Below are 72,089 nucleotides of genomic sequence, written 5' to 3'. Positions count from 1 at the left end.
GGTTTGTTTCTTTATTTCCATCATTAAGTGACAGGTGGAGGGGACTCACTCAATCACTGGTTGTGATTGAAACTCAGTGAGGATTGCACAAAAATACAAAACAATTAATTTCAATCTGAAAAAAAATACAGAGACGAATTTAAGATAGACGAACTCTCTTCTTCTCGCTAGTTATTTACCCTCACTACACCACATTACATTACACGCACGCACACACAAACACACACACATATCTATTTATAGCAGAAAATGGATGATAGGTAGAATTAAATTCAAACAAGTAGGCTGAAGTTGGTGAAGAGTTGGTGGTCGTTGATCTCCAATGTCAACAGAAGCGGCTGGTTGGTGCGGCTGCCGACTACTCCAGTCAAGTTTAATTTTCAACATCCCCCCTTAAACTTGACTCTCCTAATTTTGTCATTCTGAGTATTGTCTTTAGTCTTACAAAAATATCATGCCTTAATGGTTTCATGAAAATATTAGCAATTCGATCATACGTTTTGCAAGATATCAACTTCACTTCTTTATTCTTGACATGCTCCCTGATAAAATGATACCGAGTATCAATATGTTTGCTTCTTTCATGGTAAACTGGATTTTGTGTAAGTGCAATCGCTAATCGGTTGTCGATGTAGACTTTTGTGGGGTTATCTTGAAGAAATCCTAGATACTTAAATACATTGTTAGCTTTGGTGTATTCCCAAGAGGGGGTGAATTGGGTATTTAAATTTTATTTCTAGATTTAGTTAATCCAACAACAGTATTTCACAATCTAGGGTTTTTATATATACACATAAACCCAAATGCGCAGATAATGTGCGAAAAATTAAATCATGCACAACATTCATAATATAACATAAACGTGTAGAAAATAAATTACGGAAAAGTAAAGTGCACACACGATATGTTATCGGCATTTGGCCAACTGTGCCTACATCCCCGCCTCTAACTCGCAAACCCGAGGTCACACCCTGAACCCGTAAATGGGCCCCACGTGTGAATTTAGTAACCTAACATGTCTCTGTGTCAATTAAAACATACATGATACTACACTGGATAAGGGTTAGACCCCGTGGGGTACACGTATACACTATACACATTCACATACACATTACATACGCAGCGGAAATGTTCTTTCTAATACATATAATGTACTATACCAGAGTCTATACATGACTAAAGTCTACGCTCCAAAATACAGTACTTACCCAGGGTGTCTACAAAACCCTACAATGACAACCTGGTTACAAAATCAGTACTTACACAAGTACAATACGCAGCTAACCAAAATCCACGCTCCCAAACTCTAGGACACTAGTTTCGGCTACTTGAAGGACCTGAAAAACATTTGTATAGTCGGGGTAAGACACCTCTTAGTAAGGAAGAAAGCATGTAATATCAGTGTGTGGCATACAAGTGTTATTTCAACATAAAACATAACATGATATAGTTTCAGTATTTTCACAATCCAACTCTCGTACATACGATACAAAACATACGGTCAGTGTCGTCACACTTGATCACTCGATGCCCTACAATAACCGAAGCCCCACAGCGATATAGTTGCAAATACGGTGTCCACTCACACCCATCGGTGACCAACCGGAACGAACAGGTTATATTTCACACCCTCAGATATAGAGTTGAGCACTCTCGCCCACGGTATTTAGCCGAGACATGGTGTTTGCCCACGATAATTAGCCAAGACATGGCAAAATTCACAAAACTTGGAACAATTTTGGAACTCATGTTCCTATACCCCTCAGCTTACGGTAATTAGCTGTCACAGTTATTTTACAAAACCTGGAACATTTTACATATAATAGTTCATTTCACACTTATTTGAGTATACAACAAATCATATCATTTTCAATTCGAGAATACAATTTAATACAAATATAGGTACGGTCATCTCAATACTGCAGTTTTAAACAAACATACAATTTTCTAACAGAAACATAGATGATACCCGAAACCACCAATTTTCCCCAAAACTGTAACCCAAAAATCCCGTATTTTCACCTAACAGATTTTCCCAAATAAGTAGCCAAAACATACATACAATTGTAAACTACGTGTTTATCGATTCCAATTTAAAAAATAACTGATATAAACAAAATCCCTTTACCTTAACCCAAAAACCAAAATACAAACTCTAAAGCTCCAAAACTATGAACCGAGTTCCCAAAACCTAAACGACGAAGAACAATACTCCCTTACAATACTATTCTCTACAAATCTACAGAAATGAAAATGGATTCAAAGTCTTACCTCGGTTTTGAGTCAAAACTCAAAAATCCTTGAAACGAAATTCTGATCTGCTATAAACGTAGAGATTCTCCTCTTGATCCACATAACTACGTTGGATTGTTGATTCCGGCAACAAACAATCTGAAATCCTAGAGAGAGAGAGAGTTTTTAGTTCTAGAGAGAGAGAGAGAAAGAGAGAGAGAGAGAGAGAGAGAGAGAGGATTTAGATTTCTTAACCATGAAGAAATGGAAAATTCAACTTATAAACCTTTGACCCAGCCAGACTCGTCGACAAGACAATGTCCTCATCGACGAGCCGCAGAAGGAAGTTTGTTGACATCATGGTGAACTTGTCGACAAGCCTGAGATTTCAAGATTTCCCAAAATCTCTCAACATCTCCTCGTCGACGAACCACTAAGACTCATCACCAATCTTCACAAGGGACTTCGTCGACAAGAAGAGAAGCCCTGTCGATGAGCCCTACTCATTTTTACCCTTTAAATTTTTCTTCTCTTTTCTTATTTATTTAATACACTAATCTTGGGTTGCGTTCTTACAACCTCCACTCCTTACAAAAATTTCATCCTCAAAATTTATAATCTCTCATTTACCAGCTCAACAACATACCCAAACGCATACCCAACTTTAGAAAGAGTCAGTGGCCACCCTAATGTATACATGCCATTATATAATCTCCTTGTAACACCCCAACCCCGAAGGGTCTAAGATATTTACTTTTTACTATTGATTTACAGCAGAAGCAAATAAGTTCAATTTTTATTACTAATTATCCATATTACAATCATTTATTTCAAAAGAAGAAAAAGTACATAAATATAAATATCTGACATCATACTAATATTTCTAATCAATCTTTATTTTTCCATCCCCACCCGCATACTTGCTAAGCCTAATTTCCAACATGCCCTTCAGAGTTATCTGAAATAAAAATATGATTGGAGTGAGACGACGCTCAGTTAAATAAGATTATTATTAGTGTATGGCAAAAATGAGCTTTTTTTAAAAAAATTCGTAAAATTATATTTAATACTATAATTTCAAAACTGCTTCTAGAATAAATATAAATTTAAAACTTTCTGCATAAAACTTTTGTCATCAATTACAACAATAAAATTTTATAATCATATACTATAACTGTTAAATTAAATTTTTAACTTTAAAACTGTAAAAATATTTAATGATAAATATACATATACTTTTCCTTATATGTTTTCCTTAGATCGTCATTTAAGCACTAGAATGATCTTTTTCATGTAAACTTACACTTTTCCTTCAAATTATGAGTAAATTTATACACGTAATTAAATATATATAAACATATATTGTAAAAACCACCCTTAGACCCATTTGCCGTAAGTCATGTTTACCCCCATGACTGGGTTGTGCGGTCCGAAGACTGGACTTAACTGGCTAGCCGACCAAACTAAATCAACGTACGTAAACATTAAGTGAGATTTTCCTTATTAAGTCGTAGTCCGAAACCAGGTGTGCACTCAGGAAAAATTCACTAACATAAATAACCACTCTATAAACAGTGTGAGTGCATTCTGATCTGTTTAAACTTTAAGCTACGGTACCGAGCATCTGTACCTTTGAACTTGCTTTGCCATAAGGGGTTTTAAAACCATCTTATTATAATTTATGTAATTTAAAATAATCTCGTGAAAATCTCATCTTTACTTATATTTTTATGAATAATGCAATGTAAAACTCATGCCACACAATTTTTGTGTTAAAAATATATATAATTTTTTTTTAATAAAAAGAAATGCTGAAAATTTACCCGAGGAGATTAGAACATTTCTTAATCCAAAAATAAATGCAAGTATATTAAAGATAGAACTGGTATAATTAAATATTCGTAAAAATAAACTCATGAAAATTTTATGGAACTGAGTAATATAATTGAAATTTACTTACAAAATAAACTCAGGTATGAATTTTAAATAAAAAAGAAACTAATATAATCATATTTACTTACAAATAAACTCGGGTATAAAATTTAAATAAAAATCCTAACATAATCAAATTTACTTACCTTCTTCTTTTACCTTGTGCTACGAATACAGTAACTATCTCTAAGAAATGAGATCGGAAAGAGTGGGTGAGTGAGAACTTACTCAAAATTTCTCTCTCCACCACAAATTCTTTCACTCACTATTCCTTCTCTTCCTTGGAAAAATTGTTGTGAAAAATGAAGGTTGAGAGCTTTATATTTATAGAAAAATTTTGGGGAAGAAATGGAATTTATAAAAGTGTGGGGAGATAGGTGAAATTATAATTTTTTAAAATTAAATAATGGGTAAGGGATGGGTAAAGTATGAGTTGAGTATGGGATGGGGATGGAGGTCATGTGGGAGTGCTTACCACCATTCCCGTTAAATAAATTTTTAATTAATTAATCAATTAGTTAATTAATTATTTTATTATTTTATTATTTTATTATTTTTCTTAATCATTATTATCATTGTTATTACTTTTAAACTATTTTTAGTATTTATTTATTTTATTATTTATTATTGAATAAGAATTAAATTTAAATTTTGAAAACTCATGTGGGCCCCACATGGTCTTGTGAGCCCCATACAATTTCGAGACCCAAATGGATCATACGTAACTCGAATAATCCTCATACGATTTTATGCGTCCTACATAGCTTCGAGACTCCTCTACATGACTTCGGGACTTATATGGGCCCCACACAGTCTTGTGGGCCCCACATAGGATACCTAAATTATTATTATTTTATCATATATTTCTATAACTTATGTCAGTCAAAACATTATTTTATGTACTTATTTACGTATATAAACAGTCTCTACGCTGTTTTATCCTATGAAATTTCATTTTGACCAAACCAACCTCTAGGGAGCAACTGAACCGCAATGGTCTCTGAGTACTCGCTTAGACAAGATCTTTCTTAAGCATCAAATATGGAATCAAGGATCCTACAGAAAGCACTTTTGTATTGATATTAACTTAATGACCATTTTTATTATTTTATTTTTATTATTATTATACTTTAATCGTATATTTTTTTTTTTGAGTCATTACATTCTCCCCTCCTTATAAAATTTCGTCCTCGAAATTTTATAAATTTGCTAATTTAAAATGAGTATTGTATAATTGGTTGTGCTATTTTGAATGAGCAAATTGATGAACGACTTGACTAAGTCTTAGAATAGATCGATGGTCAATTTAGAGAAATATTTTATTTTGGGAACTGAAGTGTGAATCGTCGGTCTAATAAGGGTTGAAATAGAAAATAAACTCAGAAGATGTGAAAAAGAATAAATATATACATATATATATATATATATTATACATGTCCTATAAATTAAAAATATATGTATAAAAATGAAACGAAATCTGGCCTTTAGAGCCTTAGATCAATGTCAACATCTATCGAAATACTAGCGGTGTCGCTGCTAACTGTCGGGGTTTTTTCTTAGCAGAGTTGACCTCTTGTAATGTCGCCAGCTTGGGTCGAAAAAAGGGAGAGAACGCCCATTTATTCGGCAAGGAAGGAAGAGCTTCCCTCTTCCCTTTGTGGCATTTGGTGGGGATGAACATAACGAGTAAATGGTGGCCCGTATATGATTCTCAACGCGCATTGGATCTCCTTGCAATGGTGGAGTAGGCCAGCATTATCCGAAACCCTTAGTGTGGTGACTGCGATATTTCCATTGTATTGGGTATGGCTCATTGGTGTGATATTAGTTGTAAGTTTCATACATGGAATATTCTCGATAGGGATGAGGGTTGGAAGAACGGCAGGGGCACTGCTCTAGGCGATAGTAACGGAGGAGGTAAGATGGAGAATTGATTGGGAATAGTTCAAATAGTGGCTTCTCCAACTAATTCCCGCCTACGCCTATGGTTCTCAAACCAAAATCGCATATTCCTTGGCTCGATTGGACCATACCTTCGAAGTCGTGCTGCAAGCAAGATAGTCTGCTTCATAGAAAGGAGTTCCCCTTGACTATTGTGGAAGGCCTCCTCTAAAATCTTCAGCTATGCCTTGCTAGGTTTCCATCTTTGGATTGGAGATCCAGTGCTGCTCTTAGCAGCTTGAGGAGTGGGGTGATTTGGCAACATTTTCGAGTAATGAGACAACCAAGAGAAAAGTTGGGAAGAACTAATCTCTGCAAACCAAAATGTGGTTGTTCAAGATGGTAGAAAGCTATGATGCTTAGATTTCGAGGAGGGCAAACCCTTTTTATAGGGGAATGGCTGCATGTTGTGGAAATCAAGAGAGGGTAACGTGTGCTACAAGAATTGAGAGAGAGCGACGCGTGTCACGGATATTGAGCAACACGTTTTGCATAAATCGAGGGAGAGCGACGTGTGCCACGAGAATCGAGAGAGAGCAACGCGTGTCACAGATATCGAGCGACGCGTTTTACACAAATCCAGGGAGAACGACGTGCGTCGCGAGAATCGAGAGAGAACGATGTGTGTCATGAATATCGAGCACGCATTTTGCACAATTCGAGGGAGAGCGACATGTACCGCGAGAATCGAGAGAGAGCGATGCGTGTCATAAATATCGAGCACACATTTTGCACAAATTGAGGGAGAACGATGTGTGTGGTGAAAATCGAGAGAGAGCGATGCGTGTTATGGATATCGAGCGACGCGTTTTGCAAAAATCTAGGGAGAACGATGTGTGTCACAAAAATCGAGAGAGAGCGACCCGTGCCTCGAGTGACGCATTTTTCAAAAATCGAGGGAGAGCGATATGTGTCGTGGAAATCGAGTGAACGACACATATTGCAAAATTTGCGAACTCAAGGTTCTTTTTATGTTTCTATATCTTTATTAATGCTTTAACTATAATTAATTTCATCCTTAGGTCACCACTTGGGTGGGTGGCCTTGTGGTAAGGAGCCAGCCGTGCATCCATGTGATCGTAGGTTCGAGTCCCCACTATGTCCAAGTGGTCTTATGCCCTGACCTTGCTTCGGGGGTAAGTTAGTTATAACCGATGATTTCCACCCATGAGGGTTTTTTTTTTTTTTTAAACTACAAAAGTACCCCTTTTATATATATTCCATTATTATTATTATTATTATTATTATTATTATTATTAGATCAAATATATGTTGGCCATGTTTAGCCATTGATGATTTGACATTGGTTAGTTATTTAAAGGAAATTAGTTAATTTTTATATTGCTTTTATTAATGAAATTTTTTCCTATATAAAGTTTTTTTTTTTAATATAGAAAAATTTAAGTTGTATTAACTTTTATAAATTTATACAAAATTAAAAATTTCATCAAAATTTGTACTCCTAAATCCAACTTGAATACTTGATGGAAATTGAATATGCAATGCGAAAAAAAAATAGATATACATATTTAACTTGCACATGCTAAATATAATAAGAAATATTTAAATTATATTTCATTCCTTATAAATTAATACAAAATTAAAATTAAAGATTTTGTCAAAATATATATTCCTAAATTAAGTTTGAATGTTCTGTTGATAACTGAATATGTAAAGAAAAAACATACATATTCATATCCAACTTATGCATGCAAAGAAATTTGGGATAAATTCAGATTTTATAATAGACCGTTTGTTCATATCTATTTATATGTGTAACACTTCTAAACTCAGTAGGGTCTAATGTGTTATTTCTTATATATTTATTGAAAATAATAATAGTGAAAATAAATAAATCTCATATTATTATTATTATTATTATTATTATTATTATTATTATTATTATTATTATTATTATTGTATATATAAATTTTAAATTATTAATGCATTTGACAATTAATTATGAATCATCAATATGGGTACATGTTTCTACAAATATAAATAACATATTTAAATTAATTAACGTGTCTTCAATAATACTTTCATTTTTCTTAGAGAATTTATAATTATTACTTGTCCTTGGGAGCCTTTACGTTAATCTCATTTCCTCCAATGTTACTATCTTCAGGATTCATTCTTAAACAATGATCAAATGTTATTTTAAAATCATAAATCTATTATTAACGTATAATAATATAACAAACTAAAATAAATATTTTAAACTACCCAATCATACCCAAATCTGGTAAAACTTATATATTAGAGTATACAGAACCTATATCCTATGCTCTGGTAAAATTATTTCTTTAAAGTCTACAGAACCTATAACCTATTGCTCTGATACCAAATGTAACACCCCAATCCCGAAGGGTTTGGGATATTTACTTTTTATTATTGATTTACAGCGGAAGCAAATAAACTCAATTATTATTAAATCAGAGCGTTAATTATCCATATTACAATAATTTATTTCAAAAGAAGAAAAATTACATAAGCATAAATATCTAACATCGTACAAATATTTCTAATCAATCTTTATTTTCCTATCCCCACCCGCATACTTGCTAAGTCTTTCCGACATGTCCTTCAGAGTTATCTAAAATAAAAATATGATTGGAGTAAGACGACGCTCAATAAGTAAATAAGATTATTATTAGTGTGTGGCAAAAATGAGCTTTTTTTAAAAAATTTCGTAAAACAATATTTAATACTATAACTTCAAAACTGCTTTTAGAATAAATATAAATTTAAAACTTTCTGTATAAAACTTTTGTCATCAATTACAATAGTAAAATTTTATAATCATATACTATAACTGTTAAATTAAATTTTTAACTTTAAAAATATAAAAATATTTAATGATAAACATACATATACTTTTCCTTATATGTTTTCTTTAGATCGTCATTTATGCACTAGAATGATTATTTTCATGTAAACTTACACTTTTCCTTCAAACCATCAATAACTTTGTATACGTAATTAAATATGTATAAACATATATTGTAAAAACTACCCTTAGGTCTATTTGCCGTAAGTCATGTTTACCCCCATGACTGGGTTGTGTGGTTCGAAGACTGGACTTAACTGGCTGGCCGAGCAAACTAAATCAACGTACGTAAACATTAAGTGAGATTTTCCTTATTAAATCCTGATCCGGAACCAGGTGTGCACTCACGAGAAATCTACTAACATAAATAACTATTCTGTAAACAGTGTGGGTGCACTCTGATCCGTTTAAACTTTAAACTGCGGTACCGAGCATCTGTAACTTTGAACTTGCATTGTCATAAGAGGTTTTAAATCCATCTTATTATAATTTATGCAATTTAAAATAATCTCATGAAAATCTCATCTTTACTCATATTTTCATGAATAATGCAACGTAAAACTCATGCCACACAATTTTTGTGTGAAAAATATATATAATTTTTTTTTTATTTAAAAAGAAATGTTGAAAATTTACCCAAGGAGATTAAAACATTTCTTAACCCAAAAATAAATGCAAGTATATTAAAGATATAACTGGTATAATTAAATATACGTAAAAATAAACTCATGGAAATTTTATGAAACTAAGTAACATAATTGAAATTTACTTACAAAATAAACTCGGGTATGAATTTTAAATAAAAAAGAAACTAACATAATCAAATTTATTTACAAATAAATTCGGGTATAAAATTTAAATAAAAATCCTAACATAATCAAATTTACTTACCTTCTTCTTTTACCTTGTGCTACGAATACAGTAACTATCTCTAAGAAATGAGATCGAAAAGAGTGGGTGAGTGAGAACTTACTCAAAAATTCTCTCCACCACAAATTCTTTCACTCACTAATCCTTTTCTTCCTTAGAAAAGTTGTTGTGAAAAATGAAGGTTGAGAGCTTCCTATTTATAGGAAAATTTTGGAAAAGAAATGGAATTTATAAAAGTGTGGGAAGATGGGTGAAATTATAATTTTTTAAAATTGAAGAATGGGCAAGGGATAGGTAAGGTATGGGTTGAGTATGAGATGGGGATGAAGGTCATGTGGGAGTGCTTGCCACCATTCTCATTAAATAAAATTTTAATTAATTATTTATCTAATTAATTAATCAATTAGTTAATTAATTATTTTATTATTTTACTATTTTTTTATTTTTCTTAATCATTATTATCATTATTATTATCATTGTTATTACTTTTAAACTATTTTTAGTATTTATTTATTTTATTATTTATTTTTGAACAAGAATTAAATTTAAATTTTGAAAACTCATTTGGGCCCCACACAATTTCGAGACCCAAATGGATCCTACGTAACTCGAATAATCCTCATATGATTTTATGCGTCCTACATAGCTTCGAGACTCCTCTACATGGCTTCGGGACTAATGTGGACCTCACACAGTCTTGTGGGCCTCGCATAGGATACCTAAATTATTATTAATTTATCATATATTTCTACAGATTATGTCAATCAACATATTATTTTATGTACTTATTTACGTATATAAACAGTGTCTACCCTTTTTTATCCTATGAAATTCCATTTTGTTCAGATCGACCTCCAAAGAGCAACTGAGCCGCAATGGTCTCTGAGCACTCGCTTAGACAAGGTCTTTCTTATACATCAAACATGGAATTAAGAATCCTATAGAAAGTACTTTTGTATTGATATTAACTTAATGACCATTTTTATTATTTTATTTTTATTATTATTATGCTTTAATTGTATATATATATATATATATATATATATATATATTTTTGGGTCATTAGACTCCCTCCTTTCAAATCATAAGTATGTTCTAGAATACTTGCATTTTCTTCATTAAAAAAAACAAAAAAAACCTTTGATTACTCTAGAAAAACCTACGCATCCCTTATACAATTACATTCCACCCAAACTTGTTTGGCGCCTACTCACCAATGTCACTTTGTATATGCATTGCACAATCTCACTAGTATGCTACATGACATTTTATGTAAAACAACTTTTGCATTAGAAAAGAAGTTCAAAAGAGAAAAGAAAAAGCACCAAATTTTATTGGTAGAAGATTACATAGGGAAAGACACCAAAGTGCCCAGTTCACACTTTACACTTACAATGAATTTAACACGCATACACCAAGGCCTAACCTAACAACATTGTTGACCACCACTCCTCACATTCAAGTATGGTGATGTTACAATCTTTCTTACTGTGGCTTTGCCCTTCTCCAAATCCCATTCGGACATCAAAATTAATGTTTTTTTTTTTAATTATTTTTTTAAGCACACATAACCTCCTTATGTAGGATAGGTATTTGTATTTTGTACTACCTTTTTTTTATAAAACAGAAAATCCACAAGATTTTAAAATACTCAAAACTTATATTTTTAAAAGAAAAGATATTTTCAAAATCAACCTTTTTGAGGATAACAAATAATTTTGAGTAATTTTTGTTGAACATCTCATCCTCAAGCAATTGTTGCCCTAAATAGGAAAAAAAATAACCAAAAAAAAAAAGATTACAGGAGAAGTTAAATAAAAGGGTATAACCCTGACATGTTTCATTTCTATGGAGACTAGATAATGAGTTATACAACAAACAGAACACACACAAGAGAAAAGAAGGGTAAAGATAAGATCAAGACAGGTATAGCATCCATCTTCGGATTAGATCTCCTCCTAAAGTTATAATTTGAACTTCAACAAAATAGACAAATGTTTAAATGCCCATGGAGATGAAGAAACCCCAGATCTCATAATCTATAGATAACATTCTAAGAACAATGAACCCCCAAAATCGAGTCTCTTCTACCACCAAGCAAAAAACCACGAATGATAGATGATAAGATGAAATTTTCATTTTGATTTTCGTGAGAAAAAAAAAATGAAGATAAAGAGAGTCCACAAAATAAATATTTCAAGCAATCATTAGAGGCATAAAGTTGTGGCCTGAAAATCATCACCAGCAATTTCAATAGCATCATCATCCATGGGAGGAGGGACGCTCAGATCAAAAGGCAAGAAAGTGAAGAAGAATCAGAGTATGAGTTACCTCTGTGGAAACGAGGCCCGCGATTAGAACACTCGCACCCGATCAACACCCCCAGTTGAAGGCGCTCAACCCGAAGCCTGCACCCCCACTAACTCCGACTGAAGCCCTAGCCCTTTCACCCACACTGCCCTCCTCACGTACCAAAATTACACCGCCAGCCTCTGGCGGTTGATCTCCTCGGCGAAGGTGATGGGGATGGATCCAGAGCATCAGCGGCTGCGACAAAGAGAAATAGAGAGACTAAGAGAGAGAGAGAGAGAGAGAGAGAGAGAGAGAGAGAGAGAGAGAGAGAGAGAGAGAGATAGAGAGAGAGAGAGAGAGATAGAGAGATGGAGAGGCTGACAAAGAGAGATCTGAGAGATTGAGAGATGGAGAGAGAGAGAGAGAGAGAGAGAGAGAGAGAGAGACCGGAGAGATTGAGAGATTGAGAGAAATAAGGAGGATTAGAGGGAAAGGAGTGAGATTGGGGGAACCCACATGCGGGTTTTCAATGTCAGACTATTAGTGACGAATCTTCAAATTCGCCACTAATACTATGAAATAAATTTTTTTAAAATAAAAGAAGTATTAGTGATAGTTTCCAAATCTGTTACGAATAAGGGACTAATAGTGACGAATCTTTAAATTCGTCACTAATATTGTGAAATAAATTTTTTTATTTTTTTAAATAAAAGAGTATTAGTGACGGTTCATAAATCCGTCACTAATAAGTGGCTAATAGTGACGAATCTTCAAATTTGTTACTAATATTGTAAAATATTTTTTTATAATTTTTTTTAAATAAAAGAAGTATTGTAATGGTTCCCAAATCAGTCACTAATAAGGGGCTAATAGTGACAAATTTGAAAATTCGTCACTAATATTATGAAATAAATTTTTTTTTTATTTTTTTAAATAAAAGAAGTATTAGTGACGGTTCACAAATCCGTCACTAATAATGGGCTAATAGTGACGAATTTGAAGATTCGTCACTAATATTGTCAAATCAATTTTTTTTAATTTTTTTTTAAATAAAAGAAGTATTAGTAATGATTCTCAAATCTGTCACTAATAATGGGCTAATAATAACGAATCTTCAAATTCATCACTAATATTGTTAAATAAATTTTTCTAATTTTTTTAAATAAAAGAAGTATTAGTAACGGTTTTCAAATTCGTCACTAATAAGGGGCCAATAGTGACGAATCTTCAAATTCGTCACTAATATTGTGAAATATTTTTTTCTATTTTTTTTTAAATAAAAGAAGTATTAGTGATGGTTCTCAAATCCTTCACTAATAAAGAGTTAATAGTGACGAATTTAAAGATTCGTTACTAATATTGTGAAATAATTTTTTTTATTTTTTTTAAAATAAAAGAAGTACTAGTGTCGGTTCCCAAATCCGTCACTGATAATGGGCTAACAATGACGAATCTCCAAATTCATCACTAATATTGTTAAAAATAATTTTTTTTCATTTTTTTAAAATAATAGCAGTGACGGTTATTTAATTGTCACTAATAAGCCTCTTTTAGTGATAGATATAACTCGTCACTAATACCGCAAAAATCATCGCTAATATTTTCTCGAAATAATTTCTACGCGAAAAATATTTTCCCTCAATATTTTCTGATTTTTAGTGAAGAAACTATTAGTGACGGTTTAAAATCTGTCACTAATAGTATCGTATTAGTGACGGTTGCTAAAACCGTCACTAATACCCACTTTTAGTAACAAAATTTAATCAATTACTAATAGTTTTGTTACTAAAAACTAGTTTTTTTGTAGTGTCAAGGAGATCAACTATTTCCAGGATGAAGACTACAATAAAGATGTTGAGGAGATCCTTGTAGATAGAGTCTTAATGAAGAAGGCCGTTAGGAACAATAGTACTTGGTGAGATGGATGGGGTTAGGAGAAGAAGAGAATAGTTGGGAGAAGATAGAAAACCTCCAACATGCTACGCAAAAAATTCAAGATTTCTCGAACTTCAAGACAACGACACCAAAATCAAAGGACTGAAGACTTCTTAGAGCAAATGGACGAGGACATCAATAAAATGAGTAGGGGAGGATGTTAGGGAGTGACAATGTCGTGGGATAAATGAGGGGAGAGAAAGAATGACTTTATTGAATATCAAATTACTGGTTTTGATGCTTGTATTGTTGTTCTCTTAATTGAATAAAGCAAGTACTTTTTATCGTTGTATTTCATTATGATGGATTGTGATGTACTTCATTGATCTATGATTATCTTCTGGATGAATGTCTCTTGCCTATGTGATCTATGATTGTTTGTTATTATACTTTCATGGTTACCATATGGTTAAAGAGATTTATCTGATGCTAGTGTTTGTAGGCTTAAACATATAATCATTGGCTAACTCGATTGGGACAGAGCTTTCGACGAATGTCGCGCAGCCCTTAATTGAGTCCTAGTCCATCACATCATGCACATTTCCTAAATGGAGTCTTTAAGAAAGAAAACAAGAAGTTTCAAAAAGGTCATCATGCAGCTCTTGAAAAGAAGAGCCCCACTAATGCATAAACAAACCTAAAGTAAATTAGTTTTTCTTTAAAATAAGCTTGGCAAGGAAATTTTGCCCATATCAAGTAAGCCTTTATGCCTCATGCAAGGTTCAATTACCAAACCCTTTTTACCCTTTTCATTTTTATTTTTTTCTATTTTATCATTTAATTAAATAAGTTGGGTCCACTAGCGAGAAGTTTTTAATTAGATAGAATTACCCCACTACATTCCTGTTCAACACCATGATTAGAGGACGCATTTGGAGCTTTGCTCCCCATAATGCAATTTCTCTTTACACCCACATGCTCTAATCAGGGTTGTTTGCCAATAACTACACCTACCCTTTTGTGAACCAAAGGTTCATCAAGAATTATGAACTCTGCATCTGGAGAAATCATCCAAGGGTGTGATTAAGCTCTAGCATTTTGTGGATCTTCATGTTTCAAAGGCCCTCTCTCTTGCACATGTATGCAGATTTTGGGGTCTCAAAGGAGGTTGTTGCACTATTTGACGAAATGCTTGAACCAGACGTGGTCTCTTGGAATGTTGTCATTGATGATTTTGCGTACCCAAAAAATTGATTCTTTTTTTGTTATATTGATGAATATATATAGGGGTTGCTAGATATGCATGCAAAATTTTGAGATGCAGATTTAGCTGAAATTTTGATTAGGACAATGCCTGTGAAGACAGTTTGTTTATGGATTCCATCATAGATGGCTTAATTCAAAAGGAAAAATAGAAAGGGCAAGTCTCCTATTCAATCAGATACTTGAAAATGATATTGCTTGTTGGAATGTAGTGCTCAATGGTTAAATAGTAGGCAAAATGGCTTCTGCAGAAAGCACTTTCAGAGCAATGCTGGAGAGGGATTTGATTTCATGGAACAGTATGATAGGAGGGTATGCACAGAACGAGAAATTTGTCAAAACTTATTAAGTTTTTACTAAAATGCTGACTATTTGGGGTAAACCCAGATCAAGTTGCACTACTCGGTGTGTTTTCTACTCACGGGTTTACGTGCACACTAGATTTTATGGCTATGCAACTCTCTATTATATGGAGAAGATGAACACCAAAGTGCAAGATGTAGGGTTGCTTTAATGGACGTGTACTGCAAATGTGGAGCTCTAGAGAAGGCTATTAAAGTATTTTTTTTTTTCTAAATGGAATTTGGGGTATGTCTCTCTTGTCATAGACTGCCATGACAGTCGGATTGGCCATGGATGGTCATCCACTCGATTTATTCCATCAAACGCATATTGTGGGAGTAAAACCAAGCCAATATCAGTGTTCGTTGGTGTTCTTGTGCTTGCAGCCATGCAGGCCTCGTTGAAGAAGCCAAATGGTTTTTCAATGCAATGAGAGATGCAACCCAAGTCGGGGCGCTTTGGTTGTATGGTTGATATGTTAGAGCACGCTGGACTAGCAAAGTGTGTGAAGCATAATTTTTTGTTCAGAACTTGCTAGAGAAAATTCCAATAAGATGTGTTAGGGGAGCCATACTTGGTGTCCTGGGGACCCCCCCTTTATGACGTGCGGAACCCCGGCGGGGCGACAAAGCACATCATGACTGTCTCAGCCAAGAATCGAACCTCCGATGCTCCGTATGAACTTTCACATTTTACCACCGTGCCATGCCTGAATGCCCGGTCTAAGTGTTTATAAGCCGTGACCGCATCCAATTTACCTGGCTGGCAAACCAGGGGGGAGGGCCGCCGCCTGTGAGTTTGGTGCTGCATTAGGAGGGATCCGAAGGGCTCGTCGATAGCTGAAGTTCCCACAATAATCCAACAAAAAAAAAAAATGCATGGTACAGTAGAAACAGGCAAAGCAATGGCGAAAATTCTACTTGAAATGTAACCCCAGCATCCGGGACGATGCATTCTTCTCTCTGACATGTAGAAGCAAAGAAGAGGTGGCACGAAACAAAGGAGGTAGAAAATTCCTGGTTTTAGCTTGATTGAGTTAAAAGCCAATTCTTTCTAGGGCTATTAATTCATGTTGGAAAATGTTTGATCTTATTTTTTATTAATAAAAAAAAGGAAGAAAGAAAAAGCTAGTAACCAAAGACATGATTCTAAGTTTAAAATAATATATATATATATATATATATATATATATATATATATATATATATATATATATATATAAAAGATGCCTGAAATTTTTTAAAAAGATGAAATTTTGTAAATTTGAAGAACTATATATACCTATAAAATAAAATAATATTTTAGAGAATTAATTTTTAGCTTTTTAGCTTTTAAAAATTCTTACTTGCTAGCATATTGACAGCATTTACGAAAATGTATTTCAAACCTTATACTTGAATTCTTTTGTATTTTAATTTAAACAATTTTTAATACAATTTTTTATTACATTCCATCCAAATCTAGTATAAATTCAAAATCAAATCTAAGTCTCTTCAAATATAGGATAAATGTTTTTTTAAAAAAGAAAACATAGAAAAGAAAATCAAGCAAATTCATTCACCAAACATATTATAATAAACTTATACTTCGTGTACTTTGTAGAAGTTCATCCGTAAAAGGAAAATCAATCTCACCGTTAGATATGGCAGTTCTAAAAAGAATTATCCCCCCTCTCTTGGCAAAGAAGCATTTAATAGAGCAGAAGACAGGAGAGCAGTAAGACCATTTCTTTCTTCCTGCTTAAGAACAATACAAAATATTTGAACTATTCTTTTTTTCATCAATTTGTTCATTTGATGACAACATGAATCATCATTCAACCATATAAATAAATGGCTTTTTGTCAGCATATGGAACATTATATCTATCTTCTTCTCTTTTCTTTCTTGGATTTTTCCTTTCCCTTTCTCTTTTTCTTTTCCTTTCTGGGCTCTCCTCCCCTTACCCTTTTTCAATTGCAATTCCAGTTCTCTCTCCCAGATAGAGAGGGAGGGTACACCATACACTTCTGAACTTTAAGCAGCCATTGCAGTTGTTGAATAAGCTGCATGCCTTTTGAAGCTTCGAATTTGTAGGCAACAATTTAAAGATTAGAATCATCTTCCACTCAATTAAATCTCAGAGAATTTCCCTGCTTGGAACTTCCGGCACAGTGCTCCAGCTGCTGACTCTAACCTCGATTTGTCCTGCAACAAAATTTGCAAATTTTTTACTTCAAACAACCCATTTTAAAAATTTAAAGCTTTCTCAAATTCCAGCCTGGTAAAATATTTCCCATACCTTGCCCCGAAGACTAACAATGAGAGGCCCATATCTGGATTTGCGAGAACACCCTAGACATTGGAAAGAAATCAACAATTAAATGAGATTAGATAAATACGGCATATTATTCTGACCACCTGAACTATATTTAAGCACTCTTACCAATGTAAATATCTGGGTATTCCACACATAGCTTCGACAGAGGTTGAGCAATCTCTACCTGCATCATTACATGGAACTTACATAAGAATACTATGAATCCATATATATGCTCTTGGATCTAGTGGAAAACATATCAAATGTCATCTTGTCCAGAGTTCATTGCACACATCTCTGGTCTACTTCATTATTCCCATGTTTCTTCTTCAGATCAAAGTTGCACAAGCAGTGAAACAAAGAACACAATCACCCAGGAAAAAAGAGGATGTGCCGTGAGGAAATATAAAAAAGGAAATCAGATAAAGACATTGTATGTTTTCATATGAAAGTTAGCACTTGATAGCCCAAAAGAAATAGCCTTTATCCCTGTATCACCTCAACAGCCTGAATGCTAACTGAACAATGAAGATGTGGGTGCCATGTTCAACAATAGAACAGAAAAAAATTGCTTCACAAAAGAATTAGTCCAGGCATGAGGGGAACCTACTAATACAAGTGACGGATGACAGAACAAGGTAAAATACACACTACAGCATCAAACAGAAGATACACACCACAACAAAGCAATTATATTGACGTTTTCCTACTGACCAGGAAGTACCAAAGCATATTAAATGCTTAATCAGGTTAATAGATAAAAAATGTTAACTGCAATAAGTTTTCAGCTCACAAAATATTCGTTATACAGGATCATACCATAAAAATCTTCTGTTTGCGCATGCATAAGCACACCTAACTCCACCCTTCACACAGTGACCCTCCAAGTACAATGATTCCAGGCTAAATCTCTTAAATTGTTTCCTCTCTTGAATATTCATAATGCAAAATAGTAAAACTACAAATGGGCTGAAAACCTCATCACGCTGTACCAACCACACAGTCCCACAACATGTAGAATGAAGCTAAACTCAATCCTCAACAAAATACTTAATGCAGAAAGCGAAATGGTTCAACTCATTTGTACAAATACATGCCCAAAACCATAACTTCAAGCCCGAATATAATGAGTAACAAACAAAACCAATTATATGTGATAACACTGAACAATCTCAACCTGTCGGTATAGAAACAGTAAAACATGAAAATAGGAAAAGAATAGGCACTTCTGCTAGTTTATAGGAAGTATAATCAGTCACATTAGATGTTATGTAGCCGATATGACAAACAGATGTGCCTTCAATTATTGAGACTTGAAACAAAATAAATAATAACGATAGTAAAAATGATGATGAATGATAGAACATTTGGAAGTACAAAATGATAAGATTGAAACATACATCTGAGAAATTTGTTGTCAAGCACTTTGATTCAAATGGTTCCTTCAGTACTAGCAGGCCATTAGATCTTGTCAATTCAATCAGAGACTCCCACTGCTCATCCAGCTCACCAACATTTGTTGCCGTAAGAACAATTATATTACTACACTTGATCTGCAAGAGAAAATCATGGCATAAATTGCAATTCAAGATCTCTCCACGTTCAAATCCCACCTCCACCCAAAAAAAAAAAAAACACACTCAAACAAATTCAAATATATAAATTGACAGGTTACAGATCTATGCAACTGAAAAAGCAGAAAAAATACTTCTAAGGCCTTGAACACCATCAGTCTTTCACATTTCTTAAAAACAACCACACTGTTGTACCATAATCAGGATTTTAGGCCTCGCAATCAAAAAATTTTGCCCTAGAGGAATAAAGATGAGAATGGCAGTAACATTTTGTTTTAACAGATTGACAAAGATGAGGAAATCAAGCTCCATACATCTTTAGGCTAACAAATTCCATTTGTTTTGACAATTTCCTTCTTTCCATTTTTGTTTTTGTTTTTAATGATTTGACAGGCCGTTCTCTATTCCTCACAAACTCCACCACTATCTTCAAAGCAAATAAATGTGGGACATAGACCAACTTAAAAAAAGAAAAAAGAAAAGAAAAGCACCTAGGAACAAAAGCCTAATGAAAAGCAGTCAAACCTTGTCACGAGACAAAACTCAACTGATGTAAGAAGAAAATTTATGGAGACATCAGTATTCTCTTCTACAATGTGATTAAAAATTCTAATCCTTTACATAACAAGTTGTTAACAGTGTGATCATTTTAAAAGTTCCCTGTTTGGCCTCTTAAAAGTGACATCATTGTTCCAGCATTAGAAATGCAATTTTAATGAGAAATAATCTACTTTGTGGTCTGTGAAGGGTTTTCAAGGTTGGGGTCATGTATTTCTGATGTTTGACCCTCATGCATTATCAATTCTTCTACTTCTTCTTGGAGCACCCGTAATGCCACCACACACTTTTTTCCCCTGGGGACAAATACCACATGTTTGATTGCATGCATGTAATGTTGCTGCATTAGTAAGTATGATTTAATCACACATTTTTTAGAATCTAATAGCTACTTGTGCATTGCACATGCATGGTATTAATGTATGTGTAACAAATTAGAGATCACACACACATTTATCAAATATTCATGTAGCAAAATAATATTACAATTGCACATGCTAAATGAATAAGCAAAAGACTACTTGAAAGAAGTAATTCAAAGTAATACTGAGTTTAAATTATAAATTTCTTCAACCCATAAAATGGCTACAAATTTTTTTCTGAAAATAAGTTTTAATCATTAGATTTTCTACCAACTGAAGGGGGAATGCTAAGCATGCCAGAACCAACCACATGGTATAATAACACAAAGGAAATCTGTACTAATCAGTTCGATCTTAAGTGCCTTTTAAATCACCAAAAGCTAAAAAATATTTCATTATCTAATATACCTGCCACAAATAAAAAAATAAAACAAGAATAAATCCCATCTAGCATATGTTTTCTCAACTTCAGGGGACATCATAACTTGGTGAATCTTAATCCTTTTTTTTCCTAAACCAACATGGTCATCCAAGTGGCTCATGCGTATCTCATTTGGGAGATATCCTTACATGTGATACGCTTTCATTTTTTTCTCACAGCCCCCCCACAGGCTGAACACATTTGATATGGTTCAAAATACAAAATCCATTGGTTTAAGGAATGTTTAGTAATACAATTAATTGAAAAATAAAATTTCTTAAATTACTACTATATCCACAGTTTTTTAGAAGTGTAGCTAGAAAAAAAACAAATGACCTAGATTGACCACGTTAGCTTCGTACAACAGTAGCAGCACATGTGCACACACGCAATTGTGTATGTGCATGTGAAAGGAAAGGGCTGCTAGTTGCATCCATTACCTTACAGCTAATAAATGCTAGTTATAAGAGGACAACTTGATCGCGATGTCATAAAAAAGGTTACATCCATTACCTTACACCTAAATAAATGCCAGTTACAAGGAGACAACTAGATTTAAATGTCATGGCATATGGATACATAAATTTTCTCCATCAATGCTCCAGAGAGTTGTTGATTGAGTTTTAGGCTTTAATATAACCTTATAAATCAAGAAACGTAATTATCATATCCTAATTTTAAGAACATACCAAAGGCACAGGCAGTTTTTCATGATGCAGCAACTCAGTGATTCCCTCTGGCAGTTGAGCCATCTGAAAAGGAAGAACTAAACGATCAAAGCAATTTAAAGCTGCAAAACTGTAAGCGGATATTTTGAAAAGTGGGGGATGCATTTGAACATAACCAATTTTTGTATGGCACATTTCATAAACATATTTTTGTAATAAATGTGGTTAGTGTCTCAGATGTTAATATTGAATCATTGATCACGTTTTTCCAGCCTCCCGCTCACTACACTTCGAATGGTCCTCTTCTACTCCTCCTAGCAAGGGTTTCATGGAAAAAGGAGAATAGAAAGTCAAGCAAGTGCAAGATAAGAATTACAAAAATTGATAGAGAGATGAAAAAAAAAGTATGTCCTTTTGATTAACTAGGAGATGAATTATGCTACTCCAACTTAATGGCACATATTCAATATTCGTGGTAAGTTAGGTGTAGCTCCTATAGAAGATTAAGATAAGGGAGGGACGACTCAGATGGTATGGACACTTGCAACGTAGGCCTTATAGTGCACCTGTGAGGAAGAGTGACTTAATTACTATGGGGGGCAGTAGAAGGGGTAGGGGTAGACCTAAAATAACTTGGGAGGAGATAGTGAGTAAGGATTTAATATCCTTGAATCTATCAAAAGAAATGGTCCATGATCACATAAATTGGCGAAAAAGGATTCATATAGCCGACCCCACTTAGTGGGACTAAGGCTTGGTTTTGTTGTTGTTGTTAATTCAATATAATAGCTTGGGAGATTGGCACAACACAATTCCAAAAGAGTCCTTTTAACCTTGCCCAACGCATTGAATCAAGCAGAAACAGATCTCATCCATAGACATATCTCCTTCCAACTCCAATCCAAGACACAGGCAAATATTTATACAGTCTATCTTCCAAGCTACAACTAATTCCTTGATACTCCAAGCGTTTTACATTGCAACAACTATTGAGGCAGTGCATGTTTCAAAGTGCAGAAAATGTGTCAGGTAAATTGTGAACTAGAGTATTGACTCAAATGCTTCACCTCTGGGTTGAAGTTACATAGTCAGGCTATTGATTGTTATGCCCAATCATGAAAAGTGATAAGCCATACTAGTATAAAGGAAATTAACATCTTCACAAACACTGCCCACCATGATAAATTTATTTAACATTTAAACCTCAATAAATAGAGTAAAAAAATATATATACAAAAACAGAAAGGATATGAAATCATGAGCAACCCCAATATTTAATATCAAGAAAGCCCAAACTCCAAATTAAATAAAACAAATGTAGTCATGTGCACACAATCTGCAACATGGTAACTTGCATTTAGGGAAATTATAAATTTACGATGTGTGGTGAAGAGAAGTTATTAGCTAATAAATTAAGTTCTTAAAAGTTAAAAGGACCAGTGTATTGAATTTTCTATAATAATAAAGGGTATTTTAGTAACTCTCATCTAGGGCAATTATAAATTTATAATATGTGGTGAAGAGAAGTTATTAGCTAATAAATTAAATTCTTAAAAGGACCTATGTATTGAATTTTATTTTATAATAGTAAAGGGTATTTTGGTATTTCGATTAAGCATCGGCCCATAATGGTAGTTTCTTTTATATAGTAAGCATATACAACAAAAAATATAAATGTCATACAACGTTATTATTATTGCCTATCCAGAGACCTAACAAATAAAAACTCAAAACATATCCAAATCTTGTGCTATAACCTTCAAAATTTGTTGAGTTTGTCTGGGATTAATTTGCAAATTATATGAATGAAGAAAGATATTTGCAAACTCAAACTAAAATCAGAATTTAGTCATCACAAAACCTACAATCTCAAATGCAAACATCAATTTTTCTTTTTGAGCTTCAAGAATGCCATTAAAACTAGTCCACAAAACTGCTTTCTAACCTCAAAAGACAAAGAAAGGAGGGAAATTATAGAAATAACATCTTCTAAGCAATTTAGGTACCAAAAAAAATTCATGATGGATAATGTATGATATGTTGCCAAATTGGTGATCAGACAAGACCAGACAAAGCGGCAAGCTTTGCTACATAAAATATCCCCATCCCATTCAGTCACAGAAAAAAGAGAAAGGGTTAAAACTGCTTAGCTTCACTCCACTGGTTCCCTCCTTTCTTTCACATTGGCGTGCACAAACACGCACACAAAAACTTGGATATGTAAATAATATTACACCTCATCACATAATGATAGCATTAGGATCATGTCAAATGATTCCACTAATATATCATTATCACTTTTGAACATAATACTTTAAAAGAAAAATAATCTGACAAGAAAAAATGTCCTTTCTTAAGATACACTTTCTTTTGAGAACAGAACTTTATCCCAAACTTTATCATATCTGTAAGTTGATTTAAGCACTTTTTACAAAAGCAAGATTGCTCCCAGTGGCAATCAACCAAACAGTGTCTCGATACAGAAGAATTATTTCAATTAAAAAATAAAATATTCCCTCCACCAGTTTCTCATAAACTCTTACTTCTATAATAGCACATGCCTATTTTATTTCATCAGATATGACCACTCTGTTTATTACTGCATAATCAGAATGTCACAGAATTCAGAAATAACAAACTCTGAGCTTCAAATTACCTCATTCCGATCACCAGTGCAATGTTCCCCTATAAGATGCCTAAGATATTCCTCAAATTCTTCATCAGGAGCCTAATAAGAAATTAAACAAATGAAATTTAGCTCATAAAATAAGTAAATTCAAAAGTCAGCACAAATAAAAACTGCAAATTACATGCCCATGGAGTTCATTACTTAGTAGTGAGTCAGGACACAATTGGCAAAGAAGAAGCTTGACTATTTCTATATCTCTTTTCCAATTTCCAGGAAATATGAACCCACTAACAGCCCCCAAGGCCTTGGTAGGTGGTAGGTTGGAGTGATGTTTAGGTTTAAGTCTCTCAAGACTCCCAAGTCTCAACACAGTGAATATCCCAAAAAAGAGTTGAACTCAGTAAGGCAAATTTAAAAGGGGTAAAAATAAGAACTGTGACAGAATTTAGTAAACGTATAATCAAACATATAAAAAATAAGGATGGTAGTATTTAGTTAAAGAGGAAGATTAAAGAAAGAAAAAATATAAAAGAAAGATTGTGAAGTTATTGAAATAAGATTATTTAACGGAAAATAAATAGAAGTCTTAAACTTCAATTTTGACAAATAAGGAAAAGGCTAAACGTTGATATTTATCCACAAAATTAGAGGCAGTGAAGTTAAGTTTGCATTAAAGATGGAAACTTGAAAATCTAATGGACCAAAAGACATCCAAATTGAAGTTTGGAAATGTCTAGGGCGTAACAAAATTATATGGCAACCTAACTTATTAAACACAATAATAAGAACAAAGAAAAAAAAACCAAATGAATGGAGAAAAAGCACTTTAATGCCTACATGAAAAGTTAAAGGAGATTCAAAACTGTAACAACTGTCATTGAATTACATTTTTCCTTTACAAGCAAAGAAAATTTTCATTGAAAGGGCACCAAGGGGGTGTCACTCAAGTAAAAGAAGAAAAGAGAGAAAACAGTAGGGTGGATCAATAGTGTCACGGCATGTCCAAGAGATCAAAAATTAAATGTGCGCCCAGCATGTACTGCCCACTGAACCAGCTTGAAAGAGTAGCAAGCCATCTCTCCTTGAGGATGTGGGAGAAGTAAATGTTCCTTCAAAAGATCTAGCATTTCTTTTCTAACCACGCAATCCAGAAAATAGTAAGAGGAATCAAAGACAAGGCCTTTTTCCTTTCACAATTTGTATGTAGAAATACCCTCCCAAATCCAAAAGATTTAGAAGGGTAATTGAACAAAGACTAAAGTGAGAAACAAGGGTTTCAAAAAGTCAGTTTGTTTTAATGCTCATAACATAAACTACAAAAGCCCTGTATATATTGTGAAGATTAACATAAATTACAAAAGCCCTGTATATACTATAAAGATTAATGGAAAAGAATAGGAATTGAATATGTTAGATAACCACTTTACCTAAAAGCTTAAGCTGTTAGGTTGTGGACCAACAATGTATATCAAGTTTTAACACTCCCCCGCATGTGCAGCCCGACAGCACGTGGAGAAATAAACACACGATAAATGGCACCCATAATAGGGAACATAATAATTTTTTTTAAATACCACATAGTAAATGCGGGCAACAAGACCAAAACCCAGGACCTCCTGGTAACCGTACCACTTTGCCTAAAAGTTTAAGCTGTTAGGTTGTGGGCCAACAATGTATATCAAGCTTTAACATAAATAATGGAAAATTTTAGGAAAAGGAAGAGGGACCTCCACATGGTTTTTGTTGACTTTGTGAAAGCTTATGATAAGGCAAATGGGGAAGCTCCATGGTGGGGTCTATGAAGAAAAGGGGGGGGAGGATGTAATAGGTATGGATATGTAGAGTAAGCACTAGTGTTAGGAGCAATGTTTTAAAAGACTTAATCAAGCGCCTTAAGGCAAGGCATGCCTAAAACACCTTGAGGCTCAATCTAAAATACCAAATCCCAAAAAGGCTAACACATTACATGCTGAAGCTAACGCATTTGTACAAAAAGGCACGCCTTTTGCGCCTTTTCACTTGAGAGTTACACATTCTGGGTGTGCAATTCTCAAGTAAGCTTTGGCTAGAAAATATTGATTCCATGTTTATATAAAAGGAATGTTAACATGAGTTGATTTCTAAAACTCTTGAACCTCAACCTTTTCAAAAAAATTGAGTTGTATCTTAGATCTTGAAAAATAATTTGAACTTTGTAATGTTATAGCTATCTCTTGTCATGATTTATGTAATGAATTTAAGCAATTTTTTTTTTAATGGCCAACAAATAGTTTGCAAATTATATTTGATTTTTTTTATTTATATTATATTTGTGATTTTCTTAATTTTTTCTTTATTCTTAAAATATATAACTTATTTACGTATTTTTATCTAAAAATAAAATCTCAAAAGGCTTATGCCTCAACACCTTAAGGCTTACACCCCACCTCTTAAGGGTTAGAGCGCCCCTCCTTACGCCTTCGCCTTTTAAAACATTGGTTAGGAGTAAGCACGAAAAGTTCTAAGGAATTTCCAATCATGATAGGTATCAAGAGTCTACTTTGAGACCTTATCTTTTTGGATTAGTATGGATGAACTTACTAGGATAATACAAAATGAAGTTCTACGGTGTATGTTGTTTGCAGATGACATTGTCTTTATTGATGAAACTAAAGGTGGCATAGAATTATGGACAAAGCTTTAGAATCTAGTGGTTTTTAAGTTAGTATAAATAAGATAATATATGAAATGTAATTTTAGTCATTTTTGGAGGAATATTGTTGAAAAGATTAAACTTGATGTTCAAGAAATTAGTAGCACCAGTACTTTGATACCTTGGATCTTTTATGCAAGTTAAGGAGAAATTGAAGAAGATGTAATGCATAGAGTTAAAGCAAGATGGGTACAATTGAAAAGTTTTTCAGGTGTATTTTATGATCATAGAACACCCCTAAAAATTAACAGAATGTTCATACTTCTATACGATGGCCATGAGAAGTCAACCACTAGTCCTAAGAAATTTCCAAATATGTACAACTTCTAACTTTAAAAGACATTTAATTAAAGAGAACAAATAGTTTCTAAGGCAATATTTTCATCAATAAAGTAATCATGCCCACTCCTAGCCTCCCCAAACCTATGCTGGCAGCTTCCAAAATACGCTAGTGACTTCCTTAATGGTTTGGCAGCCACCAGACCTTTTCTCCGGCTATGTTACTACAGGTACAGCTATGGATGCATAAAGAACTGTTGGGCTTGCCTCCTTTTAGGAGATTTTCTATTATTTTACATGCCCTAGGAGTAGCCATGTCCCTACCTAAGCCTCAAGACATGGCCATTCAAAGGTGAATAAGGTTCTAAGCATCACAGTACAGTCACCACAGTTAAATCTTATTGAATTTAATTCTAATTAACATTCATTGAAGCAAAAAAAAAAAAGGGGGGGCAATAAAGTCTAGTGTATAATTTATCAATGAGAAAGGTTCTCTTCCACAATATGACGCACCAGACGAACTCCAAAAGCTTTTGCAACACCTGCTAAAGTGACATCTGAATGCAATGGACCCACCCCTCCATATATGAATACCTGTGAGAATCAAATTTAGGCTAAGCAATATAAATATTCAATTAAGAAAATATAAAGATTCAAAATATTCTAGACAAACCACTTGTTCTTTCCATATGTGCTCAAATTCGTGTACATGGGTCTATGCATGTGTGCCACAAAAAAGCTCATCAACAAATTGTAATGGTTTACCATATCATTACTAGACTTCTGTCGTTCAACTTCTTCAGCTACAGAATCTATCTGGATTTCAAAAGAATGGGATCAGATATGAAAGAAATACAAATAATGTGAACATTCTATGTAAAACATCAAATGAGCATAAATTTATCAAAGTCACTCACATGAAAATGGAGCAAGCAACTCCTTTTTTTCTCAAAAGAAGAAGATACATTAAGCAAGAAAGGAGACAGAGGAGGAGAAAATATCTTCTAAAAACAAGTCAAAGAAAATGAAACAAAGAAAAGAAAATTTAAAAGCAGAAGCAAAATCATATCAATATTGCCTGCCAATCTTGCTGGAAATCTGAAAACAAGTCCATTTGAAACAACCAGGAGTCCATAAAGAATCAAAGAAACAAATTCTAACCCAAAGCAGTGACTAAGGAAAATTAAAAACATGTGCATCCCTTTCCAACCAAACACTGCAGGAAACAGCAAAAGCAGCACAATTCCACAATGTAACGGCCACGGTCTTAAATTTCCACTTAATTGTCGAAATTTCCACTTTCCATCACCCTTAAAATTGAAAAGACAATCGTTTTCAGTCTACAAAATTTCGATCGAAATTTCAACAAATCAACTGAAATTTAGCAAAACTAGTCAAAATTTAACTATAGAATGAAATTTTCTTGGAATTCAAATATGAGATTTAAATGCGAAGTGAAATTTGTGTCAAAATTCATTTTTTTTTTTCATTGAAACCAAAGAATATCACAAAGGCTCTTGAAATTATATGAAGAATTAAACATAGATATTAACAACATCTTATTTAACCATTTATTTCTAAAATATCTTTATTTATATAATAAATAATATTTAGGTGAAGTTTGGTAATTGGGAATCAACTCTAGGAATCATAATCAAAATGGTTGATTCCCATTCCTAATGTTTGCTTTACGGTAATCTCATCCTGATTGCCTTCCATGCATGACTTTTCCCCTTTTGCTTACATTTTGATTCTTGACTATAACTCTAAAATTCAAATTCTGATTCTTGGAAACATAATATTTATTATAATATGATAATTTATATTAATACAATACAGTATATATTACATAAACTTAAAAAATAATATTAATATTATGATATCATTATTAAAATTTAAATTATTATAATATATTTTAACATAAATATTAAATCATCATTATGAATATTTTTTATTATATATAATAATGTTAATAACATATAAAAATTAGAATAGTATTAAATGTTAAATATTATGATATACTCGTGACATGATTATTGATTTATTATATTATAATTTTTAATAGTAAAAATAAATTTAAAAAAATAAAATATTTATTATCATCAATTATATAATAGTAAAATTTGATAATGATATAGTACAGAAAAATATATAATACTATTTTATATTACATATACGCAGGCACATATACATTATAATTCAATATTATATATAATATAATAAGATATATATTACATAAATATAAAAAATAATATTAATATAATACTATATATAATATATCACATAAATCTAAAAAATAATATTAATATTATAACATCATTATATAAATATATAATAATATTTTTTATATAAATATTTAATTCATTATTATTATTATTTATATTATATATAATAATATTATAACCCATACAAAGTAATAGAATAGTACTAAATTATAGAATACTATGATATAATTGTGGTTATTATTTTGTATAACCTTAAAATAATATAAAATATTAAATTATTAATATCACTAAAATTATATATATAATATAAATTTTAATAACGATATAATATATGAAAAAAGAATAAAATACTATTGTGTAATAAAATATAACGCTATGGTGGTTGTTTTATTATATTATTATTTTATATGAAATAATAAATTATGTTATAGTGTTATAATATATGATATTTTTATTTACATGTAATAAATTACATATTAAAAAATAATACTTATAAATTATAAGATACAATATAATATTAATAATATAGTTAAAAATAATAATAATAATATATAATAAAATATAATATGCAAAGTATAGTCAAGTGCATAGTAATCAAAATGATTTTATTGTAAAAAAATATTTATTAAATAGATTAATAAAAAAATATCATGTAATAATTACATATTTATAACGTTATTATTTCATATTAAATTAATTAAATAATTTTTTTATACTATAATTTAATAATTGATAAATTAGACTCATTTTCAATTCCTATGTTTATATAAACCAAACACTGTAATACAATTTCGATTCCGATTCCTTACCGAACCAAACATGAGAGCGAAATATGACATTTCGTTTCCGATTCCAGTGAATTCTGATTCCGATTTCAACTGTGAACTTAATTCATCTATGAATTTTGATTATGTTAACTATATATTTTTAATATGAATATTATATAGCGACAACTGCACACAACAAACCTACTTATATCAGTTTTGCACTATTATGTTTATTAACCATTTCTAAAGTTTTAGAAAATAATTCCATGCTTTACTACTAATTACCATCACTTTTGAAGCTTCAAAATTTCAGTCAAATCAAAACATAAGACCTTGGTAAGCATCCTTCCAAATCCTCTAAAATAAGTTGGCAAGAAAACCTATATCAAACCCAGTCATACCAACCTCTCTCCAAAACTGGTAACAATATATACCACAAATTTCATGCAATGAAACAGTGCAAAAAAATGTGCGAGTATCAGCACTATCAAAGCACAAAATGCAAACATTAGGGGATAAAGAATTATAGAGCCTCCTACTCTGTAGCAGATTGTTAGTTTTAAATAATTGCTAACCAAATAAATGCCTTGCCCTTAGAACAAACCTTAGCTTTTGACATACAGTTAAGAAAAGGAAAGACATGGAACAAACCATTCTTGCTACATGGAAAAGAAATATATTGCAGAAATTAAACATTTCTCAGTAAAGGCTGAACTGCCTTAGTAAAATTAAATTAGATACCAACAAAACAATTGATAACTTATTTAACTAGAAGGAAAGAATATGTTTTACTTGGAAAGTGCATCAAGGCAACCTAAGAAAATTAGACTCAAAATTTGGATGGCAGGACTTTATGTAACTTAATTTTCTCCAAATTCAGGGTTTGCGCAAAGAGTGGTCCTTGGTGGGCTTGCTGAAAGGAAAAATTCTTTTTGGAATTTAATCCGGCAACCCCCCTCCCCCCCATCACACAAACGGGAGAGAGAGAGAGAGTTCATATGATCATCATTACCTAATAGAAAACAGCTAAATGCCACCTAAGGAAAACAGCTATCATGCTGCAGATTCTACTGCAACAAAGGGGACAAACATGGTCACCACTGCTTTGAAATAGAAAGTAATCAGAAAAAGAGAAACCTGAATCCTTGATTCAACTCATTGTTTTAGAACCCAGGCCGGTGACCGGTAAAGCCACAGGTTGGTGGTGATATTAGGGTAACATACAAACATGTATATATACACGCATGGCACACATACATACATATGTATATATTACAAAAAGAGCTTAATGGCGATGATTGTGATGGTGATGATGACAACTATTACTGGAATTCAAACAAATATATAATAATAGTGAGAGATGATTCGATTCAATTAAAAGTTAATTAAGGGTATAAAAGTTAGAATAATTCATAAATATTAAATAAGAGGAGAGAGTTTGAGTGAAAGAATTCACAATTTGGTTATTTCTATGTGGATGTGTGTGTCTACATGTCTAAATAAATACAATGATTGTACAATAAATAAAATGCTTGTTCAATTAATGCACACAAACAAAAGCAGCTGTAATGGTAAGGTTCATGCTCTCCCTTCATGAGGGAATGGGCTCTATCCTCACTGGCACCAAACTGTGATTTTATTTTATGAGGTTGGGTCAACCCAGCCAGCTGACCAGGTCTGGATGGTTTAGGCTGAGTTGCCCGAGTACGGCCAGTTTCATGGCATCACATGGACCAGTAGAGTGGCCGGTTCCAGTCCAACCCAATTGAACTGGCCAACCCAACCCAGGTTTTAAACATGAAACAACCACATGAAATATTAATACAAGAGCCTTCATTGAACCCCTTTAAATGTCAGAGATAACTCGTTAAACTTTATTTATTTCAATAGCTAATGAAGATACTACATGGAGAGGAAATGGCACAAATGCAACAATGAACTATCGTACAGAATTTGCAATACTGTAACTTACATCATTGCGAACAACTGATGTTCGAGAAACTGCCCAACCAATAGAATGGAGATTCCTAAACAACGAAGGTCCCAATTGATCTTCAATGCTGCCAGACCTGGGCTATGAAACAGAGAAAATATCAGAAACTTCAGCAGGGAAAACAAAAAAAAAAAATAGTAACAAAATGGAAACTATAAATAACTACACACACCATATGGGAAATCTAGTGAAATTCAAACAGCCATGCATAAAAAAAGGATCATCTAAAATGAAAAAAAAAAAAATTCCTCGTCCAATACTCATGTTGAATAGTGGCAGCATGTCTGTCTCAACAGTTGCTCTGCATTTGACTATTCCTGAGGTGACTACAAATACCTCATATAAATGTCCAACAATAATGAACTTGGAGTGTTATAACCAACCCAAGCACTGCAATTTGATCAATTAAAAGAGAACCATCTTAGCTCAAACATGAGGACTAAAGGCACTAACCTTTAACTATTTTCAAAACTCCCCTGAATGTGGAAAAACAAACTGACACATTGATTAATATAGTATTAGTTTTTCTATGCTGGAAAGGATCTGGCTTTTCAGTGCAAGAATAATCAATGAGGGAAAGAACCAAGAAGATCATTGTGTGTATGTGACTGTGATTGGAGGAGAAGAAAGGGATGGAGTAGTATGCCTGGACAAGAGAGACCAAGGGACAGGTAAATATAATGGAGAGCAGGTGCAGAAGTGCTATAGCACAACTAGGGTGGTTGGATGTGTGACCAGTTTGGAGTACTTAATTGAAGATGGAGGTCAGTTGTCCAAGGAAGTGCAATTTGAGTCTAAAGTTAAATTCCCCTGATAGTTTTGTACTTCAGTAGTCCTTTTTCCCCAACTTGTTCATCCTAATCTAACTAGGTACCAACTCTAAAGGTCTATGTAAATGCAATGCATGGTAGAATGAATTTTATAAATACATGGCATCTCTTCGTGATCTCTCTCTCTATCTCTCTCATTATATTTCTTTAATTATCTAAAAAAAAAGAAGTAAACAATCAAAATGAAAGTAAAAACAAAGTTAACTTGGAATGTCTTATTCTCAAGTGATATCAACAAAGAAACTTGATCACATAATTGTGTAATTTTAGGGGTTTATTTTTTAATATTTTATATGAAGTTAAATTAGAGGTAAAAGTAATAACAAAATTCTATGTATTAGCTTAGTTCTAACTTTTTTTTTATTTATTATTTTATTTAGTCTTGATTTTACTTATTCTTAAAAAGAAAGTTGACATTGTTCATCCTTAATTCTAAAGTGTGTTTCCTAATTCTAAATGCTATGTTATGAGTTTCATCTATACAGAATGAAGAATTATTTTAATCCTAGCTTTTGTTTTATTTTCATTTATTTATAATTTTTTATTTTAAAATAGATTAAATTGTACTTATTTATTCCTAATTCTAACTTGTGTTAACTTAAATGACATTTTGTGGTTAGTCAATGGAGTAAAATACCAGTTTTGGGCAAGATAGGTAAATTGAAATTAAGTAGAAATATTAGGGTCCATAATGACAATAAGGAGAAATATTAGGACCAATAATGACAATATGTCACATGGGTGTAATATGTACTTTTGCCTGGACTTTTTATGAACAATTAGAAAACTATGGATTGTTCATTGCTATTAGCCAATCAAAATATTGAATTGAAGTGGTTCATTTTAGTCTTGCTGCAACTCGTCGCAACCTCATCATATCAAGGTATAAAGGAGCTCATTAAAGCAGAAAGGATTGGGTTTGTGTTTTGGAGTGTATGGTTTAACCACTTTCACTGGAAATAAAAAAATGAGCAAGTTATTTTGAAAAATTATATTTACCCAAGGAAAGTTAAAACAATTTTTTAAAAACTGTCAACATGGATTTTATTTTTAAATTTATAAAAAATAAAAAATCTTTTTCCAAGCCTATTCTGCATCCCAAAGAAACTGAAGAGGTTGTCAGCATTTGGCATAGAGAATATAAAGCTTGCAGATATGTGGCACATATTTATAGCAAGTATACTTGTATAGAAAACTATTACCAAAACTATCCACAAAACACAAAGGCAATTGACAACAATAAACAAGAGAAGATCAAGAATAGTGGGATTGTGGGAAGAAATGTAGACAATAAAATGAAAGCAATTATAGTCCAACCAAAGCTGAAAATTTTGATAGAATGCTCATTGATAACTAATGACATATTGCATTACAGGTAGAAGAACAAGTAAACTAGGAAGCACTGATACCGACACAATACACAGATACGACATGATTCCGGCACCACGATATGGAAATTTTGAAAAAAAAATGAGGGATACAACACGGCAGGAATATGTTGGTTTACTTATATAAAAGTATACATTTAGACATTTTTTCCTTTTAAATGACAAATATTCACATAATTTTAGTTTAAAATGAAATATTAGAATCATTCATGTACTGATGCACAATTGTTAATACATTTTACAAACTGCAGTTATACAATCTTCAACCATATTCATTTTATACAAGATCGGTCCAACAACAAAAAAACAACCTCAAGGTTATGGCTGATGGTAGGCAATGGGCATGGCTCATCAAGATATTAAAAATAAATAAATAAATAAATAAAGAACAGATTAAGAGAATAACAAACTGGTGACAGCTTTAAAGAAAGAGAGGACAGAATTCTGGGAGCTAGGAGGCCCACAGTGCTCTCTAAGGATAGTGCAGTAGCACTAAGGCTCCAAAGTCCGACCACTCAAATGTCAAAGTACCTCTAGACTCTCAAGCTTCTAAACCTGTTTGGGGTTTTGCTGATAGAAATAAATTGGGCAAAAAAATGCAGCATTTCGCTGCAAGAAGTGGTATCCCGGAAGTCTCCTCATTGCATCATGAAATATCTCAGCCGTGTCCAAAAATAAAAATAAATATAAATAAATTTCTGAAACGTGTTGGGAAGTATCAGGTTGGTTTCAGTATCAAACACATGTCGGATACGGCCACTTTGGGCTTTCAGAAGTGTCGGTATTCCCTGGCAATTAACTAGGGATAAGAATATCAATACATCAAATGCACATAACAAAACAAGGGACTTACAGGATCTCATCCCCCACTGCGATGGCTGCAGCTGTGGGTGTGCTGCTTTGATGCAAATCTACATTGTTCAGGCCATTGCTCAGAGAAGGGAAAGACCCACAAACTGAAGACCTTTTCACTCTCCCTGCTCTTTCTAATCTTCCATCTGGAAGCAGATATGCAGGTTTAAATTTTTCTTTACTACTGGAAGAACGGTCGATACACAGTAAAGCATTTGGAACCGTGTCGTATATACTTCCAATTGAAGTATACCTGCCAATGTCAAGAAAAATATGAACAAACATGGATAGTCTAACTTGCAGTCAAAATGCACATGTCCAATATTTTCCAACAGGGGCCTAATAAATATATTCAGAAAACATATTATTTATTCAGAAAAATTGTTCAGTGAAGTCCAAAGTATAAAGGATTACCCCTGATCATAAAGACTGCAATACCGAACCTTGCAAGTCAATAGAAAGGCCCATACATCTCTGCCAAAAAAAATGTGAAAAAGTTAATGCTGCCATGCAAACCCAAAGTTGAAAATGAGTGGAACAGAACAAAAAACAATTATCAACTCCCAATCTCTGACTCACACAAGAAGAGAATGAAATGCAATAACTAGTTAGTCCCAACAATGGTGCAGTATAGGCCCTAGCATTTGTTTTGGGTACAAACATGGGACCAAAGTAGCAGGCTTCAAAATGCATCAGTAAAGCCACTACATGAGTTAGGGAAGTTAGAAAAGAACAGCAAGGGGAAGTTTTTGTGCCACGCAGGAAGATGCCAAGAGGATCCCTCAAGAAAGGTTGACATTTCCTCTAGATATTGGAGGACACACCACGCTCTACTAGGCCTTAGAGCTGAATGACCAAAAGAGACTTGTAGATACACACACACACACACAAATATATATATCTATATATATATAGAGAGAGAGAGAGAGAGGGTGCAGGCTAGAATTACTTGAGTCTGAGACAAGAGGTAAAAGGTTCTCAAAGTTAATCACAAAAAACCCCCTCAGTGCCATGTCTAAAAATGAAGGGGAAGATGCCCAGCAGCTAGGACATAAAGACAAGCAAGCTTAGTAAAGAAATTTCTTATGCTAGAATGTGCTTGGTAACCAGCAATTAGCGGACAACCTAGTTACATGTCCAATTAAAGCTACAAACTTTCAGTTGATATAAGTCTTCAGTTACACAGCAATAAACATGATCAAACAGCTTGCTAAGTTTTTAAGGTCTACAAATGGTTATCCCAAAAAAAAAAAAAAACCTCACTAAGGTGCATAGATTGACTTAGATGCTGTCATTAAGGACTACAATAAAAGGTGCAGGTTAGAAGGCCACAAGTCAATCTAAAAATTAAGAACACTTCAAAGCTAAGCAATGTTCCTAAGTTCCTAACCAATACCATGCAAACACATCAACCATCTAATAAGCCTGACCTCTCATGTATGTGTAGAAAAAAGATTATATAAGAGATCAGCCAAAAGATTTTTGGATTCAAATTTTTCACAATTTAAAATGCCTGAAAAAAAAAAAAAAACCCACAAATACTGTCCTTTATTTTATATAAGAAAGATAAAAAGAAAATGTAAAAAAATAGAATTAAAATAAATACTAGAAAAAAAAAAGCCATAAAAGTTGTCAAAAGGTAGAAAAGAGGACACAACAATATTTGATACATGTGCATCATAGATTCTCTGGCATGAAGACAAAAAAATTTAGCTCTTATCTCTAGATTTACGCATAGAAACTCCTAATATCTATTCTCATCTAGCAAGGTTGAGCCCAATGCCTCAGTTCTATTACGATTTATTATATCAACAATATTATAGCTTTAGTTTCCACATCTGTAGTTATAGACTAGAAAGAGAATTCCCTTTCTAGTTTCCTCTTTATTCTTTATAAAAGTTATCCTGAATACTATAGAATATTACTAAAGTATAACCAATTAACGAGTAAGGATATCCTTGAACTCTCCTTCAACTTCTTATAACCACTTCCTAAAACTATTCAACAACCACCAATATTTTTAAAAATTTTAACTTCCAATAATGACGCTCCCTAAAACCTATTAAGGCTTGATATAATTTGTTGGCCCACAATCTAACAGCTTAAGTTTTTAGGCAAAGTAATAATCTAACATAGTATTAGAGCCATGGTTGCCAGGAGGTCCTAGGTTATAGTCTTGTCGCCACATTTATTGTTTGCTTGTTAAAATTTATATTATTCCCTGCAAGAGATGTCACGTATCTTTCATTCCTTCTCCACTTGCCATTGGGATGCACATGCGGGAGGAATGTTAATGCTTGATAGACATTGCTGGCCCACGACCTAACAGCTTAAGCTTTTGAATGAAGTGGTCCATTTTTTTAATAGAAAAAGAAAGTTTTTTAGACAAAAGCATGTGCAAGGAGGATGAGAAATCCTCAAAGCAACAAAAAAATATAATTAAAAACAAGAAAAAAAGTAATAAAATAAGAAAAAATAAGAATTAAGCTAATAAGCAAACAATCACAGTTTATAGACAATGATGGAAACCTGTAGGACCAATCTAAGATTGGATTCACCCTCATGAAAGGAGGCCACCCAGGAGAACTAGGGGAGAACTGTTCTTGGCCTACCTGCAAGATAATAAATGTCTATTAATGGTAATAAAATAGGCTTCCAGAATAAGCATTGAGACAAGATAGAGATATTTTTTAATTCTATTTTTTAGTATTTATTTTACGTTATTTAAGATAGAGCTTCGTATTTACCGCAGTAGGATCACCAATTCTGACACCAAGGAAAATAGCTCTGATTGGTCTAGACTTTAGCAAAACCTCCAAACCAGACTTAAAATCCAAGCGAATAATGTCCATTTGCAAGCCATAGCTGTGAAAAGAAGTTGGTCAAATTAACAATCAGATGTTGGAAAATAATATAGGCCTTGAAGTTCTAATCACTACACTTCAGAAAAAGAAATTTATTCATCAAGCACAGGGAAAGAAAACAAAAGAGAAGAGGACAATTCTCACGTAGCGGCTGTTTCATGTGTAAATGAATCGATTTCATGGAAAGCTGAAGAGGTCTCAAAATATATCGTTCGGATTGGACATGAGAACTTGTTATCAGTTAGACCACCATTAGAATAAGTATCTTCCCCTTTATGCAAAAAATAGCCAGCCCTTAGTAAGTGCAACAAAACCTGCAAATCCAAATTTAACATCAGTGAGGCAAAAGATCACTGAAAGTTTACCCAAGCAAAACATGTAGATGAACTCACTGTTGAATCCTTTCCTCCATTAAAGCTGAAGGCAACCTCTTCAACACTGTTAAGGAAGGTCGTTCAGTATTTTGTGTGCATCAGAAAATGTACTTGCAGGTCAAAAGAACGAGATGCAAACAGAGAATTTATGACTTATTAACGAATGTATTTATCTGTTTATCTAGTGTAATACAATAATGGTATAATCAAGTGAAATCCAACCATGTAATTTGGTGAGAGTAAAAGACAGTAATATATTGCAAACTCCTTTTTTCTGAAAAGGATGAGAGAATATATTTCCAAGGGAAATACCAACAAGTACAATGAGGAAAGACAGGCTAAGCACCAGGCCAAAGGCTAAGAAGCAAAACAACTACAGCAAAACAGAAGACAAACAGCAGACTAAAACCTCAAAAATATAGGCTACACCAGATTACATCACAATGATTTTATGAAGTGATAGGTCCAACCTATTCTGCAATCAAGGCAATAACTAGTGCTGTGCATAAACAATGAGATGTAACACGAGGTATGAATCCTCTTCCTAACATCTAGCTTCTACGCACCTCACAAATTGAGCTCCACTAACGCCTTTCACACTCCTTAACACCTAAGGCTAAGAGAAAAATATACTGTGCAGTTTGACAGAATGGAGACCTTTCAACATGTTGAGCTATGCTTGATAGTTAGACCAATAGAGTATAAAAGCCTTGTCAGAGACAACTATGGAATGAGCTATCATAGAATGGCTGTATATTTAGTAGTCAATGAGAAAAAGTCAAGAGTTCCACAGTTTGAATGGGTGAGTGGGAAAGGACAATAGGCATTGACTAATAAGCTGAATTAAAAAGCAATCATACCCCTGGTGCAAAGCAAAGATATTGCACCTCAAAATTGTTACTAGAAGCACTGCAAGCGCACTTCCTATATAAGCAAACCAAACCTTAAAAAGCACCCCCCCCCCCCCCCGGGGGTATCCTTGCAATAGCGGGAATGCGGGAGAACAGAATTGAGCATCAGGGCTGCAAGGCAGGGGGTTTGTGAGATCTGACCCTCCAAGATGGTAATAGAATATCCAAATTCTCCTTAAATTGCATATATAAGAGAAGAACCGAAACTCCAACAGCTGAGAAGAAGCTGTTCTCGGGGAAAGGGGTGCGCCAAAAACATAATTAAGAAAGCAGACACAAGCGAAACATTGTAATCACATATTAGAAAGTGCAAACAATCTGCCAAGCCGTCTCATGGACAATGCTTTCATATAGCTGGCAACTCCAACAGCAATATTATGTTGGATGCTGAAGATGTTCAGGGATAAGCTTGCTATCAAAGTTTGTACGTATCTATAGTGTAAGGTAATGCTGCTTTCTGCAGAGTTCAAGACATTCTTATTATGATATTGCAGTTAGTAAATAAAGAATAAATCAGGGCTCCATTATTTTTTTTCTTTTTCTATTGCAGGAGGAGAGGGGAGTCTAAAAGATTGATTGTCTAAAATACAGATAGATGAAACCTTCAAAAGCTATACCACGGGATTGTGAAGATGCTCAGAGACAACCTTTTCAACGGAGCCTGTCAACATTCAGAGTAATAGAACATTGTTTTCCTCATATTTGGAAGATCTTTTCTTGTTATGGGATCTATCACAACATCAAAGATTATATAAACGATTGAGTGCTGGGAGCCTTCACGGCGCTCCATCTCATGTTCTTTCCATAATTTTATTCCCTTTTTTTATTCCATTTTCTCCAGAAAAAATCTCCTTCTGCTTAGAACAGTTCACTTCTTTCTTTACTTATTTTCGTTTCCAACAAACAGTCCAATAGAAGCAACATCACTCCAGAATTTCGAAGCTTAAATAAACAGTAAGAAACTTTGCACAAGAACAAGAAAATCCTTAACTTCTTAGCAGCCAATGCAGCTGTTCAACCAACACACCATCAGCTATGGCTTCAAATTCCAGAATGTTTAAGAAAAAAATCTGGCAGAAGAATTGTAAAGAACCTCCAGATTTTAAAATGTCACCAACTCCCACTGGGATGAAAAAATTTAAAATTTCAACAAATTTCTATGCCTCAAGTGCATGGCCAAACTGCAATGGCAACTTTAGAATCCCCAACCTTGCTTGTTCAACAAAATAAGAGGGAACAGAAAACAAGGGAAACATAATCACAAATTAATTTACCCTTCATAGTAAACTACCACATGATCTTCACTGGAAACTCTGAGAATACCCATTTAGCAGTGCTAAAAACCCTACTCTTAAATTGGAATTCCAGAAATGTGAAAACAGTTGGACCCTCCTTGAACCTGAAAATATGAGCTTCGCCACTATTTCATTTTAACAAGCTGCCAATATCCTTCACCAAAACTAGAATGTAGCATACAAAAAATAACTACACCATAATGCAGAAACGTCAGCAACACAAGGCGAAAAATGTTTCACATTTGCAAAGGGGATGTTCACTCACGTACAAGATTGATAAGAATGCGTCAAATCAGAGTCCACACATGATCAAGATTCAAGAATATTCACTAAACTTTCCACCACCTATAGGAGGTTGAACAGTCTGTCTCTGGTAACTCAGCAATTTATCCAACAAACCCATTTTTCTTCTTCAATGACAATTAAGGATAAATAAGGCTGAAACCTGAAACTAGCAACATATCAAATTATGAACAAACTACAAGGGAATTGACTTCAGCATTGACCTCACCAAATCCCCACATCATCCTGACGCCATTAGAAATTTAAAAAAAAAAAAACATGCAAGACGTTGACACCCGTATGATTCGAATCCCAAAATATCCAGTTGCAGCCCACAGTATAAATCATAATCAATTACCAAAAAAAAAAAAAAAATGGCAACAAAAAATTTGGGCAGGCATGGTTGATTTTAGGAATCATAAATTCATAGCGTCCTACTTCAATCACATTCAAACAAAACCAAGGGAGAAGGGATCAACAAAACAGTATTGGGCATGCATGCATTCATCTCAAGTCCGACCTTTCTAAGTTCTCCAGCCCAACTCCAGCAAAAATTACCCAAAAATATTTAAAAAGTCCATCCAAAAGTCAACCCATAAAAAATTAAACCCATAACAGAAATTAGGCTTCTAAGTGCAGGCCTCAATGAATCAAACAAGAACTCACGAGTACAGAGAGAGAGCTCTCTTGATGACATAGATGGCGTTGTTGTACTTGGTCTTGAGCCTTCGATCGTCGCTCTCTCTGATTGCTCTGTCGATCTCCATGGACACCCAGATGAAGAAAACTGAACGATATGACAGAATCAAAAAAATAAAATAAAAGAACTAAAGAAAGACTGGGTAATTCGAGATTGAAGAGAGTAAATGCTGGTTTTTGGGAAGTTGCAGAGAGTATTTGAATATATAGTTGCCCAGATGCCACAGACTGTTTATCTATCAAAGAAACGTACGAGGGATTCCCTTTTTTTTTTTTTTTTTTTTTTGTTTTCCGTGAAAATAGATTCAAGGAGACGGGCGCTACAGGTTACAGACTCCAGAGAGGAGAGGTTTAAATAGACTTGAGGACACGAATTGCTTGTGGAAGGTGACCCGGTCAGATTCGGATTGGCCATCTCTGGGTTGGATACAAACACATGATGTCATAAAATAAATTAAAGGGATATTCATATCAATTGCCTCGGACAGCTAACGTCCCACATGAACTAGGAAACGGATCCGTGACTAGCAAGATTTCAGCATGAACAATTGAGTTTGTGGGGAGGGAGGGGGAATTCCGCATAGAGAAAGGGGAGATATTCTAAGAATTGACTAGTCTCTTCTCCATATTTGATGATAAATTTTATTTTTTATTTAATTTATTTTATAAAAAATTTAAAATAATGAAAGGTGAAGCGCAAGATTACTTTAGGCACAGTAGTATAGCATTGAGCATTGTGTGTGTTTGTATAGGGATAATTGATGTATTTGTAGTTTGCCGAGAGAAAGAAGAAAATCGGAGATTGGCACACAAAGTCCAACCCCTCTAAAGGGTATTGTTGAAACATCAAAGTGTTATTTAATTTAATTTTTATTTAGGACTTGTGAATAACAACCTTTTTAAAGATAATTACAAATTAAGGATCGGGACTTAAAGAAAACATATATTGTTTGTCAATTTTGGGTGCCAAATATCTTTTAAGAAGTGGAATATAGGGTAAAAATGAAATGAATGGAATAATGGATAGTAATGCACTTGTTATGCTAACCCCTATCTGAGCTATAGGAAAGTGTCTTATTGCACAAGGGGGTATCTTATGGACTATATGTGAGGCCCCAAATCCGTGGAGTCTAGGGTGGGACTTTCCTCAAATAACTTAATGTAAGCAACGGAAATAATTTCAAATACCTCAAATATTATAAACCAGAGTACTAAACAACCATATTTACATTGATATCTCCAAACAACAATATTTACATCATGTGAAAAATAAAAACATTTTAAACTAGTATTACACAAACATTTATTCTAATTTATATTCTTTAATCCCGCCTAGATGCTCACTATACCTGATTTTCTGTACATCCTAAAATATAAAATAATTATTGGGGTGAGACGACGCCTTGTAAGTATAGGTTAGATTATTACCAGTATGTGGCTAAAATGAGCTTTACTGTGTAAATATTACTCATTTAATAATTTAACAGTTAAAAACTACATTTAAATAATTGTAAATCATTTATATATAAATAGACATATGCATATAATTATATGTACTTTCCTTCATACATTTCTTTCACAACATCATTTAGCCCTACTAAACGGGCTCCGTTCACAAACATGTGTATACTTTTCTTTACTGAAAATCATCGTTCACAAACACGTGTACACTTTCCTTTACTGAAAATCATCATGTTGGTCATTTAAATATGGTCATGTACAACTATATATATGCATACTTTTCCTTCAAACCATTTGTTAAGACCTAATAATAGCACTGATCACATAAATATATAAATTTGTATAAAAGAAACTCATTTTTGGCCTATGCATGTCATGTTTACCCTCATGACCGAATTGTGTGATCCGAAAACTAGACTTAACTTGGTTGGTCAATTAAACTAAATTAAACTGTAACATGTCTATATGTGCGATTTTCCTATCACATCCTGGTTCGGAAGCAGGTGTGCATTCAAGATAAATCCACTATTTACCGCCAACACTTCCACAATAGTATGGCTGCACTCATACTCATTTGTAGCAACGGTACCAAGCATCTACCACATTCAAGCCATCGGGGTTCTTAAAACAAATAATTACAATTTATGTAATAAAAAAAGTATCATAATAATCTCATCATTTTCTAAATATAAAATTTGTAATAAAATTTCATCATTATTCATAATTGTTGACTTTTTGAGTCTAATCCCTATTTTGATTATGACAAACCACAGCATCTCATTTGTGCAATAAGTATAAGCAGATTTATGTTTCTGGAAGCACGAATGACAGATGTCATATGGAAGCTGTAAGAGCACCTAAATGAACAGATCCCAGTGTATTCTATGGTGTATGAAAGATCGAAGTGTGAAAATTTTTGTTTATTTCTTGTGTCGTAATAGTAATTAGGTTTGAATATGCATGCATATCATATAATTTTATTTGAAACTCAAACAATAACCTTAGATTGACCATAGGACCTCCAAGTAACATAAAAAAAACATTTTTAATAAAATGTCTAACTTATACAAAAGTTTTAAAATGGTTTTGAAGTTAAAATAAGGCAAAAACTAATTTTTAAGGTCGACTAGCCAATCGATCGGATAGTCAAAATGAGCATTTTTTTCAATCCATAATTTCTTATCTTGAAAAGTGTTCAACATGAAAGTTGTGGTATTTTCTCTTAGCTTTCTCTTGCTACCAATAACATCTAATTTGGAATCATATAGAAAATGTTATGGTCCAAACACCAAAAGGTGTCCGAAGCAGAAAAATTCCCTTCATGTTTCTTCTGTCTCATTTATGAGCATTTTTCTCAATCCTTAACTTCTTATCTTAAAAAGTGTTCAATGTGAAAGTTGTAAGATTTTCTCTTAACTTTCTGTTGATACTAAGAATGACTAATTTAGAGTTGCATTGAAAAAGTTATGGTTAAAACACTAAAAGATATTTGCGCAGAAAACCCAGGGCAAGACTTCTCGACGAGAGGTAGGTGTCTACTAGTCGATGAGTGAATAGACTAATTGACAAGTGTAATGGGCAGAATGACGCTAACGGCCAAAAAACAGCTAGTTTTCTAAATATTATATCATTTCTTTTCCCCAACGACCATATAACGACTACTTTGAAATTTTCCCTATAAATACAACCTAAACCACTTGAAAAATGTTAGAAAACCCATTTGCGAGCATTCTTGCATATTATTTCTTTCCCAAACATATTTTATACTCTATTTTTGAAGATCAAAGCTTATTTCTCCTACTCTTCTTCTTAAAAATATTTTTAGGGAAATTATTTTTAGGGTTTACAAGCAAGGCTTGAGCTTAAGCATATATTTATACCAATATATATTGCTTGAAAGCCTTCTTGCCATTTGATGTTTTTCTAAGGTCAATCTTGAAGAAATTCACTCTCCACTCTTTCTTTGAAATATCATTTTCGGACAAAATTCTTGTTGAGTATTATAAAAAGTCTTGAGCATATTTTAACTCATATGTTAATTGCTTGAGAGGCTTCTTGATTTATCAAAGGTCATTTGAAAAGAAAATCATTTTCCATTCTCTTACTCAATTAATTGCAAAATATTTTTTTGAGAGATTTTATCATACTCTAACGAGCTTCATTTGAAAATCATTTGAGAGTGCATTAAGGATTTTATTTGTATAAATCAGCTTATCCGAAAATCATTTTACTTGTACACAAAATTCCATATCATTTATTTTTACGGTTCGGGTTGTGAACCGGGAAGAGGTAGTTACGCCTCGTGTAAGCAGCAGATTGTAAAGAGGTAGTTACGTCTTGTGTAAGCAGCAGATTGTAAAGGGAAGTTTTGCCCGGGTAAGGAGTGGATTGTAACGGGAAGCTGCGTCATAGTTTTAAAGAGCGAATAGTGGAATCCTTGGGTGGTTTGCCCAAGGCGAGGATGTAGGTGGGAGTTGCCAAACCTCGTTAAAAACTTTGTGTTTGTGCTCTCTCTTCCCTACACTATTTAATTTATGCATTTTACTTTATGCACATATATGCTTATGTTCAATTTGTACTGAATGTTATAATAATTTTAAATATTTGCATACATTATTATTTGTGGGATTGATGCTTGTTTAAAAAGGTCCTAGGTTGTGTTGTACTGATTGTGGAATTAAAATAAGGATAAATTGATCTAAGAAGAATTTTTAAATACCTAATTCACCCCTCCCCTTGGGAATACACCATAACTCTCAATAATAAAACACATAATAAATATAACATTGCAAAAATCCCAAACTTGCTCTATTATATAATAACATTAACTTATGCCACACAATTTGCGTGTTAATTATAATTTAATAAATTACTTGAGAAAATGTATAATAATATACTCAAGTATATTTAAATAAAAATACAGGTATAATCAACTCCACATATTTTAATCTAACTCAAATATATTTAAATAAAGACAAACATGATCAAACTCACGTACTTTAATTTTACTCAGGAATATATTTAAAAAAAAAACAAATATAATCATATTCACGTACCCAAATTTAATCAGGTATATTTTAAAATAAAATCTGACATAATCTAGCACACTTACATTGATCCGTTCTGCTAACGTAATAAAATAATGAATTCCCCAAAATTAGTTTGAAAATAGTGGGAGAGTAAGAATTTAAGTATATCAAAAATTCTTCGTCTGCCACTAAATCTTTTTCCCCACTTTTTCTTTCAATTTTCTCCTTGAAATTTCTTATGAAAATTAGCTGAGGATCTATTCCTATTTATAGGCAATTAAAGAATGGCATTTTGAAAATTTCTGTATGCTGCTTGCATCGGATATGAGGAGATGTATGCATGAAATGGATAAGGTAAGATAAATTTTTGTTGGGGGGAGTGTCTTGCATTAGTGGGCACGAGCTTGCATGGGGTGGATAACAATACAAAAAGAATTAAGGTCGAGAGAAGATAAGGAGAGAGGGGAAAAGATAAAGACGTGCGTGCGTGCATGTGTGAAGTGGGAAAAGACATAGGCAAATTGAATTGTCTTCAAATTTGAGATTGAAATCTCAATTCATACATATCTGCTACATCCATTCATCATTACACACACACACACACACAGATATATATATATATATATATATATATATATATATATATATATATATATATATATATTATGTTTGGTTTGCATGGTATTAGAAGAAAGGATTTTGCAATGCGAGGAGATTGAATTTGCTCACTTCCAACATCTGCCTTAACTATTATTATTATTATTATTATTATTATTATTATTATTATTATTATTATTATTATTATATATCCTATCACCTAATATCTACATACATATATGTATTACTATTTATTTTATTATCTTATTTAATTAATCACCTAATTAATTAATTATTTATTTATTTATTTTTTCGAATTGTCACATCGTCCCCTCCTTATAACAATTTCGTTCTCGAAATTTGCTAATTTTAAACTTAATGGAAATCTTTTATTTAAATGAGTACCTGGCTTAGTGTCGAGCCTCGTTGAACAGATGTAGGTACTTCTGACGTATTTCTTGTTCTAATTCCCACGAAACTTCTTCAATTGCATGATTGCGCCAGAGTACCTTTACTAATGGAATCTTCTTGGTACGTAACTTCTGATCCCTTCTGTCAAGAATCTGGACTGACACTTCTTCATATGATAGTGTATGTTGACTTCCAACGACTTATAGCTTATCACATAAGAAGGGTCTGGAATGTACTTTTTCAGCATTGACACGTGGAATACATCATGCATTTTAGATAATGCTGGTGGTAAAGCTATTCTGTAAACGACTGGACCAATCCTTTTCAGTATCTCGAATGACCTAATATACTTAGGACTTAGCTTACTCTTATATCCAAACCTCATAATTCCCTTCATTAGAGCAATCCTTAGAAATATATTATCTCCTACATCAAATTCTAGCTCTCGTCAATGGGTATCAACATAACTCTTTTGTCGACTTTGAGTTATTTTTATTCTATCATGTACAAGTTTAGTCTTCTCAGAGGTTTGCTATATAATCTCTGGCCCCAAAATTCACCGTTCAACAACTTCATCCCAATATAATGGAGATCAGCACCCCTGACCTTATAATGCTTCATACGGTGCCATCTTGATGCTGGCTTGACAGCTTTTGTTGTAGGTGAACTCAACCAATGGCATATTTTGAATCAAGCGATCAAGAAATAGTGAACATTTGCTTCATGACAAAAGACGATGAGGTAAACTCCTATACTAGCCCATCTAAAGAAACTAGTGAAGAGTCATGTAGTGATTTGTGTGATAGTATGCCCTCATTTAGAGAATGCAAGCTGAGTTATTTTCTTTACATAATAGGTTCATGAGAGTATCTAAAAGAAATCTAGCCTTGAAAGAACAAAATGAAATACTTAAAAATCAACTAGAAACTTTGAAATCAGCTGAGGAAAAAAAAAAACACTCTCAGCAAGAGTAGATTAGTACAAGTAAATATCATAATATACTTCAATCAAAATCAATATAGAAAGATGAAGCTTAAGAATTTATCACTAGGGTTCTTTCTTAGATTGAGAAACTTAGTAGAAACACAAAAATAAATAAATAAATAAATAACATATGCTTTAATCAGTAAATTCTCAATAGAAACTTCGGTAAAAGTTTTAGTAAGATAGTTTTTGAAGAGTAGAAAATATTATGCTTGAATGCTGATTGTATGTATTGGTGTTTTTAATTCTTTGATTTAACATGCAATTATAGATGAAAAAAGTTTAATTTTCGTATTCCCCAAGTTACTTGGAGTGTTTCCCAAGTTTTCATAAAGTTTGGGGACCAAGCAATCTATTTTGGAAACATTCCCTCGTTGTTTTAAATTTGAATTCTCGAAAGTCAATTGCCTGATCTTGAAGGGTCAGTCGCCTATGCCTTTAAATCAGTGTATTTTTGAGACACAGTACAGGGTCAGTCCTTTGATCCTGAGAGGTCAGTCGCCTAACTTAGTTCTGTCTATTTTCTCATAAAATGTCAGTTGCCTGTCCTGCTATCAACTTCAACCACCCTTCAGTATTTTGGGTATAACTTTCACTATAAAACTCCAAATAAGACAATATTGGTATCAAAAGAAAGCTAAGAAAAAATTCTACAATTTCATTTTGAACATTTTTGAAGATAAGAAGCCATTGATAGAGAAAATTGCACATCAATGCAGGAGAATCCTGTTTTGGTTCTTTTCATTCCAAAAATAATTTGAACCCTTTTGAAATAAATTTTGACCTTATAAAAATATTTTCCAAGTATTTTAAAAGGTATTTAGATCCAAGTAATTAACTTAAGAGATTTATGCATCCATATTGAAATTTTTTGAAGTACTTACATGATACTTCTTAAAAGACTATAACTTTCTAAGCGTTAAGTCTTCACGTATTTGCTTTGCTCTCAGTATCTTCACGTATTTGCTTTGACTTCCTTCATGCTTGACTTGACTTTAAGTTTCAATAGTCTTTAGCTTCATAAGATCTTGTATCTTTGAGTTCGAGCTTTCAAAAGACTTTGTCAAACACTTGTTCTTGAACACTTGAGTCCTGAATCATCATTTAACCAAATATGTTAAGTTCCGTTGCTCTGTTATCATCAAAACAAGATTCTAAACCTTGTGAGGCCAATAAGTTTAATCTTCTTGGAGGTTTAATGTATAATCTCTGGCCCCAAAATTCACCGTTCACCAACCTTATCCCAATACAATGGAGATCAGCATCTCTGACCATATAATGTTTCATACGGTGCCATCTCGATGCTGGCTTGATAGTTATTGTTGTAGGCGAACTCAATCAATGGCAAATACTGAATCCAACTTCCTTTGAAATCCAGCACACATGGTCGCAACATATCCTGCAATATTTGAATTGTCCTCTCTGATTATCCATCAGTCTAAGGATGAAACACTATGCTAAAGGTAAGTTGAGATTCCAAGGATTTCTACAAACTTTTCTAGAACTAGGATGTGAACCGTGGGTCCGGATCCGATATGATGGACACTGGTACGCCATGTAGTCTAACTATCTCCTAAATATACAACTCCACAAGTTTATTTTTAGAGTAGTTAACTTTGATTGGAATAAAATGGGCAATTTTTGTTAAACAGTCAACAACTACCCAAATGGTGTTTTGCCTATGAAGTGCTGGTAGTAACCCAGTTACAAAATCTATAGAAATGTGTTCCGACTTCCACTCAGGAATGTGAAGTGGTTGCAATAGCCCTGCTGGTCTTTGATGTTTAGCCTTCACTTGTTGACATGTAAGGCATTGCTCCATGAATTGGGCATTTTCTCTCTTTATGTTGATCCACCAGAAAGATTTTCACAAATCTTGATACATCTTGGTGCTTCCTGGATGCACTGTATAAAGAGAGTGATGAGCTTCTTCTAGAATTGTTCTTTTAATCTCTGCATCATTGGGTATACATAATCTGATTTGGAACCTCAAAACCAGATCATCTGAGACGTTAAAGTTTGCCCTCAATCCACTCTGTACCTTACCCATAATCTTCACCAACTTTGTATCTTTCATCTATGCAGCCTTAATCTTTTCTAGTAAAGTCGGTTGGATTACCATATTAGCAATGAGAGCCTGATGATTTCCCTATACTATTTTCACACGAAATCTTTCCAAATCCATCATGTTTTGATGTTGGGTCACCATTGCTGAGACTGATGCATTCAATGACTTTCGACTTAACACATATGCTACCACGTTGGATTTTCTTGGATGATAGTTGATGGTACAATCATAGTCCTTAATCAGTTCTAACCATCTCCTGAGTCTCATGTTCAGTTCTTTTTGTGTGAAGGAGTACTTGAGACTTTTATGGTTTGTAAAAATCTTGTACCTTTCCCCATACAAATAGTGTCTCCAGATCTTCAATGCAAATATCACAGCTGCTAGTCCCAAATTGTGCGTAGGATAATTCTTCTCGTACTCCTTGAGTTGTCGAGAAGCATATGCAATGAACTTCCCTTGTTGCATTAATATGCACCTCGAGCTCTTTCCAAGATGCATAACTATAAATCACAAAACCACCTTCTCTTGAAGGAATTGTTAGTACCAGGGCAGTGATGAGTCGTTACTTTAATTCTTGGAAGTTTTGCTCACATTCATCAGTCCACTTATACTTTACATTCTTTCTTGTCAATCTCGTCAGAGGACCTGATAATTTAGAAAACCCTTCCACGAATTGGCAATAATACCCTGCCAAACCTAAGAAACTCCTGATCTTATGAATATTCTTTGGTCTCGCCCAATCTACTACTGCCTCTATTTTACTTGGATCCATAGAAATACCATCCTTAGATATCACATGTCCTAGGAATGCAACTCTTTCCATTCAGAACTCATATTTCTTAAGTTTGGCATAGAACTTCTTTTTTTCTTAGCACTTGGAGTACCAATCTCAAATGGTTCTCATGCTCCTTGGGACTTTTCAAATAAATCAAAATATCATCAATAAATATATTCACAAATCGATCTAGATATTCATGAAAGACTATGTTCATAAGGTCCATAAATGCAACAAGAGCATTAGTCAGTTCGAATGACATGACTAAGAATTCATAGTGATCATATCTAGTTCAGAGTGCAGTCTTTGGAAATCCTCTAACTTGATTTTAACCTGATAGTACCCTGATTAGAGATCAATCTTAGAGAAGGCTTGTATTCCTTGGAGTTGGTCAAATAAGTCATGTATACGAGGTAGTAGGTACTTGTTCTTAATCGTCACCTTATTTATTCCGTGGTAATCAATACACATTCTCATCGACCCGCCTTTCTTTTTAATAAATAGAGCTAGTGCTCCCCATGGTGACACACTAGGTCTAATGAACCCTTTGTCCAACAATTTTCTGTAACTGCTCCTTTAGCTCTTTCAATTCTGTCGGAGCCATTCTGTATGGAGCCTTGGAGATTGGTGCTGTTCCTGAAAGTAGGTCGATAGTGAACTCAATTTCATGATTGGAAGGCAACCCAGGTAAGTCGTATGAAAATACATCTGAGGAAGCCCTCACTAGTGGGATATCCTCAAGCTTTAATTCTTCCTTTGATGATTCCTTCACAAATGATAGGTACCCCTGACATCCATCCAAGAGTAGCCTTTTTGCCTGAATAGCTAACAATATTTGTGGTGAGGAGCACACACATGACCCAACAAATTTGTACTCCTACTCTCCAGGAGGTCTGAATACTACATCTTTCTTGTGACAATCTATACTAGCATAGCTAGAAGCTAGTTAGTCCATCCCTAGAATTACATCAAACCGATGCATATTAAATACTACTACATTAGTAGGTAGCATTCTTCCCTGAATACCAATTAGATAACCTTTAAGTATCTTTTTACATATTATCGAGGTTCCCGTTGGTGTAACCACAGATAATTCAACATTTAATGGTTAAGTTCCCACCCCACACATTTTAACATAGTCCATAGATATAAAAGAATGCATTGCCCCATAATCAAATAATACCACTACTTTTTTTGAAAATATAGAAATATTACATGTCACCACATTAGTGGCATTTTCTACATCTCCTATAGTAAAAGAATTGACATGCGCTTGGGCGGTGTTCTTTTGATAGTTGCTTTAGGGTGCCTGATTGTTTCCTCGGTATTAATTAGGAGTGGGTGCATTATTCAGTGGCATATGACAATTTCATACAATGTCGCCAGAATTATCGGACCGATAATAGACAATTACTCCAACTCGACATTCACCCCATTGCCTTATATTGCATTTATAACAAGGGAGCGGAGTGGATTACTTTGATAAGCTCGATTCCCTATTACTTGCCTCTAGCCCACATTATTATTGTTTTTCTTCCAAGGACCTTGACTTGTATTAGAGTGAAAACTTGGAGGCACGAGCCTCTTTCTCTGGTTAATTATCTTTGCACTTCTTTGTAGACTTTTTTCTACTACAGTTGCTTTATCTACTAACTCAAAGAAGTATTTGACTTGAAACACCACCACTTGTTATTAAATCCTCTGACTCAAGCCTTTTTCAAATCTTTAAGCCTTTTTTAATTCATTCGGAGCTAAGTACAGGGCAAATCGAGATAGCTCAATAAACTTGGCCCCATATTGCTGAATAGTTAAGTTCCCTTAGATTAAATTTGTAAACTCCTCCACCTTGACATCTCTAGTGAAAGTGGGAAAATATCGATCAAAGAAGATCTCTTTAAAGCATTTCTATGTAAGGGTTGCTGGTTCTGGCCTTTGCTCTTGAAGAAGCTTCATGGAAATCTACCAGCATTTGACCTCATTAGTCATTTTGAAAATGGAGTATAGAACTTTCTGCTTGTTTGTACAACAAAGAACGTTCCATAATTCCTCTAGATCCAATTTTCTGCAATGATTGGATCAGCTCCTCTTTCAAAAGTTGGGGCGTTTATGTGGGTGAACTGCTTAATGGTACAACCCTGCTCAGTGGGTGGGAAATTTTGTCCCTTAGAGCTCCATATAATTTATACCATAATCTGTTGGGCTAACTCATGTAGCACCAAAGTAGAATTAATGCTTTCTTCATTGAAAGCCCTCATATTATTATTAGTTTCTTTAACATTCATATTATTATCTTTGGGGTCCATTCTGAAGAAAAGACAAAAATTATTTTAGAATCATAAATTATGACGTATCTAAATAATAGGCTAAAAAAATATCCTGACTTACCCATTCCTACCGTTATAATAATTCATACCTATACTCTGGTAAAAATTATTCCTATAGTCTACAAAACCTATCTCCTAGAGCACTGATACAATAACTGCGACGCCCCGAACCTAGGGGGTCCAGGGTGCGACTTTCCATAAATAACTTAATGTAAACAGTGGGAATAATTTCAAATACCTTAAATATTATAAACCTAAGTACTAAACATCCATACTTACATGGGTATCTCCAAACAACAATATTTACATCATGTGAAAAATAAAAACATTTTAAATAGTATTACACAAAAATTTATTTTAATCTATATTCTTTAATCCCGCCCAGATGCTCGCTATGCCTGATTTCCAGTATATCCTAAAATATGAAGTAATTATTGGGGGGAGATGACACTTAGTAAATATAGTCTAGATTATTACCAGTGTGTGGCTAAAATGAGATTTACCATGTAAAAATTACTCACTTATTAATTTAACTATTAAAAATTGCATTAAATAATTGTAAATCACTTTTATTTAAATAGACATATGCATATAACTATATATACTTTCCTTTATACCTTTCTTTCACAACAACGGGCTCCGTTCACAACCACGTGTACACTTTCCTTTATTGAAAATCATTATGTAGGCCATTTAAATATGACCATGTACAACTATATATATGCATAATTTTCCTTCAAACCATTTGTTCAGGCCTCATAATGGTCATGATCACATAAATATATAAATATGTACAAAAAACTCATTTTTTGGTCTATGCATGTCATGTTTACCCCCATGACCGGGTTGTGCGGTTTGAAGACTGGACTTAACTTGATTGACCGACTAAACTAAATCAAACTATAACATGTCTGTAAGTGCAATTTTCCATTACATCTAGCTCCAGAAGTAGGTGTGCACTTAGGACAAATCCACTATCTACCGCCAACACTTCCTTAATAGTGTGGCTGCACTCATACTCATCTGTAGCTACAATATCGAGCATCCACCACATTTGAACCATCAAGGTTCTTAAAATATATAATTACAATTTATGCAATAAAAATAGTATCATAATAATCTCATCATTTTCCTAATATAGAATTTGTAATAAAATTTCATCATTATTCATAATAAAACACGTAATAAATATAACACCGCAAAAATCTCAAACTTGTTCAATTAAGCAATAAAATAAACTCATGCCACACGATTTGTGTGTTAATTATAATTTAATAAATTACCCGAGAAAATGTATAATAATATACTTGGGTATATTTAAATAAAAATGCGGGTATGATCACCTCCACATGTTTTAATCTAATTCAAATATATTTAAATAAAAAGGGACATAATCAACCCTATGTACTTTAATTTTACTAAGGTATATATTTAAATAAAACAAATATAACCATATTCATGTACCCAAATTTAATCAGGTATATTTTAAAATAAAATCTGACATAATCTAGAACACTTACATTGATCTGTTCCACTAACGCAATAAAATAATGAATTCACCAAAATGAGTATGGAAATAGTGGGAGAGTAAGAATTTAAGTATACCAAAAATTCTTCATCTACCACTAAATATTTTTCTCTACTTTTTCCTTCAATCTTCTTCTTGAAATTTCTTATGAAAATTAACTGAGGATCTGTTCCTATTTATAGGCAATTGAAGAATGGCATTTTGGAAATTTTCGTATGTTGCTTTGCATCGGAGATGAGGAGATGCATGCATGAAATGGGTAGGGTAAGATAAATTTTCGTTTGGAGGGGGGGTGTCTTGCACTAATGGGCACGGGCTTGCATGGGGCGGATCACAATACAAACAAAAGAAATAAGGTGGAGAGAGAGAGAGAGAGAGAGAGAGAGAGAGAGAGAGAGAGAGAGAGAGAGAGAGAGAGAGAGGAAGAAATAAAGACGTGCGTGCGTACATGTGTGAAGTGGGAAAAGACAAAGGCAAATTGAATTGCTCATTAGATTTGAGATTGAAATCTCAATTCATACATATTTGTTAGAATTGGTGTATTCCAAAGAGGGGGGGTGAATTGGGTATTTAAATTTTTGTCCTAACTAGGTTTATCCAAATCAACAGTATTATGTAACCTAGGGTCTGTCTATGCAATTATAAACCCAATCAACACACGTGCAACATACAATGAATCAAGCATACAACATACATGTGCTGAAAATAAAATTGCAAAAATATAAAGTACATGCACGATATGTTATCGAGGTTCGACCAACTGTGCCTACATCCCTGCCTTTAGCTCGTAAGTCCTAGGATTCTACTAATGCTCACTTAATGGGTGGAGCGACACCGATTACAACCAGGTCAATTAACAGGGCAGGCCTGAACCTATAACCACAACTTACCAGGATGGTGCACCTAGTTTTCTTAACCCGGTCTAAGCCAATCCAGGATTATTCAATAGGGCTAGTCTCTATCTTCAGGCCCACGCTTGGAATACAACAAATATTCAATACAAATTTTTGCGTACACGAAAATATGTTTCTACACAAGCAAATATATACTACAATACGCACAAGTAATAATCAACGCACACCAATTATGTAAGAACTATAAGCTCAATAGTGTATATGTGCAAACAACACTCAATATAATGTATACTCTCAAATATGCACAAGAGTGTTAAAATAAGCTATTCTTTGAAACAAGATATACTAAATCTCAATGTCATATTAGGGTTTCAAATATGCTAGCAATAATATTCAAACAAACTCAAAAATATTTTCTTAATGTAGCAAACACAAGAGTTGTTTGAAATCAAGCTTGTAAAAAATATTGTGCACACAAAAATATTGCTTAAGAAATCTTGCAATATCAATCCAAAAATCCTAAAGCCAATGAGTTTTCCCACACAAGATTTATTTATTCAAATCAGTGGGAAAAAATCTAGCCTAACTCTTAAGATAAAAACTAATCAACACAAATTTCAAATGAGAGTTAAGGGCTATTTAAAATGGAGCACAAATAATTTAAACTCTCTCTCTAGGCTTGAATAATCAAAGAATATGAAGCAGGAGAGTATTTGGGAGTAGTATGAGCAAAATAGGATTGGAAAAATTTAGAGAGTTTTTGCTTAATGATTTTTGCTAATCCACCCTTAATTAGGACAAATGAATGTGCATATATAGACAAGGGGGAAAACTTAGCCGTTGGGGACACGCTGGTAATTTTCAAAAATATTTTAGTTATGCTTAAGAAAATTAACCATGTTTAACTACGATAAAATTTGGACCAACCCGAGAGATTCGGTCGACCGTACTTAAGGTTTGGTAGACCACTTTGGGTGGTTCAGTTAACCAGCTCATTTTTTAACTGAATATATGGTCGACTAGACTTAGGGCGATTCCAAAGTATCCGCAATTCGGTTGACCAAAATTTGTTCAATTGACCGTATTCCCAACTTCGGTCAACCAGCATGAAAATGAACTAGTTTGGTTGGTCGACCATAGCGTTGGGGTTTCCCATGTGGGGATTTGGTTGACCAAGTTGGTGAAGTTAAAAATGGTTCGGTCAACCGTATCATGGTCAACACGTTGACCTCCCCAGCGGTTCAATTGACCAGCATATTTGAACTGGGCTGGCTCAGTTGACCCAATTTGATTCTCTTATGTGGTTTTAGTCTTGATTATTATGCATCAAAGTGAAGGGACATAGGGTCTTTTCTAAGGCTTTTTGAGCTTCTAAATTAAGTTAAAAAACCTGGCGTTGATCGATCGAAGGGTAATTCCTAAGGTCTTTCTAAGGTCTTGTACTTATAGTCCTATATGCATGATATGCAGATCATTATAGACCTATTTGAAATGAAATTATTACAGATCCAATAATATTACAACAAATAATAAATGTGTCAGAGTCTTCATTTTCTTCAAGTCCATATGCATCATATGATACTGCTAATTTGTCCTACACACAAACTAGATCACACATAAGATTCTTTTGTTTCGCTAGCATCAAAACCAGAGATCGGACTCAAAAAATCAACAATATCCGCCACATCCATTCATCATTACACACACGCACACACACACACACACACACACACACACACACACACACATATATATATATATATATATATATATCACCTAATATCTACATACATATATGTATTATACTATTGATTTTATTATCTTATTTAATTAATCACCTAATTAATTAATTATTAATAATTTTTTTTTTTCGAATTGTCACACTATAACAAAAAGTCATAGAAATTGTAAAAATTCGTATAATGGGGTGGAAAGGATGGACGTAGACAAACTCAAATCAGAAGAGTGAAAAAGTAGATAGATGGGCGTAGAGTAAGGACGAAGGATGAAGTGTGTGTGTGTGTGTGTGTGTGTGGGAGAGAGAGAGAGAGAGAGAGAGAGAGAGAGAGAGAGAGAGAGAGAGAGAGAGAGAGAGAGAGAGAGAGAGAGAGAGAGAGAGAGAGAAATAGGCATTTAGCATTATGCTAATTATATTGATAAGTGAATTGAATTGAAGACGTCTTACGAGATAGAAAATACACATATTTATACTCTCTTTCTCAAGTCAAACTTATAGTTACAAATAATTCTCAAATTATGTTCCTAGTAAAGCAAATTTTATTTAGCCAACTTCTTGATAAACATTCTTAGATAAACAAAATCTCCCTAAAAGTTGGACTTTATTCCAATTGACATTTTGCTTCTTTCCTATTTCCAAGCTAGCTTTATCTGGAATGCATCTAAAGTTAGTTTTTTGGCCAATTTGGATCATAAGCAAGGTATCCTACTATTTGTTTGGGCAATGCACGCCTTACTCATCTGAGTATTTTATTGTACAACCCCTAGCTTTTCCAATTTATGGTTGTACTCACCTCGTTTGAGTTTGCATTCAGCTATCCAAGGTAAGTACCCTTGGTTTATTAATTGAGGTTATGCTTGCCTAATTCAGATTCATCTAACTAGGAAAGTGGCTAGTCCGGGAGGTGATACTTGCCTAGGCATGCTTGGTTTATCCTCCTTTTCCTTGCCTTACTTGGGTCGTCATTTACTCCTAATTGGTTTATTTGAGGTGTATCTTGTTGGTAAGGTGATATTCGCCTATGTAATTTTGGCTCATAGTTTTTTTCCTTCACCCATTTTGGGATGTCACTTGGCTGATCATACATCTCACAAAAGTGCAAAAGGATTGTACAAACATATACTAAAGGATTGTTGCATTAATTTTTTTTTTGCTTCTCTTGATATTAATGTTGCAATGTTGACTCTGGCTCGGGTGGCTCGTTTCAGTTGCGAACATATTTGGTGATTGTTTAAAATCAAACAAGAATAGATAACCAAACAATTGGTTCCCTACCTTGCCTATTTATTTTAGAAAATGAACTTGTCTCTTTATTTTAATTTTAAAAAGGAAAAATAAAGGAATTTTTTTTCTAAAAGAGATTAAGTTCAAAAGTACCATTGTAAATAAGGTAATTCTTTCAATTCCTTTTTGTTTGAATTCAAAGAACTAGCACCTTATAGCCCCTATTCTATGAATAGTTATCATACTTATCTTGTGTGTGTATTTATCTCCCTTTTTTAGAGATTTCTTTTTTAAAAATAGTTATAAAAACATGAAAAAGTTTGCGGCATTAGCTGGTTAGTTGCCTTTTCAGTCCTTTTGATTTTTTGTTTTTCAAAAATCTTCCACTCTATAACCCCTTTGGAAAAGATTTTCGTAAGGTCTATACAAAGGATTTAATCTCTTGAAAACCCTAATACTTTATTTCTCTCCAAGATAAACACACATTCCCACAAACATAGAAAATAAAAAAAATAGGAAAAAGTAATTTTTTTTTTTTAAAAAAAATTTGATTGGTATGACTGGATCTACAAAGTATACTGCATATATCCTTTGAAAAGGAATCAAGCAATATATAGTTCCCAAAAAATATTTTCAATTTTTAATTTTTAAATTATATTTGAATTATTTTGAGAAAACTCTTGAGCTTGATTGCTATGGTTTCTTTGGGAGGAAAACCATAAAACCCAACTCGAAAACTCAAATTTTACACTAAAGAGACTTTTACTCTATGCAACAACCACATCATGGATAGTTAATTAAAATGTACATTTTTTTAAAAAAGGATGCTTTGGTTTCTTTGAGAGGAAAACCATAAAACCTAACTTGAAAAATTTTGTTTTCATAAAACTTTTAAATCTATCCAACAGTCATACCATAAATAGTTATTTTTTTAAAAAACAACTTGGGTTTTTTTTAGGAAAGAAAACCATGAAACTTCAATAATGATGATTTTTTTTATTTTTAAAGACAAAAGTCATAAAATTGGTGTCATTCATTACCAAATGACTCGACCAATCCCATACATATTTTTTAAACATTGCAGCATTCTAGAAAATAAAAATAGAACATGAAAATAATGAAGATTCATCATTCTTGCTAGGTTAGGCGACTGCTTGGTCGATTGTCTACAGGGAGGCAGTAGATCGCCTACATGTTGTTCTACCATATTTAAACTTTTGTACGATTTTCTTTGAATCAAAGCGCAGTCCTACTCTAAATTGATCATAGATGACATGTTATCATTCAAAATCAATCTTGCTAACTCATATTCTAAAATGGATAATGAGACAAAAATAACATGCAAATTAACATCAAATGAGACATGTCTGAATAATCTAAAATTGTTTTTCAATGTAGTTTAGAGGGTAAAAACTCTCACTCGAATAAATTATGGAAAGATGGAAAAAAAAATGGAAATATGTAAAAAGATTAGAAGAAGGATGAAAATGAAGGTAATATTATGAATGAGAGATCTTCTCCAAGCATTCATAGAAACCTTCTAAATCTCTATCATTATGCTCTTTTTCTCTTGTATTGGCTTGCCCCAAAATGGTTCATACATGGTCTCTGTTCATTGACCATGCAAAATTGGAGGGAAATAAGTTTGAATTTTGAATTTTTAAAATTCAAATTCAAATTAAAATAACTACCAACTGCCAACTATCAACATCCTTATTCATAGCTTGAGATGTAGCATCAATCGAGACATATAATACAACCAAAACAACTACCAATCATAAGAAAAGAATTCAAAATTCAAATTTTTTTTCTGGATTGGTCGACCGCTCTAAGGGATTAGTCGACTGTATGCAAATGGCACCAACCATTTTCGCATACATGAGAGACGAAGGGGAAGAAAAAGGGCCTATTAATCACTGATTTGTGGATGGTCAACCAACTAGTTGAAAATTTTATTTTCCTTTTATTTTTCTTGATTTTTGATTTTTTTTTCAGCCAGGTTATTATTTGTTTGGAAAAAAAAGATTATCGATAGTTGCCCCTCTTTTGCTAAAATATTTGAAAAAAAATGTTAGAAAAAGATAAAGATGTTAATTTTGACCAAACTCCAACAGAAAGGTTATACTCATAACCACCTTTATGACCCAATCATTACTTTAGCCAAGTACATTCACTAAATTTTCAAAAATTGTCAAAAGTTTGAACATGAATTTTTCTCATCTACTTCACTAAAATAGGTCTTCTACAATCACATCCTAGCCATAAATGATTTTGCTAAGCATCTAGTAAATAGTTTGAATTCTGGGTTCCAAATGATAAGTTTAGGAAAATGAAGGCAAAAGGCCATTGGAAACTAGGTTGAGGCAAAATTTAGGTCATAATGGCAAGGTTATTGTTGATTGTTCTAATAATACATTTACGAAATAATAAGGAATTTGAACACAAAAATTGACTTTTGAAAATGACATCCACTCCCTCAAAATTGTCCCAGTATCAACTGAGCGAATATTTTTCCAAAATTCTAAGTTTTTCCTTAATGGTAAGCTTTGATTTTCTGAAATTTAAATACAAGCGTCAATTTCTCATTGGAGACCTCAACTTTATGACTGTCTAGACTGAATCTATCATTTACTTTGATAGGCTGCCTATGTACGTCTTTTTTTTTTTTTAAGGGATCAAGTCCATCCATAATTCGGAAATGATTGAGATGATAACTTGGGAAATCTTTATTTTAAAATATAAATTTTTATTTTCCTTTTCTTTTCTTTTATCTCCTCTTTTTTTCTATTTTTTATTGCAAAGATCATCTCCCATGAATAATAATGCAGCCATAGCTAAAATAAAGACACATTAAGGTGAAAACTTGAACTTTATTTCTTGTCAAAAGGTCATGATATCATTTTTGAAAAACAAAGCTCTAAGACTTAGATCTTCTTGATTACATCAGAGGTCATTAAACTCATTTTTATCTTTGTTAGCTAAGATTGTAACTCCTCCAAAGAAAACTGCCTTCACTATACAAAGCACTTGGTAGTGATGATCCTTGTTTGTTGATGTTGTTGTCCATTGTTTTCAACATTTTTCACTGATTTAATCAATCTGACATCTCTTTGAGCTCTATCACCTCTAATTCGATGAGAGATACCAATTTTCATCTTTTGTAGTGAATTTTTTATCCAAACTTCCTACATGTCTTACCTTCATGCTTCAATCCTCTTTAAAGGTTTTTCTAATGTCTCTAACTCCTTATCTCTTTCTCTTATATTAGGTAAAGTACTCCCATTGCAATCAACAATATCTTAGGGTTCAAGGAATATTATAGGGAAATAGAAAAAATGGTACAAGTACAAAAGAACTGAAAGGATAAGCATGTTTACAGTAATGAAGCTTTTCTTTGGCTGCAGGTTAGAATGAAGAAACGTTTGTGTTTAGCAAATTACTCATGTATTGTAAAATCCAACTAATGCTCCTCTTGATCAATTGATGACTTGCCTTTAAGTAATTTAGTGAACCTTATGAGCCCGATGTCTTCTTTTGGTACAATCTCCAATCCGTACTCCTTAACATATGATGACGTAGAAAAAGTGAAGGTAATATTCGGGATCACTAGTCTAGACTCATACGAGTTTTCTTCTTCAATTTCATATTCTTGTTCCAATGCATATTCTATAGTTATCATGACAACTTCTGCAAGTCTCAGTTCTACAACTTTAAAAGTTTCATTACCAAAATTTGAAAATATTATCTCCATTATGTTGATAGGAAAATCCACTAGGTCGGCTCTAGTGGAAGGTAGTGCACCTAGTTTGATGGCTCTAATATTCTCTTCTCCCTTTATAGTAATAAGATTATCATCATGAATATATTTCAACTTATAGTGCAATGAAGATGGTAATTACTCCAGTTGTGTGGATTTATGACCTACTTAGTAGCAGTTAAAGGAAGGCACAATTTCCAAGATCTAGAACATGATTGTGAAGATAGAAGGACCAATCTCAATATCAAGATCAATCTCTCTCATAATTTATTTTATGGTTCCATAATAAACTTTAACTATTAAGTTGTTCTTTCTTATTGAAGACTTGTCTATTCCCAACTTGACTAGTGTTGAATATGGATAGACATGAAGTGTTAAACCTTGTCAACCAAGACTTGTGATATGATCTTCTGTCCATATTTTATAGCTACATACAAAGGACTCACATGACCCTTCCCATCCAATGGAATTTCATCATATATATAAGCAATGTTGTTAACTGCCAATATAGAAGTGACTATGTTATCAAATTATTCAACCAATACATTCTAAGATACATGAGTTTCCTTCAATAATTTTAGCAAAGCATTAAGCAAATTGAGTATTGAAATTCAAGATAGAGTTTTATTCATTTGTTCCATAATGTTGTAATCACTAATTTTAAGTTGTTGTAAAAACTTCTTAACCTCCTTATCATTGATTTCTTTACTATTCTCCATATCAATTTTATTTTCTTCCTCTTCACACACTTTCTCTTTACCTTTCCTCTTTCTTTCCTATTCTTCAAGAGTATAGCAACGACCACTTCTCGTCACACCACCAACACCAAATAGATCAACTATCTCAACTATCTTATCTAGTTTCACTATTTATATTTGTTATTTGTGGCTCTTATACTTCTGTTTTGATAAGAAAAGAAGGAAGGAGGAAATACATGAAGGGGGGCAGCACAAATAGGACTCGTCGACGAAGGGCCTATGCTCGTTGATGAGGTAACAGCAGAGGTTCGTCGATGAAGGCTCTAAAGCTCGTCTATGAATAATTACCGAGAGGAAGAAATTTAAGACTTCTAACTTTGTCAGCGAGAGCCCTGTGTTCATCGATGAAGGTTCTTCTTGGTCTCGTCGATGAAGCCCCTGTGTTCGTCAATGAGATGGGCTTGGGCTGCAGCAGTTTTTCAGAATTTTGAATTTTTTGAATTTTGGGTGGTTGGGAAAATGGGGGGGAACCTCCGAGGAAACTCTAATATGTCATCTGGGCATATTTTGAGAGTGTGAGTGATCATTAGAGAAGTGTATTGTGTATATTTTGATTTCCTTAGTGAAATTTGTGTGTCATTACTTCCGTGGATGTAGGCTTTGTCGAACCACGTAAATCTTTGTATTGATCTTGTTCTGGTTGTGTGTGTTATTTACATTCATTTATTGTTGTTTATTATGCTGTGCTACTTCATTATACGATCCATATCACAACAAATTGGTATCAGAGCGATTGTTGTTATGACATTAGGATCGTGTTCTGCAAGATTTGACATTGTTAAATTCGATGGAACTGAAAACTTAAGTTTATGGCAGAGGAGAGTTAAATACATTCTTGTGCAACAAGGAATGGTTAAGGCTCTGCTTGATATTCAATCGGAACAAATAGATGAGGCAACATGATTATTTTTGAAAGTAAAAGCAGTGTCAACAATACACTTGCGTTTGGCCAACGAAGTTCTCTATCGGGTGATGGAGGAGGATTCTCCAACGGCTATCTGGCGAAAGTTAGAAAGTTGGTACATGTCTAAATCCCTCAATAACAAACTTTTTCTTAAGCAGCGTTTATATTGGCTTAAGATGGTAGAAGGATCTAGTATGGATCAACACATCAATGCGTTTAATCAAATCATAAGTGATCTTATGAGAGTTTATGTAAAGTTTGATGAGGATGATAAGGCTTTGATGCTATTAAATTCTTTGCCCTCAACTCATACCTACGAAAATCTTGTGACTACTCTTACGTGGGGAAAAGACACACTTGATTTGAAGGAGGTAACAAGTACTTTGTTAAATTTTTATCAAAGGTTGAAAATATTTGATGAAGGAGAAGGACTTGTGGTAAAGAGTTGTAATGAGTGAGGCAAAGGAAAGTTTAAAAATGGGTCTAATCAGAAATATCGAAATCAATCCAAGAAGAAGAAGGAAATTCGGTGTTATAAATGAGGGAAAAGGGGGCATGTGAAACCGGAGTGTCTGGATTGGAAGAAGGGAAATGCTAATAAGCATGAGGGGATTTCAAAATCTGTGAATGTTGTCCAAGAAGAGGATTCAGTGGATGGTGATATTTTATCAGTTTCAGCAGAGTTAGATAATCTATCGGACTCTTAGATACTTGACTTGGCATGTTTTCATCACATGGCTCCAAATAAGGAGTGGTTCAGTACTTACAGGTTAGTAAATTATGGATCAGTTCTTATGGGTAATGATGCTTTTTGCAAGATCATTGGCATAGGAAATGTAAAGATAAAAATGTTTGATGGTACTATAAGAACATAGTGTAATGTAAGACATATACCTGAGTTGAGAAAGAGTTTGATATCTTCTGGTACTTTGGATTGTAATAGCTTTAATCACAAGTCCAAAGGTGGAGTCTTGACGGTATGGAAAGGTAATCTGACTGTGATGAAAGGGTAGAAGCTGGATGGATTGCAAAGAACTATCGTTGTAGGTGGAGTTGCAGCCGTGGATGCTAAATCAGATGATATTGTCTTATGGCATATGCATCTTGGGCATATGGGAGAACATGACATGAAAGAACTACACAAGAGAAAATTTTTGAAAGGTTTAAAATCATGTCAGTTGGAATTCTGTAGATTTTGTGTTCTTGGAAAATAGAACAAGGTAAAATTCAGTTCAGCTACTCACAAGACAAAAGGAATTCTTTACTATGTACATTCAGATGTTTGGGGCCCAGTAAGAGTTACATCAAAGGGTGGACATGTGTACTATGTGAGTTTCATTGATGATTACTCACGGAAGGTTTAGGTTTACTTCATGCATCACAAATCTAGTACGTTTGCCAAGTTTAAGATTTGGAAGGCTGAAGTGGAAAACCTGATAGGGAGGAGAATAAAATACTTAAGGTCGGATAATGGGACCGAGTACGCTAATTTTTGGTTTATGGAGTTTTGTGTGGAGCAGGGCATCATGAGATATTTTAAAATTCGCCGGATACCTCAGCAAAATGGTGTGGCAGAACAGATGAATTAGACTCTTGCTGATAGGGCTCGGTGTCTCAGATTGAATGCAAGGCTACCAAAGAACTTCTGGGCTGAGGTAGTTAGTATGACTTGTTTTCTAGTTAACTGATCACCAAGGGCATCACTAGCGGCTAAAGTGGTGGAAGAGGTTTGGACGGGAAATGCGGTAGACTACTCCAAATTGAAGGTATTCAGGTGTTTAGCCTATGTCCACGTGTTTAGTGAGGAGAGGTATAAGCTTGACTAGAAGTCTCGTCATTGCATCTTCTAGGGATATCCAGAGGATGTGAAAGGGTATAAGTTGTGGGACCCAGTGGCAAACAAGGTGGTGATCAGTAGAGATGTAATCTTTAATGAGAAGGCTATGGTGAAGTGTACTCAAGAGTTTGATGAACGGAAATAGGAGCCAGAAAGCTGGGGTAGTGATGAACATGTTGTGCTGGTAGAGATGGAAGCTCAGGGCAACGAAAATGATCATGGTCTCGTGGTTGCAAGGAGCTCTAGCTCGAGAAACCCGCAAGTCGATGATATTCCTATATGAACATCTGGACGCACTAGCAGGCCTCCATCAAGTTATGATTTTGATGAGTTAGTATCTTATACTTTCCTTACTTGCTGCAATGATCCAACTTCTTTTCAAGATGCAATGCACTGCCATGAGAAAGATAGGTGGATGGGAGCAATGATTGAGGAAATGGAATCACTATATAATAATAAAACTTGGGAGTTGGTGCAGCTTCCAGATGGGAAGAGACCAATAGGTTGCAAAGGGGTGTATAGGAAGAAGGAGGCAATTTAAGAAAAGGAAGGAGAGAAATCCAAGGCACGATTGGTGGCAAAAGGATACTCACAAAAGAAGTGGATAAATTATGATGAGATTTTTTCTCCAGTGGTCTGACATACTTCTATTAGAATTGTGTTGGGGTTGGTAGCTTATTATGATCTTCATTTGGAACAAATGGATGTGAAGACGACATTTCTTCACAGTGAATCCACATGACTGCATCCCAATGTCGTTGACTTGAATTCAAAAAGAACTTGTTCACCATGCTGACAGCTTGTGCTAGGTATAGCCTCGTACATACCATAGTGTTGGCTTCACAAGACTTAAAATCTTGTTTTTATTAACATATTTGGTTAAGTGAAGTTTCAGGATCAAGTGTTTTAGATCAAAATCAAGTGACTCAAGTGTTTTAGATCAAGATCAAGTGCTTGACAAGTCTTTTGAAAGCTCAAACTCAAAGATAGAAGATCTTATAAAGTTTAAGACTACTGAAGCTTGAAGTTAAGATAAACATGAAGAATGGAAGCAATGCTTGAAGACTTAGTGATTAGAAAAGTCATAGTCATTAAGAAGTCTCACGTAAGTACTTCGCAAATTTCAGTATAAATGTTTGTAGCTCTTAGGAATTAATATTGACTTAGAGACCTATTTTTAAAAATTTTGGAAAATATTTTCAAAAGTCTTAATTCAATATGCCGAGTATAAAAGCTAAAGAGTTTTTGGAAACAAAGTTTTTTAACACATATGTTTTGCAAGGACATGCGACTGATGTGTTACCATTAGGCGACTGACATTTTTACGCTGTTAAAAACTAAACAGAAAGAATAGAGACAAGCGACTGACCTCGTAGGCTCAGGCGACTAACCCCATTCTGTGTTTGAATTATACACTAAATTAAAGGGGACAGGCGACTGACCCCGATATCTTAGTCGACTAATGAATGTATTTTCAAATTTAAAACAGCGAGGGAAAGTTTCCAAATTTGATTGCTTGTTCCCCAATCTTTGAGAAAACTTGGGAAACACTGCAAGTAACTTGGGGAATATGAAGATTTACTTTTTCTATCTATAAATACATGTTAAACCCAAGAATTAAATACACCAACAATTAGTAATCAATCAAATTCTCATACATTCAAAGCTATCTTGCTGAATACTTTTGCTGAAAGTTCTTGCTGAATAAAAGCTCACAGTTCTTGCTCTTTCACTGATATTTTCAATCTAAGATAGAACCATGGTGATATCTACTTGAGCTTCAATCTTTATATTGTTATTTTTCTGAAGTATATTATTCTTTAACTTGTACAAATTTGCTCTAACTGAGAGTGTTTATTGGATGGAACAAAGTTTGTTTCTTTGTATTGTTTTTTTAATGATTCAAAGGTATTGGATCGTTGCCTAGCAAGAAGGGGTATTCTTGTTAGAGAGGGGTCTTCACCTGAGAAGAAGAGAGGTTGTAACTTTACCTAATTAAGAAAGTTGGTATCCTCACAGCGGTTGCTTGGGGCAAGGACGTAGGTTGTTGGCCGAACCTTGTAAAAAAAATCGGTTCTCAGCTCTTCTTCCTACTCTCTTTAATTTTCTGTAAGAATATTATATGCATGTATGATCTTTATATCTTGCTAAATTTTGGGGATTGTTGGAATCTTGGTTTTTGATTCATATTTGAAATCAACATACTATAAATTGTTGGTTGATTTGATATATTAAATAAAGTTCTGATTTTTGAATATCAACAGCTGAAAGGTATTTTGAATTGAAAGTTTTACAAAATCAAATCTCTGGAAATTATATTTCATTGATTAAAGTGAAGGAATAAATTTTGAGTTTGAGTTTAAAACCTGACATTTGTTTCTAAACCATTCTAAATTGATTCTTGGAATTTACCAACTGGGTTTCAATATTAAAGAATTGAATTTGAGTTGAATATTAATTAAACTTGATTGATTATCAATAGCACAGTGATTGTAAAGGTTGATTAATTGTTGAAAGTAAATATTGCTGAAATTAAAATTCAATTAAAGAATTTGTAAAACAAAGCAAGCAAAGAAATTTTTTTTTTTATAATCCCAATTCACCCCCCCCCTCTTGGGTGTATACTTAGATTCTCAATTGGTATCAGAGTGCCAGGTTGTAGTAAATCTTAAACTAAAAGCTACATAGAGAACCCAATGACACACATAGGTGTATCTCCCTTTGCTGAAGGCCAATTCTCTTCTAGACCACCCATCTTCTGTGGTCTAAATTACACCTTCTGGAAACAGCGAATGAAAATCTACTTGCAAACCATGGATTGGAAAATTGGGAAAGTAGTCACACATTGTGACATCATTCCTACTATAATAATAGATAACAAAGAAACCCCCAAGGAAGAAAAAAAGATGACCGATAACGATCTTAAGATGCTGCAAGTAAATTCAAGTGCTATGAATGCACTATATTGTGCTCTAGATGTGAATGAGTTCAATAGAATTATGGGATGCAAATCAGCCAAAGAAATATGGGATAAACTTGAAGTAACCTATGAAGAAACAGTTGATGTTAGAGATAGTAGAATTGACATGCTCACTAGCGAGTATAAAGCATTTAGGATGAACCCTGATGAAACCATCACTAGTATGTACACTAAGTTCATACACATAATAAACTCCCTCAATGCCTTAGGGAAAAACTACTCTACATATGAAATGATCCGAAAAATCTTTAGAGGTCTTCCACCAATTTGGGAACCTAAGGCCACTACAATTATGGAAGGAAGAAACTTAAAAACACCTCCCTTGATGAATTGATTGGATCGCTTCTCATATATGAGATGGCAATAAATGAAAGAAATTCTAAAAGTAACAAACACAAGAAATCAATAGCCCTTAAGGCTGCTAAAGATAGCTCTAGTGAAGAAGAAGACAACGAACTAGATGACGATGATATAGCCTTAATCACAAGAAGACTTGGAAAGTTCTTTAAAAAGAACAAGAAATTTATTAGAAAATTCTGAGGCCCAAAATTTGATAAAGGAGAGACTAGCAAAAAGAAAACTAAGAATGAACCTCCTATGTGCTATAATTGCAAGAAAGTTGGACACATTAAACCTGATTGTCCACAACTTAAGAAAGACTCCAAGAAGAAGAAAAAGAAGGCGGTAAAAGCTACCACGTGGGATGACTCAAACTCAAGTGAATCAACAAAAGAATCAAGCGATCAAGATGTGGCAAACCTCTGCTTCATGGCAAAAGATGTTGAAGTAAATTCCCACTCTAACTCACAAGAAGAAGAATCTAGTAATGAATCATATAGTGACACTTGTGATAGCATGCCTTCATATAGAGAAATGCAAGCTAAGTTATTTTCTTTGCATAGTAAGTTTATAAAGGTAACTAAAAGAAACATAGCATTGAAATAACAAAGTAAAAAGCTAAAGAACCTGCTAGAAACTTCAATATCAGCTAAAAAAGAAAAGGACTCACACATTGATAAACTTATGAGAAAAATAAACAAGATGTCTCAAGAATTAGTAAAACTTCAAGTAAATGATGAAAATAAAAAAAATATTTGGAAATAAGGAAGAGGCAAATTGAGGATAAAAACAAAATCATCTACAACTTTACTAGAGGTAAAGAAAACTTTGATAAACTGGTTGGATCACAAAGGATGTCCTTGGATAAAGAAGGAATTGTGTTGGCCTAACATGGCCTTCAAATCTTGTTTTGATGATAACAAATAAAGTTTAATTTAACAAGTTATTGTTTAAGTGATGATATTTCAGGAAACTTAGTATGACAAAGTTCAGAAGGTTCAAAGAAATGAAAGTCCAAGATCACAAGTACCATAAAGCTATACTTCATCAACAAAGTGATCAAAAGAAAAGCTCAAGAGGACCAAGATGTTCAAAACATGTGGAAGTTTTTTTATATGATAATGTAGCATGATCCCGTCACTGGAAAGCGAAGATGGAAGAAATGATGCACCAACATCATGGAGATGCTGTAGGTTGCTCCTCCTCTCATTAGTATGCATGTAAATGGTAATGATGTAGTACAAACTAGCGGTAAGGTCCTAGGAACATAGGATGACTTTTACATGGTTCAAAAGTTGGGACTTTGACAACTACTAGTATTGCAAACATTTGCACACTCCAATCTTCTGGACAGACTCATCCAATATTAAACTCTTTCTAAAATATAACAATGGAAAAGATTAAATAACCCTACTTACTTCTAGTTCAGATTCAAAACAATGTGGGTGTTTTGAATCTAAACCAAAAGTAAGTAGGGTGGTTTTACTCTTCTCCATTGTTATATTTAGGAAAGAGTTTAATGTTGGATGAGTTTGTCCAGAAGATTGGAGTGTGCAAATGTTTGCAATACTAGTAGTTGTCAAAGTCCCAAATTTTGGACCATGTAAAAGTTATCCTATTTTCCAGGACAATACCGCTGATTTGTATTGTGTCATTACCATTTACATGCATTCTTCTTCTTCTTGATGATCACCAGAGCAAATTAAGTATGTGTCTCTCTTAACATGGTGCTTTCCTAATCAACTATTGTGCATAATCCATGTCTTCTTCATTTTTCTTACTATGTTGTGGTGAACTTTATGCTTTTATGTTATATATTATTAAACAACACATTTTGAATGAATATTTTGATAAATTAAGTAATTCCTTTTTTTTTTATATTAATTTTACTTAATTTTGAGTCAACTCAAGACCTTAGATATCTCTGAGAATACACATAATGAATATTTTATGAGTTCATAAGAAGGAATAGATAAGGAATGAATATTTCTAAATTTCATCATGGAGGTTGAGTATGAATATATATAACTATGTAAGTGAGTACGTTGTTTTTCTGTTAATGGGTATGCATGCCTTACTAGGGGGTGAAGTTTTTGGGCACCGTTAGCTCTGGCATGTTGTTGACTTTACTTTAATCCCAAGAGGGGGGGGGGTGTGAATTGGAATTTTAAAATTTTTCTCTCCTAGGTCAGATATCCAGCAGCAGTATTAAACAATCCTAGGGTAAATCTAAGGAAGATAATAAGATGAATCAATAAATGTAGTTGAAATTAAATTTCACAAGTAAATTACTCAAGCATGCACACTAAAGCAAGTAGGACACCATATGTGTTATCAAGGTTTGAAAAATGTACCTATGTCCTCGCCTTGGCTTACAAGCACAAGGATTATACTACAGCTCACTTAAGGGGTGGAGCGGCACCAAAATACAATCAAGTCAAATTAAAGCAGGACTAACCTCAACATTTACAACCGATCCTTCCGAACTGGATTAATGCCCCCTCAGGCCACGCCTGGAATACAACATATTCACAATACGAATTTCGTGTACAAAAATATGTGCTTCTCCAATAAGTAAATTTGTACTAGTATAATCAATACACTACGATATGATAGGATATGATGAGCTCAATGTAGTTTAAATGTCTACTCTCAAAATAATAATAAGTATAACAATCAGAGTGTGAGAGTGTATGTGTTAGGATCTTTGAATTAATATAACAATATCAATCACAAAGTGTAGTATCAAAGATCTTAAGCTCATAAGCAAATATCTCAAAAATGTATTTTTTCTCAAAAATCAAGCACAAAAGATATTTGAAATCAGTTTGTAAAAATATTTCACAAACATACACAATAGGAGCTCTTGAGTTTTGCAACAATAAAGCAAGACTCACAAGCTCTAAAGAGTTTTCCCAAAGAAGACTTATTAACAAAGTCACAAGGGAAAAACTCAAAGCTTACTCTCAAATAAAATCAATCT

General features: G+C 33.5%; 1 protein-coding gene across 1 annotated transcript; it reads right to left on the bottom strand.

The window, feature by feature from the left end:
- Positions 1 to 17,252: 17,252 nt before the first annotated feature.
- LOC131167941 (uncharacterized) lies at positions 17,253 to 42,097 on the bottom strand. Its single transcript, XM_058127024.1, has 16 exons — positions 41,506 to 42,097; positions 38,370 to 38,415; positions 38,122 to 38,291; positions 37,861 to 37,978; positions 37,643 to 37,725; positions 35,528 to 35,587; positions 35,115 to 35,366; positions 32,023 to 32,119; positions 27,824 to 27,874; positions 27,572 to 27,652; positions 24,115 to 24,186; positions 21,480 to 21,542; positions 19,276 to 19,428; positions 18,002 to 18,059; positions 17,858 to 17,910; positions 17,253 to 17,763 (listed from the first exon to the last, which is right to left on the bottom strand). Exons 1-16 carry the CDS (start codon positions 41,604 to 41,606, stop codon positions 17,689 to 17,691), a joined length of 1,533 nt encoding a protein of 510 aa, XP_057983007.1. The 5' UTR covers positions 41,607 to 42,097; the 3' UTR covers positions 17,253 to 17,688.
- Between the last annotated feature and the right edge of the window lie 29,992 nt (positions 42,098 to 72,089).

Source organism: Malania oleifera, chromosome 11 (genome assembly GCF_029873635.1).
Source record: "Malania oleifera isolate guangnan ecotype guangnan chromosome 11, ASM2987363v1, whole genome shotgun sequence".
NCBI lineage: Eukaryota > Viridiplantae > Streptophyta > Magnoliopsida > Santalales > Ximeniaceae > Malania > Malania oleifera.
The sequence above is the reverse complement of the archived record's forward strand: the minus strand, read 5'-3'. Positions and strand labels throughout refer to the sequence as shown.

What these genes read in the sequence shown, in the direction of transcription:
- LOC131167941 (XM_058127024.1), bottom strand. Translation starts at nt 41,606, where the DNA reads ATGGAGATCGACAGAGCAATCAGAGAGAGCGACGATCGAAGGCTCAAG. An exon ending in TGCAGTCTTTATGATCAGGG is followed by an intron (nt 35,367 to 35,527) that starts GTAATCCTTTAT and finishes TGACATTGGCAG; the next exon opens with GTATACTTCAATTGGAAGTA. An exon ending in TTGTTAGTCTTCGGGGCAAG is followed by an intron (nt 17,764 to 17,857) that starts GTATGGGAAATA and finishes ATTTTGTTGCAG; the next exon opens with GACAAATCGAGGTTAGAGTC.